This window comes from Rhipicephalus microplus, chromosome 5 (genome assembly GCF_043290135.1).
Source record: "Rhipicephalus microplus isolate Deutch F79 chromosome 5, USDA_Rmic, whole genome shotgun sequence".
In the NCBI taxonomy this organism is placed as follows: domain Eukaryota; kingdom Metazoa; phylum Arthropoda; class Arachnida; order Ixodida; family Ixodidae; genus Rhipicephalus; species Rhipicephalus microplus.
In genome coordinates, this window is record NC_134704.1 from 189,695,864 (window position 1) to 189,767,952 (window position 72,089).

Below are 72,089 nucleotides of genomic sequence, written 5' to 3' on the forward strand. Positions count from 1 at the left end.
ATAAACTCCCAAAACTTTCAAAAACGTTTGCGCTTGTCGGGTAAATCAGTGAGAGGTACGGTCTTGAATGAGTAGAAAAAAAACACGTAGAAAGATTCGCTGCAGTGAGAATTGCTAAAAAAAGTCATCCTGAGCAATAGACGCCAGAAAAAGCGCGCTGTGGCAAAATCATTATACCTTTCGTGCCGTAGATATTAACCCTACTTCACCCTTTCAGCCTGCTCGCGCAGGCAAAAAAAAGGTGCTGCTCTAAGTTGATAATGTTCCATGCTTAAATATGCATCAACACATCTACATGTGTATTTTTGCAGATATACCATGCTACACATTCGATTAGTTTATTAAAGAGAGTGCAGTATTTTACGACGCACAACATCATATACATATTTTATCTGTATTGCACAAAAGCACAATTTCACTTAGCACACATGACGGTATGTGCATTGAGAAGGTATCCAGTGCAGGTAACTTGTAAAGTTAAGCAGTGTGTAGTTGCGTGTTACATTGCGAATGATAGTAGTGTTCTTTAAAGTGGCTCTCATTGACATGATTATATAATCGAAGAAATGGCAATTGAACCATTCCGCATCAGACGTCCCAGCCATTTTGGCGACCATCTCAAATGTATTCGAAAAACATCGTGCTGATTTACTGTTATAAAAAAGTTGACTGCTAGAATAATTCAGAGACAATTTTTTTTTGTGGCTGCCTCCTGAACATCCCAAAATATTGTCTGGGCGTTAGTAAAAAAATATTTTATAAGTACGTCTTCTTCTTCTTCTGTGCCAAATTCGGTCTACAAGTTAAGTAAAGGGCTTGTGTAAAGTGTTCGAAGATCAGTAATATTATTACCAATTTTCAACCAAAGACGCCCTAAAAAAATTTAGCCAAAAAGTGGTATATCTTGATTTTTTATATCAATACTGCGCTTTGATTGAATATCTGAGGAGTGAATACTGAATACACGTAAAGTTTATTTTGAAGGAATAAACATTTTAGACCTCTGAAGCTGTGAGAATTTACGAGAAAAAATTGGGAATTTCACAAAAGAGCCGTTTTGTCTATAATGAGACGCAACTTGCGCCATGTGGTGGCTGAATTAAAAATAACCTTTATACCTAAGTCGAAAGCACATAAACAGTTATTTTAATGTGTCAAATTTTGTCATAACAGTTTATGTTTTGAGAAAAAAGATAACAGCATATTCACCGAGGTAATGAAGATGAGTGTAGCGAAGCGTTCGTCCGCCTGGATACACTAATGGACGGACAGGCAGTCGCACGGGAGTAAGAACGGACAGAAAACTGGACAGACTCACAGACGGACCGACAGACAGAAGCCTAGACGGACGGATGCAAGGACGAACGAACGAAAGCACAAGTGTACAGACGGACGATTCGCCCCACTAACCATCATTCTGTCCGTCTAAATGCTGTGAAAACCACTAACGTCATCTATTCTGCAACTCATTTAAGTAGCTACATACTACTAGTACAACTACAGAGGAGGGAACGACTCACGGCCTAAAAAGTTTTGCCCCTAAGTGATCTTTGAAGTTGCCCCTTCACAGCTACCTTACCATTTGGTCATTCGGCAGCTGACGCCTCAAAGTTTCCCATTGCCGTTGATGGGAAAATTGAACAATTATTTTATACTTTTTAGGTAACAGGTGATTTTTCATCAGACCACCTCTTGGTGCAAATTGCGTCTCAATGTGGACAAAAATGACGATACATTGAAAAGAGCGATTTTTCTCGTAGAGAATAACAGCTTGAGAAGTCTAAAAAGTAAATTTTCATCGAAATATCTTTTCTGTGAAGTAAGTAGTCACAGCTCAGATATTCATACTTAGTGCAATATAGCAAAGAGAAAATGCAAACATAACACACACATAAGCCCCCTTACTTAACATGTACATCAAACTTGGTATGGAAAGAAGGATGCATGGATGATAGATGAAAAACTTTTATTGGGGTCCTGAAGGATTCCAACCCTGTTTGAAAGGGACAAGATCGCGGGAAGCTCCCACGTAGGGACGGGGAGACCCAGCGGTACTTTTTAAATGTTTTGTTTTCACAAACAACACTCAGACAACATTCTAAGAGATTTAAAGTGCTGCTACGTGACCAAAATATGTATTTCTCTCCGAAAATTCAAGCCGTTCAAAATTTATTGCATAAAACAAGCACAATTTTTTTATTCAAACACGTTTGCCTAAGCCGCCGAATCGGTTGGGAAATTTGGAATGTGACGCTGTTACTTTCACTCAATGACCATTGCATACTGCTAAATTGGGCCGTTAGTTCCAATCATGCAGGCAGGCTGAGAAAGCATAACTCCTTCCCGATGCAGCGTAGACTGATCAGTGGCAGTGCGTGTTGCGTTCCCAGATAAATATGCTGCCCAGTCTTACATTTGGCTGCAACACATGCTTAGATACCGTGAAGTATGTGTAACACTAGAAATTTTTTGTGCGACAAAAAAAACTAATGAGATGCTTTACATAGCAAAAATACCTTAACATGTGAAGTACTTAGTGAATTTAAATGCCAAAGCGAGGCGAGGGCAATATAACTCTGAATAACAAGAATATTATCAGTGCATAGCAAGCATATTCAGTGGCATGGGGCTCCACTGCAGTGAGAAATAATAAAAACGGTATGCTGAGCAATAGACGCCATAAAAAGCGCGCTGTGGCAGAATCATTATACCTTTCGTGCCGTAGATATGAACCCTACTTTACCCTTTCAGCTTGCTCGCGCAGGCAAATAAACAGGTGCTGCACCAAGTTGATAATGTTCCATTAGCTCTATGCATCGACCAATCTAAGTGAATGTCAAGTTCCATGCTTAAGTGTGCATCAACACAGCTGCATGTGTATTTCTGCAGATCTACCATGGTACTCATTAAATTAGTTCATTAAAAGGAATGCAGTACAACGCACAACAACATGTACAATTGTTAACTGTATTGCACAAAAGCACAATACCACTGAGCATACATGACGGTATGCGCATTCAGAAGGTATTCAGTGCAGGTAACTTATAAAATTAAGTACTGTATAATTACGTAATAAAACGCCAATGATACTAGTGTTCTTGAAATGGCTCATATTGACACGATTATATAATCGAAGAATTGGATATTGGGTTATTCCACGTCAGACGTCCCAGCCATTTTGGCGACCGTCTCAAATGTATTCGAAAAAAATCGCGCTGATTTTACTGCATTAAAAATTTAACTGCTAGAATAATTCACAGATAAATAATTTTTTGGTCACGTGGCTGCCTCCTAAACTTCCCGAAATCTCGTCTGGAAGTTTGTTAAAAAGGGTATTTCATAACTACCTCTTCTTTCGTACCAAATTTAGTCTACAAGTTAAGTGGAGGGTTTGCGTGAAGTGTTTGAAGCTCAGTAATATTATTATCATTTTTCGGCCACATACGCCTCAAAAATTTCAGCCGAAATGTGTTATATCTGCATTTTTCTATATCCGCATTTCTCTATATCAATACTGCACTTTAAATGAATATCTGAGGAGTGAATACTTAATCCACATATGGTATATTTGGAGGAAAAAATATTTTAGACCTCTCAAGCTGTCAAACTTTACGAGAAAAAATCGCGAATTTCAGAATATAGTTGTTTGTTTATAATGAGACGCAACTTGCACCATGTGATGGTTGAATTAAAATAGACTTTTTACCTAACCCTAAAGCACATAAACAGTTCTTTTCATACGCCAAGTTTGTCATAGCAACTTGTGTTCTGAGAAAAAGGTCACAGCATATCGAGAAAGTGAATGATGATGGGTAGGGCGTAGCGTTTGTCCATCCGGACGCACAAACGGATGAACCGACAGTCTGACGCAAGTATGAGAAAGACAGACGGACTCATGGACAGACTGACACACGGAAGCCCGGACGGACGGATGCACAGACGAACGGACGAAAGCACAAATGTACGGACTGTAGGAAACTATGCGAATGACGACGAAGCAGCAAGAAACGGCAAGCCACAGCGTTGGTGCACACGTGTGACCCGAGCTTGCGTTTGTTTTGTATTTTCGGCCTGTTGACGTTCCTCGCTCTTCTGGCGTTCCTCGGCCTTCCAGTGGGTCTGTACGTAAATAAACTGCGTGACATCTGGTGGAGGTGTGCGGACTGCCGTACAAACCTGGAACTTCGCTCCCGTAAGCTTCCCCCTCTACGTGACACGAACATGGCCACCGAGACGCCTCTCCAGATGGGACCTTCAACCGTCCATGTAACTTGCGTGTCGTGTATCCTCAACGAGACCCTCCTATCTTCACGGGCTCCACTGAGTCGGACGTCGAAGATTGGTTGGTGAGGTACGACAAAGTCGGCGCAAGTAACAAATGGGACGACCCAAGTAAGCTGGGCTACGTCACGTTCTACCTTGCGGACACCGTGCAACTGTGGTTTAATAACCACGCAGCTGACATTACTACGTGGTCTGCATTCAAGACTGCTATTACGGATGTCTTTGGACGACCTGCGCCACGCAAGCTTCAAGCCGAGCACCGTTTACGTCACCGTTCGCAGCAACCAGGCGAGACCTACACGGGCTACATTGAAGATGTGTTGCATCTATGCAACCGCATCAACTCTACCATGCCTGAGGAAGAAAAAATCAGGCACATTTTGAAAGGCATTGACGACGGCGCCTTTCAAATGTTGCTCGCGAGAAATCCCCTCACAATTGCTCTCCTCGTTTCCCTCTGTCGAAGCTTCGATGAATTGCGTAGGCAGCGCGCAATTGCTCGTCAAGCCCTCACGATGCCAGACACGCTCGCAAGCTTGCACCTAGCTGCCCACCCTACCGATCAGCAGCCGCTGCTTTCGACAGTCAAGGACTTCGTCCGCAGAGAGGTAGCGCGCCAGCTGTCACTGCTGCCACTGACACATGAGCCCGCGCAAGCTTTGGCACCGGACCTCCAACACGTCATTCGGACACAAGTGGCTGAGGCCCTTCCGTCGATGCATCAGCAACCACCAGTCACTACGCCTCTCACGTATGCCGCCGTCGCTGCTCGCCCTACGCAACAGCGTATGCCATATGCTCAACCTGCTACGCCACCCTATGTCGTGCCTACAACCCCAATTGCTGCGCCGTATCCCTACGCGAGATCTTCAGCTCCATTTTACCGTCACTCAGACGCTTGGAGGACGCCGGATAATAGGCCCATCTGTCTCGCCTGTGTTATCGCTGGACACGTCGCCCGCCACTTTCGCCGAGATCCCCCTCCAGTCGACACTGTGGGCAGGCCAATGGCGTCGTCGTCTAGGACGCCATCAAGGTACACCACTGACGGTCCTCGACCCTACGCAAACAATCGGTCACCATCGCCCCGACGACGCTCGCTGTCACCTAAGCGTCGCCGACCTGCTACGGAAAAGGGAAACTGATCGCTGCAGCTCTGGAGGCAACAGTTGGATACAATTCGAACTGCTTAAGGCCTCCATCTTTCTCGCCGCAAAACGTTATTGACGTCAATGTTGAGAGGACCGCCGCACAAGCGCTTATCGACACAGGGGCCGCCGTTTCCATAATCTGTGAGACCTTATGCCGCAAGTTGAAAAAGGTTACGACGCCTCTTTCGGGCCTGATGATCCGCACGGCGAAGTCGCAGTGCATAGAACCTACATCTGTGTGCACTGCACGCGTCATTATCCAAGGTGAACTTTATGCCATTGAATTTTTTGTGCTGGCATCATGCTCCCACGAAGTCATTGTTGGATGGGACTTTCTTTCGCGTCATCGGGCCATCATAGATTGCTCACGTGCAGAAGTTGCCCTTACGCCGCTGCCAACCTCTTGTTTGGTGGATTCTCTTTCTGAAGCTTACAAACTTGTCGTTGTTGCAGACACGGAAATAGCAACGAGAACATCCACCCTTGTAGCCCTGACCTGTACGCCCGCTCCTGCCGGAACTGTTTTGTTCACTCCGTCTGACGCCGCCGCTGTAGCCTACACCTGTCTTTTGCCGTACTCACGATGGAATCCGGTGCTACCGCCATGCTCGTCGCGAACTCACTATCGTCGCCAGTTACCTTACTTCGCGGAGAATGTTTGGGTAACGTACGAGACGTTGACCTCTTGCGCCCTCTGGAGTTCGCCGAACGCCGACCTCACCTCCAGCTCAGTGCTATGACGCCACCTGTGGCCACACTGCCCACGCCAGACTCATTCCAGCTCTCCGTTGCCGCTGAGCTATCGCCGACACAAAGAAGGGAACTCTTGTCCCTTCTTCGAGAGTTCTGTTCTGCCTTCGATTGCGCTCAACCACCTTTGGGTCGCACAGCAAACATCACGCACCACATTGACACCGGTACTCATGCTCCCTTAAGCCAACGACCATATCGAGTTTCAGCGGAAGAGCGCCGTATTATCAACAAACAAGTTGACGATATGCTCAAGCGTGGTGTCATATAGCCATCGCAGAGCCCTTGGTCGTCCCCTGTTGTACTTGTGCGCAAAAAGAATGGGTCCATCCGATTCTGTGTCGACTACCGCCAGCTCAATAAGATAACTCGGAAGGATGTGTTCCCGTTGCCACGCATCGACGATGTTCTCGAATGCTTGAAAGGAGCAGAATATTTCTCCTCTTTAGATTTATGCTCAGGATATTGGCAAGTTCTAATGGCTGATCCTGACAGATCGAAGACTGCATTTGTAACACCTGTTGGGCTGTATGAGTTTAATGTCATGCCGTTTGGACTCTGCAATGCCCCAGCTACCCTCGAACGGATGATGGACACCATCCTTCGTGGCTACAAGTGGAACACGTGCCTCTGCTACCTAGACGACATCGTCGTTTTTTCTCGCGACTTTTCGACTGACCTTGTTCATATTCGGGCTATTCTCACGTGTCTCACCTCTGCTAGCCTTCAACTTAACATCAAAGAGTGCCATTTTGCCGCACGTCAGCTCACTATACTGGGTCACGTCGTCTGCAAGGAGGGTGTTCTCCCAGATCCGGCGAAACTCCGCGCCATGGCCAACTATCCGATGCCCAATTCCATCAAGACGCTTCGAAGTTTTATCGGCCTGTGCTCATATTTTCGTCGATTTGTGCGCAACTTCTCTTCCATCATCGCGCCTCTTACCAACCTGTTGACAACTTCCAAAGGCATTTCTGCTGGGTCAAAATAGTGAGACTAATCCTTTACCGCGCTTCGGCGGTTATTATTATCACCTCCAATACTACGTAATTTTAACCCCGATGCGGCTACGGAGGTCCACACTTACGGCAGTGGCGTCGGTCTTGCTGCTGTATTGGCTCAACGAAAACCAGGATACCAAGCATACGTGGTCGCTTACACAAGTCGAACCCTCAAGAAAGCCGGGTGTAATTATTCCGTCACGGAGAAAGAGTGCCTCGCAATTGTCTGGGCTTTGACGAAGTTCCACCCATACCTTTATGGCCGCCATTTCGAAGTCGTCACGGACCACCGCACTCTATGCTGGCTATCATGGCTCAAAGACCCGTCGGGGCGCCTTGGTCGTTGGGCGCTTGGCCTAAAGGAATACGACATTCGTGTTGTATACCGATCCGGCCACAAGCACTCCGACGCTGATGCGCTATCCCGCTCGCCGCTACCGGCTGACCCAAAGTCCTCGTCACCTTCTTCAGCTGTCATAACACCAATCGACTTCACAGACATGGCATCGGAACAACGCAAAGATGTGTGGATTTCCGAACTCCTCGCCTTTCTGAGTGATCCGTTAGCTAATTTGGTCTCATGAACTATCCGCCGTCATGCCACACATTTCGATATTCGAGACGACCTCCTCTATCGGCGGAATTACACGTCTGGATGTCGGAGGTGGCTGTTAGTGATACCCAACCACATGCGCTCGGAAATCTGTACTGCTTTCCATAACGACCCGCAAAGCGCTCACGCTGGCGCTCACACTCGCGCTCTGAAAACGTACAACCGTCTACGTCAGCGGTACTACTGGTGCGGCATGTACACATTTGTCCGCAAGTACGTACGTGCTTGTACTGCATGCCAGCGACGTAAAGTCCCACCTCAACGCCCTACCGGTACACTTCAGTCTCTGCCTTGTCCAGCGCGCCCGTTTGACCGCGTCGGTATCGACTTATACGGACCACTTCCCACGTCGTCTTCTGGAAATAGGTGGATAATTGTCGGCGTGGACCACCTCACGCGTTACGCAGAGACGGCAGCACTACCCGCAACAACCGCGAGCGAAGTTGCGTTTTTCATCTTGCGGAACTTTGTTCTTCGCCATGGGGCTCCCCGCGAACTTTTGAGCGACCGGGGGCATGTTTTTTTGTCTGACGTCATTCAAGCGTTGCTCGCTCAGCGTAATATGGTTCATCGCATGACGACAGCATATCACCCGCAGACGAATGGCCTCACAGAACAATTTAATCGCACTCTCGGCGATATGTTGACGATGTACACAGCTTCAGACCAGACCAATGGGGACACTGTCCTTCCATCCGTCACGTATGCGTATAACACCGCTACGCACGCGACAACAGGGTTCTCCCCTTTCTTTCTGTTGTACGGACGCGAACCATCGTGCATGCTGGACACTACCCTCCCATACACGCCCGACTCCTCTGAGTACACTGCAATTTCTGATGTTGCCAGGTACGCAGAAGATTGCAGACGACTGGCCCATTCACTGACAACCGAGAACCAAGGCCACCAGGAGCTACGGCTTGACACCGACCGACATCTCTCTGTTTTCACGACTGGTGCTCTCATTTGGCTCTGGATTCCACCGAGGACTCCCGGCCTTTCGTTGAAATTACAGGCACGATACCACGGGCCCTACCGCATTCTCGCCCGTACGTTACCAGTCAGTTATGAGATTGAGCCTTTGACACAGTCTCATGACTTACGCCGTCGTTGCCGAGAAATTGTGCGTGTGAGTCGCCTGAAACCGTATTACGACCCCGCTATAGTGACTACGCCTTAAGTCGCCAGGTTGGCTACGCTATTCACCGGGGGCCAATGTAGGGAACTTTGCGAACGACGACGAAGCAGCATGAAACGACAAGCCACAGCGTTGGTGCACTCGCGTGACCGGAGCTTGCGTTTGTTTTGTATTTTCGGCCTGTTGGCGTTCTTCGCTCTTCTGGCGTTCCTCGGCCTTCCAGTATGTCTGTACGTAAATAAACTGCGTGACAGGACGAACGATCGATTCGCCCCACGAATCATCATTTTGTCCGTGTATATGCTCTGAAAACCACAACCACTATCTATTGTGCAACTCATAAAGTGGCTACATAATACTAGTACGACTACAAAGGAGGGAACGACCAACGACCTCAAGAGCTTTGCTTCTAAATAAATTTTGAAGTTCGAAGATCTTCATTTGCCATTTGGTCATACGGCAGCCAACGCCTCCAAGTTGCCCATTGCCGTTAATGCGAAAATTCAAAAATTGTTTTGTTCCTTGAAATAGAAATTGTAATGATAAAATTTGTTACATACAAAGAACTGATTATTTTCTTTCACTTTAGGTAAAAGGTGATTTTTGATTGGATCACCACATGGTGCAAATTGCGTCCCAGTATGGACAAACATGACAATTCTGTGAAATGAGTGATCTTTTCTTGTGGAGTTTAACTGCTTAACTCTTTCCGGCATGGTGGTCACCCCATGTAACCACCTTTTCTTCATTTTTTTTTCTTGAAGTACGCGGGTCCCGCATATCAATGTTCAAACAGCGCGCCGGTTGAAGCTTTTGACATTACAACAGAGATGGCGCTACTTTCCTCGGCGGCGGATGTCACGTGTTATCTTTGTTTTTTTCCGGCTAGTCTCGACTCGAGCACGCAGTACGCGATGGACTCGAGAGTTTTTCATGGAAAGAAAGGTAAGTCCTCTTTGTAGTGAATTAATATCACAGGATAGAGTGTTGTAGAAATTGCCTATACTATGGAAAGTAGAATTGAAGTGCTGCGCTCATTTATTCGAGAGCGCTTTGTTGCTGAAGTTTGTGGTCCCCTAGGGTAACCACCATGCATGAAGGGTCTGGACGGCCGGCAATATATGATTTGTTCTTGGTGTTTCAGCGGAAGACTTTGTCGAAATACCATCGGATTCGGGCAGTTTCGCAGGAGGTGACGACTTCAGTGACAGTGACCCTGAGTATGAAGTAAATGATAAAGCTGTCAAAATGAGCAAATAGAGACTTGAGACAAGAAAAGCCATCTCTGCAGTGTGCGAGTCTTCCGATACAGAGAGCGAACAAGATGACGTTCCTGTCATGACTGCGAATGTACCTGTGTGGAGTCCTTCCTAAAAATGTCGCCACCGCTGGACTTTCTATTATGTAGTGGGGTGCCACTTTCTATCCAAAACGTAGAGAAAACAAGTCCTTATGACATCTTCAGCTTATTCTGGACGCCGTCCTTGATGGAGTTGCTGGTATTTCAAACAAATCTTTACGCTAAGCAGCAGGGCAAGCCATACACACCCAACACATTGGAAGAAATGCGTTCCTTCTTGGGGCTCAATCTCCTGATGGGGATCAAAAGAAGCCCAAGTTACCGGGATTACTGGTCTACTGCGCCTGACTTGCATGATCCTTTCATTTCGAAAGTTATGCCTGTCAACATATTCGACTGGCTTTTATCACACCTGCATCTGAATGATAATATCTCGCAGCCAGCGAGGAATCACCCCAACTTTGACAAGTTGTACAAAGTCCGTCCACTCCTCACTTAACTATCGAAAACATTTGCGGAAAATTACTTGCCCAACGAGCTGCTCGCCATCGATGAATCTATGATAAAGTTCAAGGGAAGGAGCTCGCTGAAGCAGTATATGCCAAAGAAGCCTGTGAAGCGTGGCTACAAGGAGTGGATGTTTTGTGCCAGCAGTGGCTATAATCTAAAATTTGATATTTACACTGGTAAATCTGAGAACGGTGTTCAGAAGGAGCTAGGTGCACAAGTTGTGAGGAAGTTATGTTATGACCTTGTGGGCCAGCAGCATCGTGTTTTTTTCGATTACTTTACGAGCTACAACCTCCTGAAAGACCTTCTGCACGATGGCATTTACGCATGTGGGACAGTGAATTCCAGTAGAAAAAACTTGCCATGCTTGCAGGCTGAAAAATCGATGAAAAGAGGCGACACAGACTGGAGTGTCAGCGACGACGGCCTCTGCTGTCTAAAATGGAAGGACAAGAGGACTGTTTATTTGCTAACAAATTTTCATGACCCTTCCAATGAAGTTGAAGTGGACAGGAAAAACAAGGATGGGACATTGAGCAAGGTGTCCTGTCGAGCGGCTTTGCAAGACTACAACCATAATATGAATTTTGTAGACAAATTTGATCAGCGCAAAGGGCAATATGAAATAGACAGAAAATCACGGAAGTGGTGACACAGAATCTTTTTCCACCTACTGGATTGCTGCGTTGTGAATGCTTTTTTGACACACTGTGAACTTGAAGGAGTGGAGCACTTTACCATGAAAGATTTCCGGAGAAGTGTGACGACATCTCTCACAGTGGAAGCCCAGGTTTGTAAGAGGGGCACATTATCAAGCGCAAACAACACAGTGCAGATTAAAAAATATAAGCCACATGTGGATACGGCCATACGTCTTACACACAGCAAGCATCAGCCAAAGAGATGCACGAAGCGCAGGTGTGGTATGTGCAGCACGAAATCGCAGCCTTCGAGAACGACATGGATGTGCGAGACGTGCAACGTCCCATTGTGCCTCAGGGGAAACAAGGACTGTTTTGCAGCGTTCCACCGAAAGTAACTGTAGACACTTGCTGCACGGTGGTCACCTCAGGTGACCACCTCATTTTTTTTAGACCAATGTGCCAATTTTTTTGCCGTGTAATAAAAGTCATTTTTGGACGAAGGCTAATCTATAGACACTGTAGACACTTGCTCCACGGTGGTCTCCTCAGGTGACCACCTCATTTCTTTTAGACCAATGTGCCAATTTTTTTGCCGTGTTATAAAAGTCATTTTTGGACGAAGCCTAATCTATATTTTCAATAAAATATTGTTTCCCTCCAATAATAAAGTTCTGTGCATGAAAGAGTTAAGATGTCTAAAATAATTTTTCATCAGAATATCTTTTATGTGAAATAAGTAGTCACAGCTCAGATATTCATGCAAAGCGCCGTATCGCAATGAAATAAAGCAAACATAACAAATTTTCGCAAAATTTTTGCAAACGTATGTGGCTGAAAGTTGTAATGTGATTACTGAATTCAAAACACCTTACATAAGCCCCTTTTCTTAACATGTACCAAACTTGGTATAAAAAAGGGAGCGGTACATTTAAAATATTTTTTTTCACAAACACTCAAACTACATTCTGGGAAATTTAAAAGGCAACCACGAGACGAAAAATTTTTTCTCTCCGAAATATTCAAGCAGTTAACTGTTTTCAGTGCATTACATCAGCACAATTTTTTCAAACACATTTGCTATATAGCCGCCAAATTGGCTGGGAAATTTAGAATAAAGTGACCCTGTTGCTTTTACTCAATGACCATTGCATATTGGTAAATTAGGGCCATTTGTTTCAATTCTGCTGGCAGGCTGAGAAAGCATAACTCCTTCCTGAACTCTGAATAACAAGAATATTTTGAACGTTACACATGATGAAAACAATCTGAATAAAATGTGTTCGAACGTTAGCAGTTATGTTCAAACAAGCGTTTGCACTGCTCAAGTAGGCAATTTGACCACACACACAGACGAAAGGTCTGCTCAAACAAAAGTCCAGCTTCAGTGCTCGATCCGCTACGCAGGCACGGCTGTCGGCAGTGTCACGCTACGTTGTGCGTGAACTAAAATATCGGTGAAGACGAATTTAACGAAATTGAATGTATTAGCAAGTAGGGAAACTTCGATAGGCGCACCTAACGCGAAGCAATATGCTGTGTTGTCACCCGGTGCATAGACCCGAGTTATCACGGTAGTGTTACCGCACAAAACGAGAAATGGCTGAAAAGAACGACATGAACACCGCGCCCATGTTTTCCGTTCTTGGTCTTTTAGTGCAATAAGAAAAAATGAGAGTAAATGAACTACCAACAAGCCCAAGCGTCTTAGATACGGTTGATGCTTAGAGCTAATAGGCGCCGTCCCCAGAAAAGTAATAATCAGTAAACTAAAATTTATGTGCATCACGAGCGGGCCCCGTTAAACACGGCTGCCAACAAAGAGCACCGCAAAAATCTGTTCAATGTCTTTGCTGAGCCTCAGCGGCACGCGCTCACTCTGCTTTGTACTCCAAACAATCTAAACAAGCAGACTAAAGAACTTGCGCACAATCACACTTCGCCATCATCCCTGTTAAACAGCTAGGACAAATATTCTCGCTAAATAAACAAATGCTGATTTCTCATCAACTAGTTGAAAACAAAATCGTTTGAAGGCGTTATTCTCGTGCTCACGCAGTTAACAAAGGGCTAAACGGAAAAGGTGAGAGCGGTACTCACTAATTCACTTTGAGTGCTCCACAATATGAATCCGCAGGTCCTGTCTTCAAAATGGTGCACCTTCGCAATTATCAGCACTGAGAGAACACACAGGTCGAGCACAGAGTGCAGGCACATTTCAAACTAAACACCGACTAATAAACTCTACCGATCGAGAACCCACGCGCACCACACGCACACACACAGCAGGGATTTTCGCCAGCATACGCATTGACATGTAAGACGATGCCAGGCCCCGGAAACTCTCAAGTTCAAGTGATCACCTGTAGGGGGTGAAAAAATCAACAGCGGCGCGTTTTTGCTTCAAACACCCAGAATGAATTCACTAACTTCTCTCATCGCTCGCGCTATTGCAGTTTCTTGTAGGCACGCCCTCGTCGGGGCCGAGTTTTAATTTTAAAATTATCAAGTACTACATTTTTGTTTGCCGCTACACATAAAAACAACTTGTTCTTCAAGCAAGTAGTTTTCCTAAATATGTTCTGCGTCATCAATTTTTTGTAATAGTTTTTGCTCAAGCTCACTCGAGGTCATCAGCAGCCTATTGACATCATTATTCTCACTTCAAAGTTTGCGGCGGCCAACGGTTGCAACGGCAGCTAACGGCTCGCGGTACGTTCAAATGTGTCTCGGACTGTTTCGCTTCGCTGTAAATATGTCGCGCCTCTGCCGACCGACACACTCTTTCTCGTTCTGTTTATTTTGACTCGTTCTAATGCTTTCGCGAAGAGAAATTAGGTGACATCCGGGGAACGAAAGGACTGTCAAAGCTTTCATCGGATGAACACCCGTTGCAAGCCCGCGCTGATGAGTAAAAACCACTTCAGTTTTTTAAGGACGGTTGTTTGCGGGTCCAGTTAGTTCATTTCAACATATGTGTTTTTTGCCAATGACTGCGTAGGCGTCACCCTGTGGCAGCGCATTGCAATATTAAATTTTAAAATTGTTCAATGTCTCAATCTGTAACCGGAAAAAGGTGCGTTACTTGCGGCGTGGCTTCACATGGGATCGAGTCGCTGACTCAATAGTTCATTCTGAAATTCTATCACCAGGTAACACCAACCAGGCCGTTGCGATGAAAGAAGGCAAATAGGTCCCTGTCGCCTGGCACGTGTCTTCATATCTAGCCCATATATTAGTGGAAAAAACCTACTGGTTAATACTTTAACGCAGTCACGTTTGAGAAACATCACATAATTGTGGGTCTGGTTTCGCTATAGTGTGACAAAGAAAGCGACACATGAATAAGAAATACTTCTTTTTCTGCCACAGCCCCCTGGCCTACCTGACATAGAAGCAGCTGTGTACAATGGGCAAGGAACCTGCTACATGAAATGCCTTGAGAAGAAGCACCCCTGAGTGATACACGTGTTATGAGGTACCGTTACATATATGTATAAAATACTGCTGTTTACTGGTTAACTGAGTTTATTTGCTTACTTTAGATATTTTCATGCATTGATTATTCATTGGATACATACATTTATCTATGGTGATGTTACCTGTTTCTCCAGGCTGCCATGCAAAGACAGAATGACTACCCCCGAATGTCGACTACAACAGGTCATCTCGAACCTCACACATGTAATGCTGTATTTGTCAATGCTTTACGCGCATATCGTGGAGGGGTGCTTTAGATTGGCCACAAGCATTGGCTATCTACCATGGCATGGAGTCTATATTTCAATAATGTAGAAACTGTAACACAATTAGTTAGATTGTGTGGCACTTCTGAGCTCAACAACACACTGTTTAATCCCAGCCACCGTGGCCATATTTTGATGGGGGTGAAACGCTAAGACGCTTGTGTGCTTAAGGAATTGTTCGATTCGCCTGCACAACACGATCCATTCTACAAAGTGCTGCCCCTCGCCATTCGTTTCAGTGGCGCAGCAATGACATCTTCTAAATCGTACTATTCATTTCAAAAAGCACAGGAGAGGTGCAGCACGAAAACTAGTTCATGACTTTTCTTTACCTTCTGCTCTGACGGTGCTGGTTTGGTGCAGCCACACGCACAGCTTAATAAACAACATAGCATTAGGCGTAGATACTGTACCCACCTCTGCAAATGCGGCGTGTTTTGCCACGATGTTTGCACCTCATTAAATTAAGCGAACAACAATAAGGTTTCCACCTTGTCGGGACCTTGTCACTCACCTGTGATGCCACACTGCGCAACTCGTGCTGCACAAGTTCTGAACTTCTCGTGCACAGCTGTGAACCAGTTTCGATTGGTGCAGGTGAAGTAAACTGACCGTTAAAAGATGGAAGCTTCAAAATATAAAAAACCTGTTTACATAAGGTGTCAGAGCAAATGTTTCGACAAGCAGTCTTGTCTCCTGTTACGCTATAGTGTCATTTTTCTGAAACCCTGGAAGCCAGAATTGATCTAAATTTGCCCACTACTGCATGACTCATGATCGCTTTATAGTTGGCATGTGAATTGTCAGAAATTATTATTTGCAAAATCAACACCCCAGCAGTGAGGGGCATTAACAGGCTTTTCGACATATAATTGTGCCTTGTGACACTTTACGAACAACACCCAGAACTGTTTAGTCTTAAATAACTCTGTTTAGCTCATACAAGTTTACAAAACGATGCGCCAAAGCTCATAAGGCTGCACTCTGTTGCTTTAGCTTTGCACATATGTTCAATGGGCTCCTAAATTAATAAATCATAAAGGTGGTGAGCACTTGCAGCACAGCTTCCTCAAAAACGTGATTGCTGTTGGGAAGAGCAAGCTTGGGTTCATTGCTTGTGGTACTGTTTTTTTTCATATAGCAGAGAAACGTCCGAGATTTCTTGGAGGGCATCTGCTTCTGTATAAATTAAGTTGTCATAACGATGGTGTCTACCACTACGAAGTGAAAGTATGTGCTCTACGATCTTAAAAAATCTAGGACTTCGCACTGGTAGTTGAAACAAACATAGTCTCGACTTTTTCAAAGCCTCACTGCAAGATAGTACGTATTTCAAGTCCTTACCTCTCAAACTAGCAGGGAGAAAACAACTTCAGGTTTAAAGCACAAGTATACTGAAAAAGAAAACAATAACAAGTGCGGCGTCACGACCTACCGCAACCATCTCGACTTCACGAGGACCTGTCGGGAGAGGAACGTGATACCACGAAGCCTTCAGCTCAAGCGCCTGGTGCACATGGCGGCGGGCAACAAGATCATCGCACAAGCTGAACGGCGGCTACTAAACGCCCGAATCCATGAGTGCCACAGCGTCATCAAGAAGAAGGAATTAGACCTGTTCTTTCTACGACGGCAACTTCAACATCGACTGCCCGACATCTTTCCGTCACTGGAGGAGTTCGCACGAAATGTGGCTGCAACAACTGCGCAGAAACAACAAGCGACCCACAATAGTAAGCTTGCGACGCTTCAAGGAGAAAAACACCACTACAGTCCTGACAACGAGAATTTCGTCGTCAATCTGTCCTCCAAACAACTCTCCCCGACAGAGCACAGCGTGCTGGCAAAGGGACACAACTTCAACACGACCACGACACGTCCGTCACTGCCGAAGATCATCGCAGCTACGGAGGAAGGCATAAGGCGACTCGACAGCGGCATTCGGGAGAACGTGCGTCTCAAGGCCATCGGCGTACTATCAAAAATAGGAAAGCGCCGTGAGCACAACCTGTCGAGAGAGGAGTGCAAGGCGATCCATGCGCTCCGAAATGATGATAAGGTTGTCATCCTCCCGGCCGACAAAGGGAACGCAATGGTCCTGCTCGACAGGGAGGCATACAACGACAAGGTGCGAGACCTGCTGGACAGTCCGGCCTACGAAAAGCTGACGAAGGACCCCACACCAAGTGTCCAAAGGGAAATGAACAAGCTCCTGGCGGATATCTTTAAAGCGCACCCGAAGGCGAGAAACACATACCTCCAGCTCATCTGCCGGAACGGCTCTGCACCAGGATTTTACGGGCTTCCCAAGACCCACAAGCCCACAGTTCCGCTCCGTCCTATCGTGGATTTTACAACATCTCCACTCCGGGCGCTGTCCAAGTATCTCCACCGGACTCTCGCGCCGCTCGTGGGGCAAACACCGACCCACATACGCGACGCCAGCCACTTCTTGGAGCGCATGAGAGATGTGACCAAGAGCAGCGATGAGTGCTTCGTCTCGTTCGACGTCGTGTCCCTGTTCACCAGTGTGCCCGTAGCACTAGCGGTATCTAGCGCACGAGCAGCGTTGAACCAAGACGAGCTCTTGGATGAAAGAACCTGCCTGGGCGTCGACGAACTGTGTCGCCTACTAGAATACTGCCTCAAGGGGACGTATTTCAGCGTCAACGGGAGCTTCTACAGACAAGCCAGCGGGACCGCGATGGGAGCGGCGATCTCCGTTACGGCTGCGAACCTCACAATGGAACACATAGAAGAGACGGCACTGAGCTCCTTTATTGACAGGCCGAAAGTATTTGTGAGGTACGTGCATGACTGTTTTTGCATAATAAAGAAGGCAGCAGTAGACAGCTTCCTCGAACATCTAAACTCCATCGACCAAGCGATACAGTTCACGGTGGAACGAGAGCGAGACGGGGCGCTTCCGTTTCTCGGTGTTTTAGTCAGACGACAGGGCGAGCGCATGCCCTTTTCGGTGTATAGAAAGCCAACTCACACCGGCAGGTATTTGCAATTTGCGTCCTGTCATCCAACTGCCCACAAAGCTTCAGTGGTTTCGGCACTCCTTTCACGTGCACGAGTAATCTGCACGTCGGAGGGTGAGAGGAAGAAAGAAGAAAAGAGGATTGTCGCCGAGCCACGAAGGAATGGCTACACAGAAGCGTTCATCGGCCGGGCGTCACGCCGTTTGTCGAGACGACAACCACCGCACCGCGGAAAGACACCTGCAAGCGACACACCGCCCGACCCCCGTTCCGCCCTGGCCACACCACCGCACACGAGAAAAACGAAGGCGCCAAACAACCGCGTCGCCATTCCATATGTGCCGGGCATAAGTGAACAGCTCTCGAGAGTCCTAGGAAAAGCCGGGGTCACGGTAATCCATAAACCTGTTTCGACGCTCGCTCGCTTGCTACCGCGGCCAAAAGACCGACCTCCGACGGAGCTACACCCGGGCGTTGTCTACAAAGTGCCGTGTTCTGGGTGTCCAGCCTGCTACATAGGCGAGAGCAAGTGTTTCCCGGAAAGAATGCGCCAACACAAGAACGACGTCAGGAAGATGGAAGTGCAACGTAGCGCTCTGGCGGAGCACTGCGAGAAGCACGACCATAAAATTGACTTAGACGGCGCTTCTGTTATTGAAACAGAACGGAATTTGGGAAAGAGGCTCTTGCTCGAGTCTTGGCACATTCAGCATACGCCTGCCAACGTGAACCGCTCGCTGGGAACAATGCCTTCGGTGTACGTTCACGGTCTCTGAAACGTGGTGGAAAGGGAAAGCCGGAGCCGTGGTGAGAGAACACGACGCGACGACACTTCCATGACCAAGACAGTCACCCCCTGAGGAAGGGACCGAGTCGGTCTCGAAACGTCGGACTCTATTTGAACTGTGGCTGGAGCAATTTCAATTTTCTAAAATAACAAGTGTGTAATAAATGTGACCTCTTCTGACCGAGTATTCGGACAGATTCACATCATGTACCACCAATTGATTTCAGGAGTGCTTGCTTGCAAGATGCAATTGCAATTGATTTCAGGAGTGCTTGCTTTCAGGAGTGCTTGCTTGCTTGCTCAAGTTCTGTCGATATGTTTATGCAAAGAAGAGATTGTGCTCAGAACTGAGCAGATAGTGTACTCTAAGAGAACCAACAAAATTGTACAATGCATGCCTAAAGCTCATTTTCTTAGAATTGGGTATTTTCGATCTGTAGGCACACACCTCATAAGTGTTTCTTTAGCATACATGTTCACTGCATACTCAGTAGTCCGGTCATTACTTGCGACTAGGAATTCTAGCTGTAACTGTGTAACTTAACTCTAACAATAAATGTAGTAAGCCTGAAATATTTTAAGCCCATCACCTAAATACATATCACCTATGATAGGGGCTCACGGCTTAGAATTAAAACTAGTGCCTACCCTGTCGACACGACATTGCACAATTGTGGAGTACTCAAAGTATCAATGCAAGGCGAAAAAAATTCAGAAGAGCATGCATCCGCCATTGCCTATTTAAAAAATTTTGCAAAACTACATTGCTCTCACTGCACGAGCTATCTATCGGCAATGTGCAAGTTTCCTCCCCGATTCGACATCATACATTCACTTCACTTCAAGATCAACCCTACAGGGCAAGCGCCGCATCTGATGGCAAAATCGGACGCTTGTCCTAAAGCCACACTATTAAATTCGAGCGCCGCAACACAATGAGAGCGACGTTCATACAGCGATCTCGATGTTCAGCTATATGCATATGCTTGTTACCTTTCAAGAGTCTTCACACATGGATTGAAAGCTATCGATATGTATGAGTGACTTGTTTTGTTTGGACCCAACAGTATACATTGATTGTACCGGCTTAGACACTCGAAATAAACGATGCAAACCTTACTTGATTGACGTTGTTATTGCCAGTCGAGGCCAGCTAGGTCACCAGGCGATAATTACAGACTCGAAACGCAATTTATCTACGAAAAAAAAGCAGAGGAAGCGAGCAGTTTGAACCAACCGCGAACCCCTTTACCTGCAGCAAAAAAAAAAAAAAACATGCGACTGTTTATTGATGATTATTGTACTACCAGCGCCATCTGGCCTGGCGGTATTGCAATTCAGCACGCCGCCGCTACGTATTTCCATGTTATTTTGATACAACAGCCCAAAGGTACAGTTTTCGTTCTCTAAACTGGTAGGTGTTCTGTCACGATGCCGGTCCATTTCCCGCGCTCTGCGCCCGTGCGCGCTAGATACCGGGCAGCCAAGGTTGTCTAGACGACGATACTTCATGGCGTCGGTGCGCTCTCAGACCGGCTAGATGCGGTTTAACGCTAGCTCCGGCCCTCTACTGATAGCGCAGGCGCTGCTTTTTTTTGGCAGTGATCTGTTGCGTTATACTCGTTCTTTAGCAGTGCATCTGAATTGCAGTGAACATTGTGACGGTGTAGTGCGGCCAGAACGAGCTACTAGTCAGAATGCGCATTTTATCAGTATTCACCTAAAGTAGTGAATACTGGTAAAAAAGCTAAGCTGAAGCTTTTTTCTCAGCTCCGTGGATCTTTAGGGACTGCACATTCAAGGTCACGCAGGCGATATTTTATCAGCACGGCCATTTCGGTAAAAACATTGTAACATTGCAACATCGGCGGAAAATATTTCATTAATGTTGTTCTCTCACTACCTACAAAGTCAAGGCTTTGACTGAAGCACGTCTGCTAGGGAAGTTACACAAATTAAAAAAAGAGGATCCACAAAAAAGAGAGAGAGAGAACTAGAGAATGCGTTTCGGCTCCCCTGAGGAGAGCTTTGTTCGCAATTGAGTCAACAAGGCTGCCGTCATTGTGAGCAAGGCTGCGTCAAGGTCACCGCAATGTCCTTATTCTGCATTTTTCTTTAAGGTCAGTGTCCACTTCCTAATTTCCATGACGCACTTTTAAGGACACGTGAAGAGAAACATTCGCTAAAGTAAATAAATAAAACGAGCCTGCTGAAAATACATGAGGTCAGTGTTCGTTTTTAAGGGACCTGATGGTCTGTTGACGTGGTGGTGGCTAAACAACTGTGCTGTTGTTGTTTTTTGCAGGTGGTGGACGTTTTATCTCCAGCTTTAAAAGCTCCGAACTTATGAGAACAGGGGAGAGAGGAGTGTTCCGTGCATGGCTACACCAATGTGCGCATATTACCTTGTTGAGGCAAATCAGTGCACTTTTTAACTGTTGACGAATCACACAAATGACACAGATAAAAGAAACAGATACAGGAGAATTGGCCCTTGCTCTCGTGGACAAGCGGCGCTCCTATTGTAACTTCCGTCTTATTGTAGGTTGCGTGCTTTATCTATGAAAACTGCGTTTCGGTCACATTACTTCCTGCTTCGATTGATTACTAGACCCGGAAGCAGCTAGTAGTAGCAGCCTTGCTTGTAAAAAAGATAGTTAGCCCCGCCGCGGTGGTCTAGTGGCTAAGGTACTCGGCTGCTGACCCGCATGGCGCGGGTTCGAATCCCGGCTGCGGCGGCTGCATTTCCGATGGAGGCGGAAATGTTGTAGGCCCGTGTGCTCAGATTTGGGTGCACGTTAAAGAACCCCAGGTGGTCAAAATTTCCGGAGCCCTCCACTACGGCGTCTCTCATAATCATGAAGTGGTTTTGGGACGTTAAACCCCACATATCAATCAATCAAATCAAAAAAATAGTTAACGTATACTAACAGTACAAGCAAAACTGCCCGAAAATGTCGTGCATTTATAGCCTTGTGAGCACGTGTGCTCAGATCTGGGTGCACGTTAAACAACCCTCAGTGGTCAAAATTTCTGGAGCCCTCTACTACGGCGTCTCTCATAATGATATGGTGGTTTTGGGACGTTAAGCCCCACGTATCCATCAATCATTTGTAGCCGTGTTCGTAACACTCCAAATATAATGGTGTAAATGGTGTATTTTGAGAGTTTTTTATTCACGAACACCTCAAACTTTAAAAAGGGGGTTTAAAAAGGATGTTAACAAGAGTGCTTTTAATTCTTACACCCGTCTTACACTTTTTAGGGTGTAATATTTTTTACAGTGTGCTCTTGTTTTTCGTACTCCGTCTTTTTGTGCAATAAAAAAAGATAGAGGGCAAATGAACTACTAACATGCCCAAGCATATGCGTCTTAATGCTTTACTCCGTATTCAGAAAAGCTACTTGACTTGAACTTGACCTAAAACCGCTTTCAATGCAGGGCGTTCACAATGCATATGTGCGTTTGTGCTGCCTTGGCACCACCTTAAGACAAAGCGGCCGAAACGCGTTTGTGCTGTATTGAAGTCGGTGGCAAGACAAGATCTCCAGCCAAGCAGCGTTTTTGAATACAGGGGTTAGAGCAAACAGGCGCCGACCCCATGCATATATTATTAGTAAACCAAAATTGATGTTCATCACGAGCGGGCCCCGTTAAGCACCGATGCCAATAAAAAACACCGTAAAAATCAGTTCAAGCTCTTCGCTAAACCACATTCGCGCATGCTCACTCTCCTTTGTACTCCAAACAATCCAAACTAACAAAAAAAGAACTTGCTCACAATCACACTTCTCCGTCATCCCGGTGAAACAGTTCGGCCAAATATTCTCGCTAAGTAAACAAATGGTGATTTGTCATCAACTAGTTCAAAACCAAAATGTTTGAAGGCATTATTCTTGTGCTCTCGCAGTTAACAAAGCACTGAACAGAACAACGCGAGAGCGGTACTCACTATTTCACTTCGAGTGTCTCACATTATGAGTCCGCAATACCAGCCTTCAGTATGATGCATTTTCGCAATAAGCAGCACTGGCAGAACACACAGGTTGAGCACAGAGCGAAGACACACTTCAAACTAAACACCCACCAATACATCTACCGATCGAGAAGCTACGCGTAGCGCACACACGCACATGAGAGGGTATTTCCCAAGCGCAGCAATGACATGTAACACGACGCCGTTCCTCGGCCCGCGCTCTCCGCCCACTGCGCGCGTGCAGTAATCTCGGGCAGCCGAGGTTGCCTAGGCGCCGAAACTTAATTTCGCCGGTGGCCTTCTCACACCGGCTAGATGTTTCAACGCTAGCTTCAGCCCTCTACTGGTTGCGCGGGCACCGTTTTTTTTTTGTGTGGCAGCGATTTGTTGCGCTATACTCGAAATTTAACAGTGCATCTGAATCGCAGTGAACATTGTGAAGGTACAGCGCGGCCAGCACGAGCTGCTAGTCAGAGCGCGCATTTGTAATAGTCAGGAGCAATATTTAGCGCACGATTACCGACCTAATGTTGTGAATACTGGTAAAAAAGCGAAGCTGGTGGCTTTTGCGTAGCTCCATTTGTCTTTACGGACTGCGCATTCATGGTCACGCAGGCTATATTTTATCAGCACTTACATTTTGGCAAAGATATTGCTCCTGGCAACATTGCATGGATCGGCCGCCGTCACACTATTCGATGAGAACATATTGCCACCTGCATGTTGCTAGGAAGATGACGACAACAGCGCATACATGCATCTGCACGCTTTTATGCAGCAAGCAATAACGAGAAAGAAAAGGAACGCCCTGGCGCGTGGTGAATAAAAAGACTGACCTTGTTTATTTCCCTGGCGCAGTGAACTGACTATTTCAAGGATGATGGAAGTTCTCATCACGAAATTTCGTTGCCGCGTTACCTCCCTCAATTTTTACTTGCATATATCAGGCATACTCACCTCCCCTATGTGCATTTACCGTAATCAAAAGGAAACGATCAGTCATTTTTTATTACATTGTCGCCGTTTCGATTTATTCAGGCAAAGCATACTAGCACCACCTGTTCAAAGACTGGGCTTGCAACTATCACAACCTGATCTTCTTTCATTTGGAGCCTCTACACTGGGTTTCAGCCACAGGGATGTTTTATTCGCCGTTCAAGAATACATCACTGCGACTAAACGATTTTCTTGCTAAATTACTGTCTCACCATTTTTCTTCTTTTTTTTTCTGCGAACTTGATATCGGTATTTCAAATCAAAATTAAATTAGAAAAGTTTTGTAGGCATGGCGCAATGCTGAAAGTTTAGGGCAAATTCAACTTATAATCGGCCAATCCCCTTCTTTGGGTACGAGCCATTTGCACAGGGAAACAACAACAACAACAACAACAACTGCGACCTGCTGCTACTTTCTCAAACCGTTAAATACTACTTCTATCTTCATGTCGCGACATTATATTTGTACTTAGCTTGCAGTCTTCGGAACAAGACCGCGGCTGAAAATATTTCATCAATGTTGATTTCCCACTACCTACAAAGTAGAAGCTTTAACTGAAACACGTCTGCTCGGGAAGTAACATAAAATAAAACAAGCCGATCCACAAAAAAGAGAGATAAAACTGGAGAATGCGTTTCAGCTCCCCTGAGGAGAGGTTTGTTCGCGATTTAGTCAACAAGGCTCCCGTCATGGTGAGAAAGGCTGGATCAAGGTCATTGAAATGTCTTTATTCTGCATTTTACTTTATCGAAGGTGTACTCTTCCTAAAATTCATGACGCTCATTTAGGACACACTAAGATGAATATTCGCTACAGTAATTAAATAAAACGTGCCTGCTAAAATACATAACGTGAATGTTCGTTTTAAGGGACCTGATGGCCTGTTTACGTGGTGGTTATGGCTAAACAATTGTGCAAATGGGTTCTTTTGCAGGGGGCGGACGTTTTACCTCCAGCTTTAAAAGCTTCGATCTTACGGGGGATAGGATGGAGGGGAGGAGAGTTCCATGAAAGGCCATGCCAATGTGCGAAACATTACTTTGTTCAGGCAAGTTAGTGCACGTTGTGTGTGTTGACTAACCACGCAAATGACACACCCATATGAAAGGAACAGATACAAGAGGATTGGCGCTTACTTTATTGGACAAGCGGGGATCCTGTTGTGTCTTCCGTCATATAGTAGTTTGCGTGCTTTATCGATGAAAACTGCGTTTTGGCCACGTTAGTTCCTGCTTCGATTCATTACTAGACTCGCAAGCAGCTTGTAGTAGAAGCCTTGCTGCTATCAAGCTGGTTATTGTACACTAACAGTATAAAGAACTGCCCAAAAATGTCGTGTATTTGTAGCCTTATCATAACACCCCATATATAAGGGTGTATGCGGGGTGTTTTGTCGGGGTTTTATTCACGAACACCTCAAATTTCAAAATGAGATTGTTTATGTGGGTGCTTATGTGGGTGCTTTTCCTGCGTACACCTGTTCCAGGAAAAGAGTGTTTATGTGGGTGCTTTTCCTGTTGTACACCATTTAGAGTGTAAAAACTTTCGCACTAGCGTCTCGCAAGCCCTTGAATAGAACACGCATTCCAGTATTTCTACAACGCTCGCTCACACTTACCCTGGGACTACGAAGGTCATTTCGCTGGCTGTTCATAGTCGCCGATGATGCTTCTGCCATTATCTGTGGTGATTTTCTCACCAACTATATCCTCATTGTTGACGTCAAGCAACAACGTATACTCGACGTTTTTGCTATTGTTTACTGTTTGTGTTGTCTACTCCACAACACAAAGGGGCGCTGACTACCACAGCCCACCATCACAATGGGTTCAACGTCTGCCACTGGTACTTCTGGATACCCGGTGCGCACTAGAATCGGGCTTCGGGTGCTCGAGTGTGGAGCTCGTCTACGGTACTCCGCTACGTCTACCCAGTGGCTTATTCTCCCCAGAACCACCGTCGGCAGATCGGTCTACTCACGACTATGTATATCCTCTTTGAGACCTCTTCCGGGATCTTTAACCTTTTGGACACGTCCTATTCTAGAATGCGCACCGTACACAACATTCAATCTCACCAATGGAACACAGGTGTTTTTGCGCTTTGCTCAACCCTGCTCCCCGTACACACTACTTCAGCCTATTGCCCGTACTAGAGAAACACGAGTAGCCATATCTCGTGGAAGTTCATGGCAATCCTTACACCATTACACTGGAACGACATAAGCCAGCCTACTGAGATACTACTCCCACAGTTGCATGGCTCCATCCTATCCCACTTGCATGCGTTCTCGTCGGTACAGGTACTACTGCAACTCGCCGAGTTTTCTGGCAGTACTAATTTTGTTTGCAGACCATGCTTTTAACTAGGGACAGGAGATATGTAGCGCCACCGACGACATCGAGACATCACCACGAAGGAAGAAGAGAATGGGCGTGATTTCGTGTGGTGTGGCAGCAAGGTTTGCTTGTGGGGCGCACAATATAAAGAAGTCTTTGTGTTTTTCGCTCTGGCCATAGAAGGACGTGTCGTGTCGTTTTATGATGTGTACTCAAGACTATTTTCTGTGTAACGATTTTGTCCGGTGCAGCGTACACACTTTTGCCTAATTACATTCGTAACGTTTTTTTTTGCAAATTGGTGCAGGGCAATCTAAAGTACAGATGCAATCATAGCTGGCTGTCTCACATATTCAATGCTAACCACACACACCAATTTATGAATATACAAGAACTACTAAAAAACGTATTTTGCCCAAAAGTGAAAACAATTGCAAAAATTTGTACTTGGAGTGTACAGAAGTTTCATACGACCTGAGGTTGTTGAGTAAATGTGGTGGGTCTTGAAAGCTTGCATTATTGCACAATGCAATAAAACAACAACAAACATGAAATAGGAAACATGCCGTGGCTGCTTATGAGAAGAACGCGACACGTTGGGCAGCGTCAATTAAGGTAAAGCTGTCGTGTCGACTCAACTGCAAATGTATTGCTGCGCTAAAAGAAACCAACAGAAACAGTATGATTGAAGAAATATTTTTTTCAGTTATGTCTTATTAACTAGCCCCTCAACGTACACTTCTCATGTGGACTCCTCGGCAGGAAACTGTCCCCAACGTACACTAGGTCTTCAAGTTCAAAACAAAAACAAGAAGGTCTTTTCTCCACCCATCTTTTCGAGTCACCGCCGCCACAGTCCCATAGATCTGTCAAAGCGAGAAAAACCCGTCGCGAGCGAGTCTCTGTTCTCGCAATTCGCAATGCCCACGGGCAATAGGTGGTGTGCTATGCAATCGAAGATGACTGCAGAAGAAAGGTCAACCTGTGAAATTGGATGGTAAAGGATAGCACGCACGGACGTACTGACGTCAGCACCTTCAACGAGAATGCTCCTACGTGTGGCCTCCGTTTGCTTGGACTGAGATCAGCGCAATGAACATAAAAAATGATATGCTTGCTACTGTTAAGTATAGATGAAAAGCGCGTCAGTTTCACTAGTAAATTTCTGTTGTCATTCTGCCTGACCAGTGGCTCGAATGCATTCACTTCCAATCCTGTTTTGCAAGGCTTCGCACGTAGCTGCATTATCGCGCGCACCCATGTTGTTCGTTGTCATATACTTATCTGGACAATGAATCATTTTGGGCGACAGCTTGCGCTACTTTCGAATTTGAATAGTCAGCTGATGCTGAATAGAAATCACACGAATAAAAAGCATTCATATGCTGTGTTTAACTTTCCAAAACCACCACATAATTATGACAGATGCCGTAGTGGAGGGCTTCAGAAATTTCGACTACCTGAGGTTCTTTAACGTGCGCCCAAATCTGAGCGCACGGGACTACAACGTTTACGCCTCCGTCAGAAATGCTGCCGTTACAGCCGGGATTCGATCCCGCGACCTGCGGGTTAGCAGCCGAGAACCTTAGCTACTAGACGACTGCGGTGGGGCACAAGTATAAAAAGTAGAGCCAACGCACGTTCATGGCTTTTTTTTAAGTTCCAGAATACGTGATTTTGGGACGTTAAACCCCACAAATCAATCAAGTTCCAGAATACATATAAAATGCAGTGGCGTTGATGTTCTGATTCAATAGTTTTCAGACAGCGTGAATTCAGATGTTCTCATAATTCAGATTGTGCCTTCTTGTTTGGTTCGCACTGCTCGATATATGTGGTATTGGTACGCAAAATTTGTTCTGGTAACAATTTCTGAGTTTAACGTCCCAGACTCTCGATTTGATTAAAAGATGAACATTTAAGCTTTTATTCAATAACAACGCATGAAAATGACTTGCATTGTATCCACGCGTCTTCCTTGCTGGAAAAACGCACAAACATTCCACTCCAAGATCACATCATGTGTGCAGCGTTAACCCAAAAAGGAAGGCACATGACACTGCGCGAACAGTTGAATTCACGCTGCCTGAGAATTATAGCATCAGAACAGATACAACGGCGCCGCATTTCAGATTTATTTTTATGGAACCTTCACAAACTCCATGAACGAGCGTTTATATGCCCAGTTTCTATACTTGTGATTTCTTTCAAGGATCAGCCGGGAATTCAAACTGGAAAGATGCGTAAGCTCTGGCACACAATTTTTCCTTCTTGAGATAAGTCCACGTCATGGGTGCGTGCGATAACGCAGCCACGAGCGAAACGTGGCGAAAACGGGTTGTGAAGTAGTGCATCCGACCCGCCTGTCGCTTCGAATGCACTAACTACACAAAAGAGAAACCGACTAGTGAAACCAACGCGTCCTCCAATTGTCATTCACTGCAGCAATAATAACATTTACAACGCTTGGCGGCGCTCCCCTCAGTCCAAGCGAGCGGAAGCCACGCGTCGAAGCGTTCGGGTATGGTGGCTAGAAAAATAGGTGTCAGCATCGTCCCAGCCGCGCCTTCAAAGGAGGCGTGCTGGTATTTATTGCGCCGTAGAGCGGCGCGCAAGTCGCCACCGCGATCGGTTGAGGGCGCTTGCCAGCACTTTTAGTCGCTTGCTCGTGTGCTAGCAAACCGCAACTGAACTTGTTCGTGATCAATACGTGCCAATGTGGCCATGCAAGTGATGAGTAAACAGCAAAGACACTGCTTTGCACCTGGATGCAATGCGGGATATGCTTCGGCCCTTCATACAAGAGAAGAAAGCATCTTTATTCTCTGCTTCCGCCGACTATGAATAGCGCAAAGCCTGGGAGCATACGATCCCTCGCGCTAACAAACCACTTGAAAAAGACTGCGTTGTGTCCGAAGCTCATTTCGACGAAAGATTCATCGTCCGTAGCTACAAGCATGTTATCAACAGGTTCTTGGCGACTTAGGAAAAGGCTGTACCTAAGGAGGGTGGGTTCCTATGTGAATCAACTGCCGAAGGACTCTGCGTCACTCTAACCAGCACCATTTCCATCCGGCACTATGTCACCAAAATCTTGGGCTATAAATACTTCACGACATCATTCCTCTGCCAAGACGCACTTAAAATCTTTTTTTGGAATTCTGAAGCTCATGTATGGCTCGAATGATCACCCTTCGTGGACACAATTTTTTATCTCTGTGAATTGCCTAAGTTTTTACAGTTTGGCACAGTCCCCCTCCAGTGGAAACATATACCTTCTGGAGTACTGAGCAGCCTTCTATGTCCTGGCATCCACACTAATTCACTAAAATGGCAGGATAAGCTGGATAAACTGCTTGATGTGGGGTGCCTCAATGAGGCTCATGAAATTATTGTTGCTTGTGAAGCCCTCCCTCACCGCACTGATCTCATTGGACGCAACAGTGACTTCTGGATCACAGTGGCTATGAGGCCTGGAAGATGGTGAAAATACGAAGTGCAACAAATGTAGCAGGTTGCTGCTTCACTAGGAATATCAGCTTGCTTCCGGCAGAATCATGCTCTGTACCCGTCCAAGTCATTAACAGACCTGGTCAAAGCTATGGAAGATGCATTCACTTATTGCTTCAGTTTCAATACGTTGAAAAGTGAACGCATAACAGACCTTATCTACTGCCTGTCTGTTAAGAGGTTAAATATGGTCGGCTGTGAACACCACAAACTGGAAGTGACAAACCGCATAATTAGATTTTTTACACTGGCCGCAATGCATTTTCTCGTTGCTGGAGAAAATGCGTCCAATAAAAAAGAGAGAAAAATAGATTTCTTGAAGTTGAGACGTATGACTTAACTGTCATAGTGTTAACTCAGAGAACTAGGTTTTAATAATGTTTTTGTGCATTACTAACACTTGGTTGTTTCTTGTGATTTTACTATTGTCTTGTTCACAATGTTATATATCTCCCGTTAACAACAGTGGTGTCACTGTCTGACTGTGTTTCAAATACGCATAAATCAATTTTTTTCTTGAACTGGTTTGTGACTATATCCTTGTTTGCAAATGAATTCTTAATGTTATGTGTGTATGTATGCACACTGTATCATCGTACAATTACTGTACTCTTTATTTGCCTTATTCACTTGCTTTAGTGAAGTCTCATATAACTTGCAGTTTTCCTCAACCTTAATGCATATCTTGTGTTTATTTTTCATGTTGTTTTTCGCTTTCTAGAAAATAAATGTCTTGCTTGTAAACTTAGACCTTGATTGCACAAGTCATGAAATTAAGAGTTGCCGATACCTTTACGTGCATTGAGACTTCACGAAGAATAGTGCGGAATCAAATTTGAAAACTGCACGGACTTTGTTTTGGTGTCAAGCACACGGCAAGTCACTTGATTCCTTATCTTCTAAGCTTCGTAGCTAATATACAACGAAGTGAATTTAAAACACGAGTTTTTAGTGCCGATACACGCTTGGTAGCGCGCCGCCAGAATTGTAACAGGTAGACTTTGCCATAATCTGCGGGGTAGCGTGAAATATTTGCAACAAAAAACGACTGATACGCGCGCGCGGGCGCGCGGAGGGGCATCTCGAAAGCGACCGCAGCGCCGCCGCATCCTGATGAATTCTCGCTCGCTCTCCGGCGCGCTTATGCTGACACCTCTCCTTCTAGCCACCATAGTTCAGGTTAAAGGTGCTGACGGCTATACGCCCCATACCGCTTTCACCGGGTGAACTTTTGACCGTAAAATGAATGTGTATTGCGCCAAAGTACTTTCCCAAACGATAGGAACTGCAAAATTTTTGTCATCTCAATTTTAAATGCGGTACAAAGGGTGCTGGTGTTTGACCACGCATCAACAAGGCCTTGCGTAATCTTGCGCGTGCTACAGAAAAGTTCACGGACTCGAATTGACGAATGAATTGAACGATACTCCGGGATAATTTGTGCTGAGCCTGCCTGGCGGATTTGCCACAGTATTGGGCCACTAGCAAGTGGCGCGTCGTCGTGGCTGCACGAGACCGAATGTCGCAAAGGTTTGCAAACATATTACACCGTAAGCATTACTTGCGCTTTCAGAAACATGGAGTTTCTTCTTCAACGTAACCCAAGAATTTATATGGCCATTAAGTAGCACTTGGGCAGTAGCCATGCTCATACTTTAACCGCGAAAAATTCACTGCACTCAGGTGATGCAGGGTCTATCAGCGCATTCTAAACAAGGATATTGAAAAGATTACACATGTATGCTTTTCGTACCGTTGTGATTGCGTAAACTCATCGAACAACAACGCAGTTCGAAATGTAGTGGTGAAGTGCAGAAGTAGTTAGCAGAGAGGCGGGGATTGTAGTCGTAAGAGCTGTCTCATCACTACAAAGATTTCGCTTCATTAGTCGAGCTCCAGCGTGTTGGCTGCATGCGGCACTCGATAATATTCACTGTGATTGGCCCTATGCAATGCAAAAAAAAATCGCCTGATTTGAATATGTTGAAGGATATTCTACCGCAAATACGCTCAAAGTGGCTTAAGAGCATGAAAAAACATTACCAAACGAGGATATGGAAAGTTCAGCTCACTCCTCATGAGTTAGCAGCTGATCATTGATCGTTGCCTTAACTCACAGTGCGTTGAAAAACCTTCCACTTACAGTAAAAAAAAAATTGGCTCCGGATCTGCAAGTTTCACTGCAAATTCCGTCGAAAGACAATATTCTTGCATGTGAAGAGTGTAAAAAACATTTATTTGATGTTCTGGGCCACAAAAACGGTTAATTGTATTCTAGAGGCGCTGCGTTACAGAGTATGGATTCGTGCAGCAATGACTCCTCTATTTAGATGTCTGCCGCGTGAGAACAAAAGCAGCTGCCACACCCTTTTCCTCCTTCATTTTCAAATACTCTCGGTCTTTAGCGTCGCCTGTGGCGCTTAACTCAGCCAACTCAACATTTTTCATAGCATCCGAAATAGTCATGTATGGTTGCAGATCTCGAATAACTCTCGAGTGACGCGCCCCTATGGGCAACAAGTAAAAAACGCCTTGAAAATAGTGTCGGTCTCGAGCGCCACTGCGCGGTGCTTGCTCAAAGCTGAAGGCAGGACGACTCCGCTGGCAACACGAGCCATTTCTCAGGCATCCTAATAAAGGGGCGTTTCGTGAAGCGAAGGCGAACGAGCACATCGAGGCACGTTAGGCACCAGCACTATCTGGCAGTTATCTTCGAAAATGAAGGAAGGCGTGCGCGCCCGTCTCGGATCGTGTTTGATAAAAACTATGGATGATCTCCTCAAAGGGAAGCCTGATGAGATGCGAAGCAGCAGCTGTGCACACGGCGTTGACCTGGTCGAAGCGGCAGTTAACGCGGGTTCTAGAAGAATGGTTTGAAGCGAAGCTCGAAGTACGATTTACTCGAGTAAACGTTTGTTTGAAACGCAAAAATATGGACGGCTGGACGCGTTCAACACGCTTGCTCTTGCCTTGCTCGACTCCTAAGAAGTTGCATTTTTTTTGTGGCCCTGCTTTTTCTTCTCTTTCTAATACGGAGACATTGCTTCTATTGACGTCGCTTCTCTTCTGTATTCAATTTTCTTCGTAACGATACACGTCATATTGCATTTAAGTAAGCATCTAGCAACACCTCCCACAAATATGTTTCGTGAAGTTGCATCTTCTTTCATTTGTTTGGTGTTTCACCGAAGGCAAAAGTGCGCAGACGCAAAAAAAAACTGTCAGAAACGTTTCATGACAACATTTTTCAAAGGCGCGGGTGTTTAAAAGTTATTTTGAAGCTTTTATGCCACCACTAGTTCGGTTTTAAATGAATCAAACAGGTGGCCTTTGAGATTAGTTCCAACCGAGCGTCTCTTAACATGTCGGCCACCGCTAAACCCGAGGCCACATATTATGATGGTCGGTCCGTACATTCTAGAGCCCTGCTCGGGGGCTGCACGCCCTCTTTGTCGTCTTTATCGTCTGCTAGTACCCGAACACGTACGACCAGCTAATAAGCCTGGGCAGTATGCATGCAAGTTAGGCCATGACATGGTATGACGAAGCTAATTACGCAAAGTCGTGGAAGAAGCAAGGTAGTGGCGCCACGTTTTAATAAGGTCATGCCAATGAAACCATCCCTATCAGAAAAACTACCAAGATGAATACTATAGAAACCACTGTGGGCGGAGTGAAAATAATAGTGGGTAAAGTGGAAATTATGGTGGATATGCTGGGACGTAGTGAAAATTAGGGTGCGTATGGTGGGACATACTCGGTGGCATGGTGTACAGAAGATGGGTAATGTGAATACAATGGGGGGAAGTAGCAGCTAGATAGTGGGCAATCATGAGAGGCTCTGCCTACCATTGCGATAATGCTGGGAAGCAGTAAGCAGATGATGGGTGGACTGATAATGGCGGGCAACATATATAGTGTACCAAGCAGGGAATTGTACACTACATGTTCTACCACCATAATTTCCACCAAAGGTTGGGCCTAGCGACCGAGCACGTACGACTGCATTATCCGCGCTTCTGGGCTTGAAATTATACGATTTTCACGAGTAAAAATAACAATACACCACAGCTGTGGCATCAATCATCATAAATGAAGGATTTTTTGATTGCTTACGGTGTCCGCGCAAGAAGCGACAAGCATGATGCAACGCAATTCCAGCCCTTCCAGTGAACGTACGTCTCCCCTCACCGGCAGCTGGCGGTCGCACTTGCCGGCACTTCTTTGGCTCTTATGCAAGAACCCAGGCTTGGCAGTTGATATGCTTGCTGAACCTACATAGTAGCATAACTTTTCTGGTGCACTGCATTCATTTTGGCCAAACCGTTATGTACTTGTTTCCAACAATAGAGCCACAGTAGTGCGCTAGCATGACGGCACTCCACATTGCGCGAAAAAACATCACAGTAGTCAATCAATAATGTGAGCGTATTTTTCCAATGAACCTAGAGGCGTCATAAATTATGAGCAGATGTCGCCCTTTGGAACGAGCGAGAAAGGAATATCACACTTGACAGTAACCACCTGTAAACGTTACATGCTTCCCAGTCCTCTTCTTTTTTTCGCAGTTGTAAATTAAAGCAAAAACATTGCTCTGGTACCATTATTGCAATGGCAATCATTACAGGCAGCAGTTGCTTGTGTTTATTAAGTGTGAAAATTTTTGTATCACGTACAGAATTTGTCTATGTCGAGTTCGCGACAAGTAAAACTGAAGTTGAACGGTCAGTTTCTATGTTTACTAACTATCTAACGAGCAACCACTTCAGCTACGAGAGGTGCGGGGTTCGATCGCCAGTGCCGGCCGGCCACACAGCGGTAGCTAAACAGGGTACATGCGGGCTTCGAGAGGCTGTGACGCATCACCCCAGTGTTGAAGCTTACTCTGCCGGGAGGACTCCCAACCCATTGTGCGAGGACCCAGTTTCTAACAAGCAACTTTCAATGTGTCGGCATGGCTCAGTGATTAGTGTCTTCGGTTGAAAATCTGCAGGTTGCACGTTCGACAGCTGGCAGTCGCATTCACAGGCACTTCTCTGGCTCTTATCTGAGAACACAGACTTGGAAATTCAGATGCTTGCTGAATGAATATGATAGCACAATGTTTCTGGTGCACTTCATTCGTTTTGGCCAAACCGTTATTTATTTATTTATTTATTTATTTAGTAGAATACCCTCAGGGCCCGTAGGGCATTACAGAGGGGGTGGGTACAACATATATAACACACAAGAAAAAAAAAACAAAATAAAGAATCAAGTGTCAGATGCGCAAATCGGGAAGGCAACATAAGTCAACTAAAAATGTATAAGAATTCAAGCACATACAAGACAAAGATAGATAATAGAAACTGCGTATAGTTACAAGCATTGCTGAGAAATTGCAGTCTTGAATAACAAAGGGTCTGTTATTGTTACAACGGAAGAGGGAAGGTGGTTCTAATCGGCGGCTGTTTTCGGTAAGAAGGCTGCTGAAAAGAATTTGGTGTGGCAAAACGGAATGGCAACCTTATGCTGATGATCAATGCGCGATGAGTGGTATGACGGTTGTGAAATGAGGTCTCGTTTCATTGATGGATTGTGAAAAAATATCTTATGAAAAAAATGCAGTCGCACCAGTTTCCTCCGGACAGTTATGTAGTTGTTGCCAACGATAGATTCACAGCAGTGCGCTAGCACGACTGTACTCCACGTTGCACGAAAAAAAAAAACATAGCAAAACTCAATCAATTATGTAGGCGTATCTATCGAATGAACTTAGAGGCGTCATAAAGCCTGGTCAGATGTCGCCTTTTGGAACGAGCGAGAAACGGATATCAAATTTTACAGTAATCACTGGTCAACTGTATCTGCTCTCCAGTCCACTTGTTTTGTTTTTTTTAGGTTGTGAAATGTAAGAAAACCATGATGCTGGTGCCATATTTGCATTGGCAATCGCTACAGACAGCAGTTTCTTGTGTTTATTAAATGTGCAAGCTTTAGTAGCAGGTACAAATCTTGTCTATGTTGAGTTCACGAGAAACAAAACTGAAGTTGAACGGTAAGTTTGTATGTTTACTAACTGTTTAACAAGTAACTTTCACTATGTCGGCATGGCATAGGCGTTAGTGTCTTCTGGTAAGAATCTCCATGTTGCACGTTTCAATCTCCATGATGGCCTGTTTTTACATCGTTTTTATACAGTTATTTTTTGTGGCAGCTCGTCCCGGTGATGCTGACGTCATTTTGTGCTCAAGCGTAGCCGGCACTGTCGCATCCACCATATTCCACCTTACACCATGTGACATGGTGGACGTTTTTTCAGCATTCACCCTCCCACTACAATAATTCACTCTAATGATGAGTGCTCGTTTATACCATGCCCATCAATCCTTTCTTTCAAAAAGAGGAGTAAGCTAGAATGGGGCACACTTAAGTATTCTAGTTGACCTTCTGACTAAGGTATGCTAATTTACTTGGTGGTAATCATGAGCACGCTAAGTAAAATCAAGATAATTTGACGTGACAAGTATGGTGCTGATTAAGACTGTCATAATCAAGATTACACAAGAGAGCTTTCTACTAATCGTCACTTTGCTACTTCAGCCTGAAATACTTATTGTTTTATATATGAAACTATTTTAGGACAAGACTACTACGTGTAATTGTCATGAGCGGTTATGGCATCTGGTTTTTCTAGGGCGTTTATCGGATCTGTCACTGAGCCTATCCTGCGAACAAAGAGGTAAAGCAAAAACAAGGACAGGATCCGAGCAACACGGACACCGAGCGTGATAAAATAGCTGTTGTTCCGCACATGCATCACTTGTTTCACAGGCTCAAAAAAGTCAGAAAACGTGTGGATGTTCGTGTGCTTTTCTCAGCGCTGTTCCAATTACCCAGTCTTAATAAATTTTCAAACACCCTGAAGAAAAGAAGCAGTCATAAACTGAATGTAAAGATATACATAGGACCAGGCGTGTGCCATGTTCCTAGCAAGTTGTGAAGAGGACCCCCTCTCCTTCCTGTGGTGCTTGTTATGTCAGAATGACCAAAAGGTGGCAACTGCAAAAGGTGCAGAACGACCAATAAGTGCCAACTTGCGCTTGAAACCTAATTGTGGAACGTAAACACGATAAAAAACAACTAAAACAAAAAAGAAACATTAGGGTTTGGACTATGTTGGTTGTTTTGTGCATGTTTGTTCGCGCAGAGCTGGTTTATGGAATGTGTCTCACTTTGAATGAAACAGTAGGAGTACTTGGCTCATTTTTGATTAGAAACTACCTTTTAGAGCTCATGTTACAATAAAAACTGCCCCATTCTGACTATAACTGTGAAGATGCATTGGCATGCTATATGTTTTACTGAAATTTATCCTAGTTTTGGGTTCTGCATTTGGGTCTTTTAGAAGAAAAGAACGCCTCATGTTTTCGTACTTTGCACTATAAACTTGCTTGCTTGACCCTTTCTTTCACCCACTAAAGAAGATTGGCCAAGAAGCCTGTAGTTAACGCAAATCAATACCTCTACGTTATCCAGGCTAGGCAAATAGGATTACTTTGTATTGACTTGGTGGGATTAGTTTGGCACAAAGGGAAAAAAAAGAAAAGAACAGAAATAAGAAAATTCGTTGAATATGTGAGGTGTAATTCTTATATGAAATTCCTCTGAAGGGTAAATCACTACAGTGCAATAGCTAAATAATAAATGTTAGATTGGCTAGTAAAATCGGTAGCTGATCATTGGCTCAGCAATGTAATCTTCCCTCTGTTACTTAGAAATTCGCAGAGAGCCCCGCAGATGTTCCTGTCACTGTGTCTCAATGAAGCAGCCCCTAAAGACAAAAAATGTTATGAGTAGTAAGTGATATTCCTAGTTTTTGATTAAAAGTATGAAACAATGTTTTTTATTTTTGAAACGGTGAGAAAAGGTATGCAATGTCATCTGCATATACATATGCTTGTACCTACTACTCAATGGTGTTGAACTTAACGAAATGTTAAATAGCACTGGCGATAGAACAAAGCCTTGAGGAACTCCTCTCGTTTGGCTATACTTTGGTGTGGAAACACCTTGTTGGTACCAATAAAATTTCTGTCTTTAAAAAATTTGTAAATAAAATTTGTTATATACTATGGGAAGGTTAGGTCTTTTGGGGCATTGATAAGAATAAAATGTTCAACGCTATCATATGCCTTGGCTAAATTAGGTTACTGGGGTTTCAAGGGTTACTAGGGCCGCAAATTTTCGTCTGTGGTGAACAAGCTTTATACGAGCCTCTAAATCAACGTGCGCCCACCTTATACAGTAACCTGGACTAAATACAATCTGGCACGTACTGAGTATTGCAAATAACTGTTATGAACTTCATATTATTATAGTAGAGTATTCTTTCTAAAAAATTACCTACATGTGATGTTAAAGCAATTGGAAGTTGGAAGTTAGCGCTTGTCTTCTTCTTGTCCAATTATCGTCATTTTAAGCTCGCGCTACTACAATCGTCGTTATGGAAGGCTCCGGAAATTTCAACCACCCTGGGTTTTTATAGCAAAAGCTATTATGAGATCACAACTCGAGTCTTACGCAGTGCCGTAGTTGTCTACCGCCGCCACCTGGGTCTATAAGCACATCAAGCAAAATAAAAAGACAACGTATTACTAATGATACAATGAGGTTTGAACCAGGGACCGCTGGGTGCTAGCCCAGTATTCCAGCACTTAGCTACGTCATTGCACCGGACTTGTTCGCAAACTTGCCTTAGCCAGGCTTGACGTCAGGAAAGCAATCGCGTTAATGCGACCTATAAAGCGTTTTAAACAGCGAAAGCACAAACAGTCGTTGCGCATTGCGAGTGGGTTGTCCAATGCTCGCACCCATCGCAAAAGCTTGCTTTGTTCAGCTATTAACTGTGGCACATAACCACTTCAGGCATAATTTCTCATTGTCGTCAGCTACTGCGTGAACAATTGCCACAAAATTCCTCGCTCTAGTGTAGCGGATATGACGCTTCTCTGAAGAATGAATAAAAATAGCATAGCGAATGCCGGTGTACTGCCCTAAAATTTCTATAAGTAATGCCATATTGGGCATCAAGCAAGTGCGCTTGCAGCAGTTGCTCAATGAGTGTTTAGACAAGGCTCTGAAAGGCTGCTCTTTTATCTTTCGCTGTGACTGTGCTGCGCCTTCCACGCAGGCCTGGCGTTTTGTTAACGTGCACTCAAATCTGACTACACGGGCCTACAGCATTTTCGCCTGCATAGAAAGTGGAGCCGGTGTTCAATCCCGCGACCTGCGGATCAGCAGTCGAGTTGGCGCAGACTATATACATTAGCACGCAGAAGTAAAAGTTATGTTATTATGCTTGTACGGTGTCTCGCATTCACTTTCACCGTGCTCACTACATATCCCATCACAGCCGCGTTGCCGACAAGACGCGAGCGCCCCTGGTGACCACCTGTCCTTATGGAATACTTGATAGAAGGGAAACGAGCAGCACGAGAGGGCTGAGCGTGCAGCTTTGCTGCCTTGATGATCGCTAATTTCCAGGCCGCACGTAGAGCGAATGAACAAGACCGAAAGGGGACACATGCCCGCGAACACGCCTGTACTTGTTGAGTTGCAAAAAATATACTGTGGCAATCACGCTGACGTCGCTGCACTGTTGTGGACTTCGTGGCAGCTCTGATCTGTTTGCAAGCAGTGTTTCTTTGACAACGACTGCGAATTTTCCACATGCATTTTCAACGTCACTCGCGTTATTGTAGTCATATTTAACAACGCTAGGATCATGCGCTCAGCACTCCCTTCAAGCCATGGTCACCGTAGAGCAAGCTCGGAGCTAACTCCTCTGCGCGAGAAGCTCAGGCCATCCTACATAAAACCCTCAGACACAGAACTCTCGTTCGTGGCAGCAGGACACGTGCCGATGATGATTTCTTGTAGACACCACGGTATTTGCTTTGGACACTGTGAAGTCAGTTTGTTATTGCGTAATCAAAAGCGTGTTAGGTACATTATAACGGCTTTATTTTTCATTTCATTTTTGCTTCCGAAGTGCCTAGTTGTGAGTTGTGTCCCGTGCTCAGGCCACAGCTCAAACTGTCCTGAATAGCTTGTAGGCTTCTTCATTGCATTTGTTATCAACATTCTTTCGGGTCAGTCAAGCAGTCGAGATTTTTTAGGAAGCCTTCAGAAACCACTCTCCGGTGGATGTTTAACGTAAGCATGACGGTACTGAAAGAATGGTGCCGGCTTCGCGACAGTAATGCAGTTTTTTTTAATTTATTATCGTTGCCTTGTAATCAAACTGTTCGATTATCAAACTCATGATCATACTCCAATAAAATTGTCTCAGCCAGCAGGATAATAATATGCACGTCATGGCTCTTTTGTATAGCGGCTGCTTCATCCTGCATACGCTACTGCGGGAAAAATCACAAACTTTTGTTATCAGGCACAAGCATTCTAGGACACGGCCCTTACTCAATGCTTCCATGATGAAGCGGGTGAAGCGACCGGCATTGGCAACGGAAAGTTTGCCCAATTCATTAGACATTGCAAAACAGTGCATTGCGACTTTTAAAGCACTTGTCCCCTTCCGTGAAGCAATTCTTCGGCTGCTTGTGGGACCCATGCTTGCAGCTAGTGAATTTTGGCAATATCAGTGTGTTTCACGCCTCTCAGAAGCACTCCAAATGACGGGATTGAGCACGCACAAATTTGAGGGCTACCGCCTGAAAAATCAATGGAGATATTTTCAATTCAAAGAATAAGCATACAAAGAAGTTCATACCTAAGAAAAAAATTCAGCTTTTTGCGTGCGTCACATATAAATATTTGCCGATGTCCAACATAATAAAAATTGGGTCTCAATGACTACAAAATTACGACAGTGCGTTCTCTTGGCGCTCTACATAGAGTAATACATTTTGTGCCGCAATTCTTTCCTTACTACATTTAAACTTCAAGTATTTTTCTCGATAAGTAATAACGAACCACGTGAGACCGAATTTTACACGACCAATAGTATGCGTATTCTTTGTTTTCAAGGAGGAAATATAGGTATGCCGGCATTGCGAAATGTTTTTTTTTTCGGTCGCTGGCCTCAGTTTATACTACTTTGTGTTCCTCAAAAAAGACCCCCTAGTGTCCTAATGATCATTACGTTGGCCACCGTGTTTTAGCCAAGTAACGTCATATATTGAAAAGCTACGAGACACGATTCACATCAGCACTTCAAGAAAGTAGTTCTGACAGTGGAACGGAAATTCTCCACCCAAACATTTGTTTTTGTCTAATGAGGACCTACCATGGTGTAAATGAATGGTACCGTACTCAACGCGGCTATACATATTTGCGTAATTAAAAATTTTCACTACAAGAGACCCTACATTTATGTTGAGTGAATAAGTTTTTGGCAAAACTTGAAATGGTGACCTTTGGTGACATTTCACTCGTAGTTAGGCAGTAGTAGTAGTAATAGACTTTTATTCAGCCAAATTTACAGGCCGAGCATTTTGACCGCCTGTGCGACCAGTCGACGCTTTTCTTCTTCCCCTTCGGCGCCGATCCAGTCGAGCCAGGAGGTGATGGAAAGGGATGGGGGAGGGTAATAGCTGGATTGCTGAGCAGTTGGGCAGTAAAAGAGGTAGTGTGACAGGTCAGCGTATGGGGAGGGACAATTAGGACAGCAGGGGTTAGACCTATATTTATAAAGGAAAAGGCGAGAGGGGGTTATCAAGCAGTTCATTTGGATGTGCCGTAGAGTTCGAGCCTCGAGCGCCGTGAGTGATGGATGAGGGGGAGGGTAAAGACGCTTGTCGAGCCGGAGCTGGAGATATACCTCCTTGATAGTGTGACGCAAGGAGATCTGCCCATCGTTATTCGCGGAGCTCTCACTGTCTTCCGAAGGTGTGGGCCAGGGAATGAATGGTGCCCGGTGCAATATATCGCGGCCAAGCTGATGAGCTAGCTCATTGCCGTTAATACCCGAATGCCCAGGAACCCAGCGGAGGAAGACAGTGGAGGGTTGAAGAGCAGAGGCCGCTCGCTCGACCTCCTGTTGAAGAGCAGGGGGCAACGTGTTGTTCTGTATGTGACGGATGGCGGCGTGAGAGTCGCAGTAAATCGTGTACTCGGGGAGAGAAGGGAGGGAGGAAAATGACTGCATGGCGTGGACCATGGAAAGGACCTCGAGCGAAAGTACATTTGGCGGGTGTAAGTATGGCCCGCTGGTGTGCGTGTCAGGTGCCGAAAGGTGTGGATGGTAGATAACGTAGCCACACGAGCCCCGAGGAGCCATGTATGAGGCATCTGTGTAGGCAACTCCCTGTGTAGAGAGAGGAGGAGAATGATGCTGTGCTGCCGCATGACGCCGGCCGGCGTGAAGAACGGGAGACATATTGGATGGGAGGGGAAGGATGCGAAGGTTAGAAGCAGCGGTGCTAGCGGCAGAAGGCAAGGAGGGAACGGAAACGGGAATGTGAGGGATACCAGCTTGGGCTAATAGCCATTGGCCTTGACGAGTGAGAGAAAGACGGGCAATCTGAGAGTCGTGGTGCAGAGAAATAAGAGAACGTAATGGATGGAAGAGGCCTGTGGCAAAGAGCTTAGTGGTAGAGGTAGTGAGAGGGAGGTTTAGAGCTGCCTTGTAGAGGCCTAATAGAGCTCTTTCGAGTGTGTTGAGTTGCGTTTCGGTGAAATGAACGTAGGGTACAAAGTACAAGAACTTGTTAAGGGCAAGCGCATGTGCAACCCGGCACGCATGAGCCTCGTGGAGCCCCGACTGCCGAGTGACAACGCGTCGCAGGAGGTGGGTCACCGAATGGCAAGTCCTCACAGCGTGATGTAGGGCCTGCGCGTTCTTTGTCGCGTGCAAAGGGAAGCCAAGAACTTTGCATTGCTGAACAGTGGGGATGAGAGAGCTAGAAAGATGTAGGGAGAAGAGGGTATTGTGGGAGCGCTGGTACGCAGACCGGTTTAGCAAAAGTAGTTCACATTTCTCCGGTGCAGGGGACAGGCCAGCAGTAGCGAGAAAGGAAGCGATAAGGTCCAGGCCACGTTGCAAAGTATCCTGCACGTGGCCGGGACATCCAGACGTACACCAGAGAGTGATGTCGTCTGCATAAAAAATATGGTGGAGGTCAGGTATTTGGGACAGTTGGGAGGCAAGGGGGGCCATAGCCATATTAAATAGAGTAGGAGATAGTACGGCACCTTGAGGAGTGCCGCGGGTGAGGGAGTGTGGGTTAGACAAATGAGTATCGACTCTGAAGCGAGCAACTCGATTGGAAAGAAATGATCGGATGTAAGAATACATGCGGGAGCCACATGACAGGGAGGAGAGCTGAGCGAGTATGTGGTCATGACTCACGCCATCGAATGCCTTCCGTACATCGACGGTTACAAGCGCATGGATCTGACTACGAGAAGGTGAAAGAAAAGTATGCTGAAGAACAAGGAACATGTCCTGCGCACAAACGTGGCGTCGGAAGCCAATAAGAGAAGGAGGGAAAAACTCTTTCGCCTCAATAAAATCAGACAGTCGAGTCAAGGCCATTCGTTCAAGAGTCTTGCCAACGCATGACGTCAAAAAGATAGGGCGAAGGTTAGAGAGAGATGGAGGTTTGCCGGGCTTCGGAATCATGCAAATTAGAGATGATGTCCAAGAGCTTGGAAGACAGCCGCTGTTCCATGCTTCGTTGAATGTGTGTAAGAGAAATTCCTTCGCTTTGTCGGGGAGATTACGTAATGTAGTATATGTTATCTCATCCTCACCGGGTGCCGAGCGGGTAGATTGAGTGGCTAAGGCAGCTTCCAGCTCCCTGAGCGTGAATGGGCGGTCCAAGTCTGGGTTAGCTTCGCCACAGTAATCTGGGTAGGAAGGTGTGAGGGGGGGTGGGAGATACAGAGATTTTAAATTTTCAAACACATCAGATGGAGTCCCTTGAGTGAGAGCTTTAGCTAGGGTGGGAGCAGCGGCAGGCTTGGTACCTAAGAGAGACCTAAACAGAGACCATGTAGAGCGCGAGTGCAGTGCGGAGTCAAGGCCGTCACACAGCGTGTTCCAACGAGAGTGCTCGAGAGAAGTGCCGTAAGCGATAATTTCAGCCCGCAGAGCATCAATTCGGAAGGAAAGTTGGAAGTTGTGTGGCTGCGAGCAGAGAGCGCGTTTCAAACGTTTATGACGTCGCCATAATCGGAGGAAGTGAGGATCAGGGTCAGGAATGGGGAGTTGAAAACGAGCGCGGCGACTACAGGATGTCATTGCTGCGGAGATCCGCGACGTCCAGTCGTCGTAAGTTTTAAATGAGTGAGACAAAAGGTTACTACGGAATGCTTCCCAGTCAGTGTGAGTGACTCGTTGTTTCCGCCTATTGTGGGAAACAGGGGTGGTGATGTGTATGAGAAAGTGATCACCGAGAAAATTTTCAGCAGAGACCTGCCAGTGAAAAGGAAGGGAACTCCGACAGAACGTGCGATCGGGTGTAGTGGAACGCTGTGAAACAGTGCCCGCTCGAGTAGGGGTGTCAGGAGTATTGAGAAGGGTGAGATGGCGTTCCTGGGCGAGGCAGTGTAGAAGGCGACCTGGTTTGAGTGTTTGGGGGTAACCCCAGAGCCTATGAGGAGCATTAATGTCACCCCCAAGGAGGATATGGGTGGTCGATGAAAGGGAGTGCAGGAATTTGCCAAGAGCACTAAACAAAGAGGACGTGACAGGGGGGTTATAAAATGACATCAGAGCGAGAGAAATACGGGTAGATGGTTGGTAATAGACCACACCAACTAAATGTTTCAGGAGGGGGGAGGGTACGTCTAGTGGTTCAACGAGAACGTCATTGCGTACATAAATGGACGCAAGTGGCTTTCCCGTCGTAGCGTGATATGCACGGTAGCCTGGGACGGCAAGGGCCGCCCGAGTCTCCTGTATAAGGAGAAAATGGGGTAATGTTTGGCGGGTGAGAAGATATTGGTGGAGAGGGGTCCTATTATGACGAAAGTTGCGGCAGTTCCACTGCAAAATATTGTTACGAGGTTGGTTGCTTCTGAGCGAGATGTATTTGCAGAGTAAAAACTACAGGCAAGAGACACAATGGCTGATTGGCCCAGTCGCGCGCCTGTCAGTCGCACCTCTTCCTTTTCTTCCTCTCCGTAGCAGGACCCCCGGGCGTTGGAGCGCCGTCTCGGCGAGAGTCCGGAGAAGTGCGACAGAAGTAGGGTTTCAAGCGCGAAACATGGACAATGTCAACTAGTGACGAACTTGGTGACGTATTGGAGTGCAATGGCGCTATCTCGTAGGTTACGTCGCTAACTTGACGTAAGACTAGGTAGGGTCCGGCGTATCGGGACAAAAGTTTTTCGGAGAGACCTACACGGCGACACGGTGACCAGAGGAGCACGTGGTCACCTGGGGCAAACGTTATATTTCGATGCCGGTGGTCGTAGCGGGCTTTTTGCATATCCTGTGACCTGGTGAGGCGAGACTTGGCAACTTGACGAGCCATGTGAGCCCGATCAATGGCTTCGCGCGCGTACTCGGAAGGAGATGGCACGAGAGGCAAGGTGGTTTCAAATGGCAATATGGGGTCGCGACCATATAAAAGATAAAAAGGCGAGAATCCCGCAGTGTCATGTCGAGAGGAGTTATATGCGAAGGTCACATAGGCCAACGTTGTATCCCAGTCTCGATGATCATCGGAGACGTACATCGAAAGCATCTCTGTGAGCGTGCGGTTGAGACGTTCAGTTAGGCCATTAGTTTGTGGGTGGTAGGCGGTAGATAGCTTATGGGCTGTAGCACACGATCGAAGGAGGTCATCGACAACTTTGGACAGGAAAGAGCGGCCGCGGTCCGTAAGCAGCTGTCGGGGTGCACCATGGTGTAAGATGACGTCATGAAGAAGAAAATCCGCGACGTCAGTGGCGCAACTGGTTGGCATGGCCTTTGTTATCGCGTAACGGGTCGCATAATCTGTGGCGACGGCAATCCATTTATTTCCTAGTGTCGTCGTCGGAAAAGGGCCAAGAAGGTCGAGTCCCACGCGATGAAATGGTTCAGAGGGGACTTCAATTGGGTGAAGATATCCAGCTGGCAGCAAAGAAGGTCTTTTCCGGCGCTGGCAGAGGTCGCAAGTGGCGACATATCGACGTACGCTGCGGTACAATCCAGGCCAGAAAAATCGACGTCGCACGCGGTCGTATGTGCGGGAAACGCCGAGGTGTCCCGCTGTTGGTGCGTCGTGAAGTTGTTGAAGTATGGCAGGCCGTAGATGACGAGGGATGACAAGCAGAAGCTCAGGGCCTTCAGTGGTGACGTTGCGGCGGTAGAGGATGCCGTCATGCAGCACGAACATACGGGATTCAGCGTCATGGCTGTCAGACTGGATGGCGTCGATGATAGTGCGCAATGACTCATCCCGTCGTTGTTCGATGCGCATATCGCTGACGTCTGTAAACGCCATTACTCTGCTCTCCAGGTCAGGCGCAACGGGATCAGGAGGATCTACCGGATATCGAGAAAGACAGTCTGCGTCCTTGTGCAAACGGCCAGACTTGTAGCTGACGCTAAACGAAAATTCCTGAAGCCTCAGAGCCCAGCGAGCCAGACGTCCAGTCGGGTCCTTCAGAGAAGTCAGCCAACAGAGGGCGTGGTGGTCCGTAACGACAGTGAAAATGCGACCATATAAATATGGCCGAAACTTGGCGACGGCCCAAACTAAAGCTAGACACTCTCTCTCGGTGATGGAATAATTCATCTCCTGGGGAGAAAGCAGGCGACTGGCGTAAGCTATCACGCACTGTCTACCGTGGTGCCGCTGAGCGAGAACTGCGCCGATACCGTGGCCACTGGCGTCGGTGCGAACCTCTGTGGCAGCAGAAGGATTAAAGTGGGCAAGTATGGGGGGCGTAGTTAGGTAGCCGATGAGAGCGGCGAACGCTTGAGCCTGCTCAGGGCCCCATGAGAATGTGGTATCCTTCTTCAGCAAATCTGTCAGTGGTCGGGCAACGTCAGCGAAGTTTTTCACAAAACGGCGAAAGTAGGAACATAAGCCGACGAAGCTACGGACGTCGGATGTAGAACGGGGCACTGGAAAGCTACGGACGACGCGGATCTTTTCGGGATCTGGTTGGACACCATCGGCGTTTACAATATGGCCCAGAATGGCAATCTGACGGTGACCAAATTGACACTTCTTGGAATTGAGTTGTAGCCCAGCTGTTCTGAAGACTGCGAGAATTGCAGCGAGACGGGTCAGGTGGCTATCGAAAGTAGATGAAAAGACTATCACATCGTCTAGGTAACAAAGACAAGTAGACCACTTGTAACCACGCAGGAGAGAGTCCATCATTCGTTCGAATGTGGCAGGGGTGTTACATAGTCCAAAAGGCATGACCTTAAACTGGTATAAACCATCTGGTGTAATGAAGGCCGTCTTCTCGCGGTCCATTTCATCGACAGAAATCTGCCAGTAGCCGGACCGGAGATCTATAGACGAGAAGTATGTAGCCCCGTGTAGGCAGTCCAACGCGTCATCGATGCGTGGTAGCGGGTACACGTCTTTTCGTGTGATCTTGTTTAGGTGGCGATAGTCAACGCAGAAGCGCCAGGTACCATCTTTTTTCTTCACAAGGACGACAGGGGAGGCCCAAGGACTACTTGATGGTTCTATGACACCTTTGTTGAGCATTTTGTCCACTTCTGCTTGGATAACTCTACGCTCAGTGGGGGAGACACGATAGGGGCGTCGGCGAATAGGACTGGCGTCACCAGTATTTATACGGTGCTGAACAGTGGATGTTTGCCCTAGAGGTCTGTCGTCGAAAGAAAAAATGTCGGTATATGACGCGAGAAGGCGATGGATGTCATTGGCTTGCGCAGGGTTGAGGTCGGGTGCAATCATCTTCGAGAAACGATCTGGCCGAGAACAGGTGCTGTTCGCTACTGGAGACTGAAGTAAATCAATCTCGGTGGTGAGCGCTGCTATTTCGAATTCGTCAGCATTAGATACGCTGGCCAAGAACATGCCACGAGGAAGCACTTGAGGGCACAAGCTGAAATTGAGAAGTGGAAGCGAGGTACAATTGTCAGTAACAGTCACAAGCGTATGGGGAATGGCAATGTTGCGGCTCAAGAGGACGTCGGCGAGAGGAAGGAGGACATATTGACCATCGGGAACTTGGGGCTGTGCGGTCAAAACGACGAAGGTGGCTGCCTGAGCTGACAGCCGCACATCCTGAAGAGAGCACAGGCGCGGCGGGGCAGTGGGGGGGTCAGCGACTATCTGAGGCAACTCTAGCTGAAGAACGCCTGTAGCACAATCGATCAGAGCAGAATGATTCGACAAGAAGTCCAGGCCTAGGATAATGTCATAAGGGCAGTGGTCAATCACGGCTAAAATGACAGAAGTAGTGTGGTCCTTTATACGTAAGCGGGCAGTGCACAGACCGAGAACCATCGGCGTGCCGCCATCGGCCACACGGAGCATTTGTGCAGCCGCTGGTGTCAGAACTTTCTTTAAACGTGTGCGTAGGCTTGAACTCATGACCGAAATGCTTGCGCCGGTGTCGACAAGTGCTTGTACAGGTTCGCCGTCTACTTTAACGTCTATTACACTTCGTCTGGTGGGAACGGAAAGAGGATTTGCTGCGGAAGTCGTCAATGCAGCACCACCTCCGGGGGCTGCATTTCTCAGTTTTCCGAGACAACGCGGCCGGAAGCCACGGGGGACGAGAAGCGCCGTGGCTGCGGCGAACGGGACGATGGGCGACGTGTTTGCGGCGATCGAGACTGGTGCCCACGTGGTGAAGGCGAGCGGCTGTACCAAGTGTTCCGAGAATGGTCAATGGCATTGGGCTCTTCGGCAGGTGGAAAGGTGCGGGCGGTATCGTCGAAACGGGTCATATTGGTCGTTGCGCGATGTGCCGAGGACCATGTGTTGCGGCAGTAACGGGCAATATGTCCAACGCGGTGGCAGTTGAAACATATAGGGCGGTCATCTGCAGTTCGCCACTCAGCCGGGTTGCGAGTACGTGGAGAAGACCGTCGGTCGGAGAAGGGCATCACGAAAGGGCGTTCGCTGACTCTAGGCGCGGTGACATGGCACACGGAATGCACTCCGATGTTTTCAAGCTCCCGGCGCACGATGGCTTGAACAAGAGGAACAGTAACAGGAGTGGCATCGGTACTGCGCGAATAGAACGCCGAGGGCGCCATAGCTTCCAGTTCACGACGAACAATGCGTGTAAGGTCTCCCGGCGGCGATGCACGTTGTGGTGTTGACTGGTCCTCGCAAGTAGATGTTGCAGCGGTGTTTGGGAGTCGAGCGAATGTTTGTAGAATGCGGCGACTTTTCACTTGCTCGAACTGACGACACTCTTTGATGATCGCGTCTACGGTGGAACAGCCCTTGCACATCAGGAGATTGAACGCGTCGTCGGCAATCCCTTTCAGAACATGTCCCACCTTGTCACCTTCTGTCATGTCGCTTTCGGCCTTTCGGCAGAGGGCCAGCACGTCTTGAATGTAAGCGAGGTATGACTCCGTAGGGGATTGGGCACGGCAGGCCAATTCCTTTTTGGCGGCGATCTTCCGACTGGCGGTTTTGCCAAACACCTCCCGCATCTTTGCTTTGCATTGGTCCCAGCTTGTGAGTTCTTCTTCATTGTTCTCATACCACACCTTGGCCGTGCCTCTCAAATAGAACAGCACATTAGCCAACTGAAGTGTGGGATCCCATCTGTTCGGCACACTCACTCGTTCAAACATGGCCAGCCAATCGTCAACGTCGACGCCATCGGTTCCGCAGAATGTACCGGGATCCTTGAGAGGCGTGAAAACGTACGGTTGCGACGCCATGTTCGTCGGAGACGCTGACGTTGACGCGGAGGGCTGAGCATTGGCCATGGCTGGAAGGGCGATGCGACGTCCGCTGCGGAGCTCCGTTGCCTGATGGTTACCCAGCACCTCTCACCAATATGTTACGAGGTTGGTTGCTTCTGAGCGAGATGTATTTGCAGAGTAAAAACTACAGGCAAGAGACACAATGGCTGATTGGCCCAGTCGCGCGCCTGTCAGTCGCACCTCTTCCTTTTCTTCCTCTCCGTAGCAATATCGAGGTCCTTTTCACGCGCCATCTAGGTCTTTGGAGTAGAGGAAGCGCCTACGCGTGCGCGTTCCTTCTTTTTTGCCGGGGGAAGTGACTCCTGCAGGGAGTTAAGCATATAGGTGAAAGATTCCAGTTGCTTAGATTGGATTTTGAGGGTCGTAAGAATCCGGACAATTGAATTTTCTAGCTGGACCAAACGAGTGTGATGTGCAGTGGTGGTGGTTTCGACCATGTCGGCCAATTTGGTTACATGGGAGCTGGAGGTCGGGGCGTTGAGTGTGGTGAGTTGCTTATTTAGCTCCGTGAGTTGAGAGGTAAGAGAGGATGTGGTAGTTGCGAGTGTCTGTGTCAGTGCAAGTATTTTCTGTTGTAGCTCATCTGAGACGCGTTGTTGCTCGCGCTGGTTGCGCTCCAACATAGCCAGTCGCAGATCGAAGGAGCGGCTCTCGTTACTTGAAGATGGTGAAGGTGTGTTTGATGAAGAAGTGCACATGGGAGGTGTTCCCTTAACCTTAGCGGCGTATGAGCCCGGGGGGATGTTGCGGGAGGTGATAGGAGCTCATGCGCTGAAGAAGAGGGCGGCGAAGGCTGAGTGGCTCGGCGCATGGCTGTGCGACGGAGAAAAGCTGCTTTGGCGCAGTCGCGTTGCTTAGCTAGAAGGTAGGGGCAGGTGGAGTCGAGAGATGAGTGGGTGTTGACTTGGCAATGAATGCACCAGGGTTGGGCGCAAACGTGAGCATCGGGATCTGCCGGTAGAGGAGACGCACAGCGGCGGCACTTGGCCGGAACGCTGTGTTGGGGGCATTGATGAGCACGGTGCCCTATAGCAAGGCATCGAGTGCAAGTAGGGGGCTTGGGTTTATGTGGACGGCATCGGAAAGAGACGCGTTTGAAGTACACAAAGCGAGGGATGATGGTTCCAGCAAATGTTATGAGGACGGATTCAGTGGAGCCCATCATACGTGCAGCGAGTATATCTGAAGTAAAGGATTCGAGGTCATGCAAGATCTGAGATGTTGTGAAGTGACCACCGACGTTGTGTATGACGCCGAGACATGATATTGGAGGACTGAGGGCATAGGGCTTAATGGTGATCGGCTTACCATTAGGTTCCAGACTTGTGAGGGAGAGTAGGAGGTGGGCAGTGAGAGGTGAGTGCGTTTTCAGAAACACAAGGCTCTGAGCAGGTTTGGCTTGAAGGGTGACCTCCGCACTGGTCTTGGGAGAGAGATTTGCGGCGGCTGTGATGGTAGAAAGCAGGTCATACAGAGGCAGTTTTGGCGTGAGTGTTCCGGGTGGAAGTTGGATTCCGACGGTGATGAGCTCGGAGCGGGGGCGGGCGGTCGAGGCAGGTTTTCGATTGGCACTAACGGTGTTCCAGCTGCCTTCAGAGGATGGCGTATTGTCTTCGTTGACTTGCGATGCCGTGAAGTTCATTTCCGTCGATAAGTCGTCAGCTGAAGTGATGGAAGGCAAGACTTTGGCGATGGAAGGAACGACGCTCGTCGAAACGCACTTGTCGACAGACTCGGAATTTCCAATGGGTAGGCCAGACGCAGATAAGGTGGGGAGAGCAGCAGGCGTGGTTGATTGCAATGCCAACGCTGCATTACGGCTCTCGGGCTCCGGCGTTTGCGTGGCTATCAAGCTGAGAGTAGCAGAGACGCCACCAGCGTTGCACGTTGCTGGACCGTGCGCGCTGTTGAGGAACGCTGCCTGTTGCTGTATTGTTGTCGGCGCGGGGCTGGTGACATTGCCAGATGGTGACAGCGGAGGCACGGCTGTATCAGGCGTACGACCGGAGGAGGCTGGGCTTACCGAAAAGGCGTAAGTTGTCGTTGGTGTCGAGTGCTGGGCGGGACTCTGCATCGTGGAGGTGCAGGTGCGGCGCGTTAGGGTTAGCGCGGCGCCGCGCCGCTTCGTACTTTTGAAGGGGCCTGGGGGGCCAGCCTGGGGTCGGACCGGGGCCCGGATGTTGTCGGCGTGTCCCGGAAGTCTTCCAGAAGGAATAGTGAGCTTGTCCAGACACGGGCGGGGCCCGGTAACGGGCCAAGAACACGTGAAAATGGAGCACTGTATGCGGCCAGCCAAACAAAACGGCGCCACCTGGCGGTCCCTAGTTAGGCAAATTCCACTAAGCGGCTACGCTGGCGCCAGCCCCAGGAAACAAAGGTGATGTTCTGGCACGTTCAAGCACTCAATATTGTCATTTATTCTACCACGCACAAGTAAACGTTAATATGGCACGGGCACATGATACCACCTATCTCACGCCGATGAATAATCGCATTATTAGCGCTGAGGAATAGTTTGCAAGCCTGATGATAGGCGAGGCAGCAGACCGTCAAATAACGCTGGTCAACCAAACAACGCAGCATGCGGACTCAGGGGCTTCAACTTGCTTTGGAACGTCATTATCACGTGACCAGGCATACGCCTGAAGAGTTATTCTCGCTCGGTGTGAGTAGGCAAGAGATCTGCCTTACGAAGGCCACGTGGGACAAATGGCAGGGCTATCGAACTCACCTTCTCGCCTCATCTTTTTTTTTGCCGCTTGAAAATACCGCTTTTCTCAGCTCGTATTGAACCGATTGAAAAAATTCTTGTGGAATAATGCTCTTCCTCGGACAAACAACAACGGCCATTGTCAACTAAAATTTCTTATGGGGCCTGGTAGAGGCCCCTTCAACGTAGGTAGACCATTCATTATGCCAGCATGGTAGCGTAACAAACAAGACATTGAAAAAAAACAAGTGCAGACTGAAAATTGGGTTTAACTGTAGCAGAAATACACAAAGAAAAAAAAACAAAGGAAAAGAGGTTACGCAGCAAAGGAACACCATCACAGGAAATAATCAGGTGTAGTCAAAAAACACGATCTCACATTCTGAAAGTGATACAGAGAACGATCTCCCATTGTGAAAGCAATACAGAGAGCTGAACTGACTCCAAAAATATCGTTGTTCTTTATAAAAATTTAGACTTCAGATCTCTCTCTCATGTCATGACGGGTTTAAAGAACAACAGGATTCGAAGCACCCCCGTTTCGTAGGCCCACCATAATGCGAGTACTAGGGAGAGAGCTAAAGCCTATAATACATAGAACACTGATATTTGTGCCAGTTCACTTTCATTATTTTTTTATAGTCCAGCTTGCTTCTTGACTACACGTTGTTGCTACACGTGATGTTGTTCCAAGCCCCCTGTGAGCTCGTTTCCCTCCTTTTTTCAACACGAAAGTGTTTGATTCGAACGAGGAGGCGCATTCGGCTGCACGAGGTTTCACTGACCGTGTTCCTGGTAACGCGTTATCTCCTGGGCAATCCGAGCCTCTGCACGTACAGCGAGATATGCAAGCGTCATTATCTCGAAATAAGATTGCTCCCCTGGTGCACTCCTCGCTGCGCAGAACCCAAGGTGTTACTCTCAGGGTGCTCCAAATAAGAACCTACCCGAGCCCTGCGGCACTGCATGCAACATACCGCGAACAGTTCACAAGCGCAGATTGTCCCTTGTGTGGAGGTTATACGGATTTTGAGTATGTCCTGTAGGGCTGTGCCTTTGCCAGTCCCCCTTTCCAACAAGAGGAAGTAAACAAGCTGATCAATGCCCAGGACTTCTCCGCTGAAATCCTAACCGTCCAGAGGGTCGGCGCGAGAGTCGTCAGGTTTACCATGACCATCTCTGATTAGATCTAGCCAGGTGACGCTCATTTGCCGCGCGTCTACTAAGATCAAATAAAGTTATTTTACTAACTTATTGTGGGTCCAGGCAACACCACCTAGACTTTTTTTCAGGCCTCCGAAAGCCTACGTGACGTCATCAGTATGACATCTGCCTGGAACTTGGCTTCACTCAAATGACCGGCACACGTTCGCGTTTTGTCGTTCCGCGGCCTAGTTGCACTCGTAGCATTTTTTTCTGGGATTTACACCTAGAAGCAGGCCCGTGGCCAGGGGGGAGGGGTTAGCAGGCCCCCTTCCCTCCACGAAATCCGGATGGAGGGGGCTGTTTTACTGAGAATAAATAGTGAAAATAGGGCCTTGTCAAGGACTTCAACAGGTGCCCCAGCACCCGAAAATTAATTTTTTGGCTACGGGCCTGCCTAGAAAGAATTTTTGTTAGCAACAGGTCTAAATGTTATTGACCCCCGAAAAGTTTTTGATATTTACACCTATATTTACAATTGTAGCAGAACCTTGTGATGAGCTCATCGTGCAATGGAGCAGCAGAGCAGTGGTAACGGGAAATGAAAATAAGTCTATTGGCTATAATACCACACGTGAGAAAGTGTGCCTCAGTGAGTTATGATTATACTGAAGTAAGGCGCGTTATTGGACTCGTTGGTTTATGTAAAGTTTTTGAAGGCATTGGAGGGTCTATTTTGCATTTCAGTAAATGGACCAGAAGATTTGTGTCAAAACAAGACTGCATGTTTTATTATATAAAATGCTTTTAAAAACAAACCAACAATGAAATAAAACCATTGAATGAGGATTCATGCGAAGTTTTTCACATACAATATTTTCTTAAAAAGTAAAATAAAGGAAACATGACATTACCTGTAAAATCTTTTCGACACTTAGTTGACTTATTTTCAGTAGATGTAATTGAACACACACGAAATGGGTTAGATATGAACTATTTAAGTCTTCAAATGATTCTTCCACATAACAGCTCAAGTGCCACAAGAAAGGCAATGTTCACAGCAAAAGGAAAAATGTGACAATACTTTAAAAATTGTGGAGATAAAGCTTTTAACATTTTTAAAATGATCTAGTAGAAGGTGTTGAAGCTGGGAGCTCAAACAATTTGGCTTTATAAACACAAACGACACATCATCAGTCATGTGCGAGAGATTACGCCTGGAGTGTCTTCAGTTTCCGTTTAGCTGCTTTGGCTTCAGACAGCTTGTTGTTTTCTCGTTTGCAAAGGTTGTTTAACAAAGTGTTGGCTGCTGCACTAAGTATTTACCCCATCACTACATGTGGCATATGGCCATTGTCACAAACATCAAAGTCTTCATTCCACTCAAGGAAGAGTGTTGTCATTGAAACAAGCAGTTCTTTCTGCTTTTCACAGGCATGAAATTTGGCTGCGTGTTTTTCACTTGTCAGTTTCTCGAGAACAATATTCATCATCAGTACTGCGTTCACAACGACGGCTTGGGGAAACTTAAGTCCACCTCTTGTGATACTCGTTATGAGCTCGTCTGCCTCAATTGTAAGAGTCCTACTCTCAACAACTAAATACTCTTTACAGAATGCACATTTAAGCTTTTTGAGTCCAGCATGTGCGCAATAACCAGCGACATAAGTTGTAGCTGCAAGTGTGTGCTGCTTTGCAGCAATTTCCTCTTCTCCAACTACAATCTGGAATTGATTTAAAGCATCACGAAATTTATCAGTGGAGGCACGTAGAGGAATCTTGTCACACCTCTGGCAGCTCCAGGACCTTCTGCAGCCTCAATTTGTGCTCCGCTTCATACATCTCCCGTGTGGAGCTATGGTACTGTGCGCCTCTTAACTGTCGGTACCTGCCAAACCTGTCTTCAAGGCAGTCCGACTGGAATTTCCCCAGTAAGACGTACCTGAATCCAAGCTTTTCAAGGCAGTAGCTCGTCACCTGAACAAGAGCAAGAGACGTGTGACGCAATGCATTGTGCGTCTCATGACTGAAATGACCAGTGTCATGCTTGAGGCTTTTCCAGTAGTCGAGCCAACTGACTATTTTGTTCAAAAACTCGACTTGGGGGCAACAAACTGCCTTTATGGGCTCTTGTAAGTCATCTCGAAGGTGCCTCCCTTTATCCGGCGTCTTAACATTCACTATGCGCCACCACAATACGACAGTGCTGATAGAATCGGCTGTGCTTTTGGCATGCTGCAGTTCTGCTGCTTGTACACTGTTGAGAGCTGCGATTGTGAAACTGTTCAACACCTTGAGAACAAGTTTCAGGTTTTGTCGCTCTAAGTTCGAAGATTTCAGTGCCTTCAAAGACAATGTTGGAGCAAGTCGTACCAGCTCAATTCTTTCTCTCTAATGGAGCTCTAGCAGCGTATTGAATGAAGCTGTTAGCACGCACGGCTTGTCAGGTAGTCCATTGTTGTCTGGAAAAAACAAACATTCACCACTGTTACGCTGGTTAAGCCAATTGTTTCGTATGCATTTTAAAACATGAACAGAATCTAAAATAAAGAACAGTGGTCTTGATTGGTCTGATGGATGCTTGTAGACCGCATCAACCTTCCGTGGCTCTGAAAAAAATGACATTGCCTTCCCATTGATGAAGTTGTTGTCTGAAACAACCGCGATTACTCGAAAGCCTGTTGCCTCCAGCGCTTTAATGAGCTCACGAAGAAACTGATGCAGCTGTATTGCATCTGTTTTCGCCATTGGAAGGATGTGCACTACGTCTTTGCTTGACGACAGGAGGCTTTGAATCATAAACACATATGCAGTTCTTGCTGCGTTTTGACTGTTTGTAGCCATTCCTACTAGACCACCACCTTTGTAGTCAATGTAGGGCTGCAGATGAATTTCGTCTATGACAAGCGTCACAGTTTTTTTGTGGTCAACCATTCCTACGGCCAGCCTCTTTGCATACGACAGAAATAAAGAATCTTGTTGCTCAGAGCATGGGTTCACACGGTATGACCCACAAACACGTGTAATTGTGTCGGGGTGTGGAAGTTTCAACTTTGATGTGGACCTAATAAATCTGTACACATGTGGAGATATTGTGAACACAAGGCTAGTAAATACCAGCAAGTCCACAGGGTATCTCGATGTTCTGCTAAGTAAAATGCCGACTTGCTGTTTTACGAACTTGACAACTTCCACTTGCCACTCATGTGGGAAACTTTGTGACGGTAGTTCATCCAGTGTTTCCACTGTCTTCTTCATGACAATCTGCAAGCCTTCTTCGCTGTCGGAGAAGCTTCCTGCCAAACTTTGCACAGTAATAAGGACCTTGGCGATTTCCCGCAGATCACACAAATAAACAGGAAGCATGAGGGTCCCAAGCTTGTTAAGCTGCACGTCACCAACGAACACTTTCACAATCAAATCAGCTGACACTGTCACAGAAAAACGCACAGTTGGAGCTTCTTGAGAATCGAAGTTTAGGAAGAGGACTTTGTTGTAACAAGTTTTGTCCAGAAGGTGTTTGTCTGAAAACTTGTCAGAGCGGTGAGCAAGTCTTCAAAAGTACTGATGTTATTCTTTTTCTTCTCTTCTGGTGAGCTTCAGCGGACTGCCTTATTGCCTTCTGTAGCGATTCTCCCTCTGGACAAAGTCGCTTCTCTTCAGGGCCTTCCCGAACAACAGTAGTGGGACGAGAAAGATACGAAGGGCAGTTTGAAAATAGGCTCGGGATAGCACCAGACTTGAGTCGTCTCAGCTGGAGAGGAACTTCAAGTACTCGTCCGGTTTTCTCATCTTGATAGGTCGGCGTGGTCACAAAATCACTTGCATGAAAGTGCTTCTCACACACCTGAAAAAAAAGAAAAATGAAACAGAGCTTATAGCACGAAAATCAAGCAAGAAAAATTTAGCGGACATTCGTCAACTACATATCAGAAAATGTGGCTGCGTTATTAGGCATTATCATAGTAGCAATGCCTTGTTAGGTGGCCCAACAGGCGAGCGCTGTTTAATAAATCTAACTCTCATAGGATTTGATCAGGCGCTGCAGTCCGTTTAGAGCGACTCGGGCCATCGGCTAGGCTTGAGATTGCGAGGAAAGTACCTGTTTGTCAAGACTGGTCGCGCGAAAACAAAAATTAGGCAAACAGCACGATTACTAATACTGCGTGTCTCATGTCCTTCGTGAAATATGCTGCAAGTGTCCCTAAGGCATAGCTCACAAATAATGAAAATTGAAAGGTTTTTAGTTGCATATCTGAGTGAGTTATCACATGCGTAGGCACCTGCGACAAGTGAAAGAACGCACTTACCACATTGTACTTTGTGGGCGCAAAATCCTTGCGAGGGGTCGCTCTCGTCCATGCGGTTCTTTGGTCGGCGTCCATCGGAAACCAATAGACGCGCGCTTTAGGTCCATGAGCATGGTTAGAGTTGCACCCCGGTGCACAGCAGCATCCAGGCATATTGCATAGTTACCCAACCATGCTCACACAGCACAAGATAAAGAAATAACAGCGTGAGCGGTTACAAAATGCAACTAGCCTACAACCACAACAGCCAGCAGAGCGAGTGAGCACGTAAGATCAATGTGGCCAGACGCACTGTCATGCGCTGCCAACTTTGCTCGGTTGTGCACAAAAATGTTTAAAGCTTGAATAAATCAAGTAAATAAGTACATCATTTGAAAGATAAAATATTGCTAATCTTTTTTTGTTAGATAGTAGGTAATAATTTCCTACAGTTTGCCTACTGAAAACTTGTTTCGAAGCAAAAAAGATTGTCTGTCTATTTGGCGAACAGAAGCCGCAAGCCATTCCGACCTCAGCCAGTCGAGGGTTGCTTTCTCACAGATCTCACAGCAGTGACGTCACGCTGACGAGACAGAGGCTTGCCGAGGCCTTGAAAAAAAATCTAGGTGGTGTTGGTCCAGGACGGCTCCGCTGACGCATTTCTATCACTAATATGACGTTGACGTGGTAAAGTAAATCCTAATAGATCACAAATAAACACAAGTAAAATTTGAGGTACGCAGTAAACACTCAACTCTATTTTGAAGAAACGTTTCACTTGGGTGTTATATTGATTTCTATAAAGAGGGATCTGATAAACAAAATAAAAAAACTTGAGGTGCGCAGTAAACGCTCAATTACATTGGGAAGTCATGTTTCACTTTTCTGTTATAATGATTTTTATATTGAGGGATCAGCCGCGTTTTAGGGGCGAAGCTTCTTTAGAGTGGGTCTTGTGTCTCCTGTGTGTACTACGCACTTCTCGTTTAATTCTTCGGAACGTCCACACGGTTGTGGTACTTGTATAGGATGTATATACGATGAAAAATTGCGAGATGGGGGTACTTGCAGTGTTCACTAGATAGACGGATGGACGGATGAACGGACGGGCAGACATAGAGGCAGAAGAACTTGCGGACACATGGACTGACAGGCAGACAAACGAACAATTGCACGGACGTATGGACATACATACATACATACATACATACATACATACATACATACATACATACATACATACATACATACATACATACAGATGCGAAGACAGACAGACAAACAGGCGGATAGACGAATGGACATGCATACAGACAGACAGACAGACAGACAGACAGACAGAGGACTGCATGGACGGACGCGGCCAGTGGATGATTTACGGTTTGCCGACAAAACCCTTCGAAGTTTCGCCCCACTCACCATCATTCACTCCGTGCATATGCTGTGATTATTTCTGTAAATAATTGTGATACGGATAAACCAAAGTTTCCGTATACACTTGCGTGTGTCCTTTTAGTTTATGATATTAAATTGTCATAATGAATCTATACCAACCAGCCCACCCATCACATCTTCTGCATAGACTGGTTCACGCCTACGCCTGAGTCACTACCGCTCACCAGCATCATTACAGAGCCTGTCACTCACAGACTCGCCACGTCGTGGATAAGGCACTACGAAGTTCTGAAGACAATCACATTGGATCGAGGTTGTCAGTGTGACTCTGCGCTTTTCCGCACGTTGCCATAAATACTTGGTTTAAACCACATCAAGACGACGGTCTACCCAGCGATGTCGAATGGCACGGTTGATTGCTTTCATCGATAACTCAAGGCCTCGCTCATGACCTTACAATTAATAATAACCTTCATGGAGCGATTACAATTCACCCTTCACTGCCCGATACGAACAGGCACGTCCTGTTCCTCAGCTGAACTTGTTGTTGGCACAACCCGAAGGCCTACGCCAACACTCCCGCCCAAATTCGTCAGTCGTTGTGTTTGTGATTGCGCCCACGTCTTCGTGTGGTGTGACGCGATCAGACTACCACTGCAAGCCCTTACGAAAATGCATAAGAAGGCTTCAAACGGTGCCTCCTGCGGGCAGCATCCATGACGGCCATGTCAAGAGCCCTTTGGACGGCCCGAAGTTGGTTATCCTCGTGCAGACTTCTGAGGAGAACGTCTCAGTTGTTTTCTGTGATTGGAGGTCCGCAGGCAACTCGGGTCATTGGCACAGGATTTGTTGTTAGTTGTATCGCAAGTTGCCCCATCAGTGTTTACGAGTCTTAGTTCACTTATGAATCTCGCATAAACTCCCGGTGAGGGACATGGTCCTGTTTGTAGGAGGAAGAATGATAGTGCTTGCAGTCGTTTCAGTCGAGGATGCCGTAACGGAAACTTTCACCGTTCGAGTCGAAAGTGCTGACAGATTTTATTATAGGCCTGCAGCTGGTGTTGGAGTCATTTCTCGCCCTTAGGCTGTGGGTCACCCTCTCTCCTTGCGCAGTGAGAAAGGTCTCGAGTGTTGGAGTGGGCGAGTTTGTTGGCGTTTGCGACGAGGGGGTGGGAAAGCGCGCTAATTTTCAGCGCTGCCAGCGCTGCCAAGCAGCCGCCTCCTACGATCTTGCCCCATGTGATCACGTGAACACGCGAAATTGCGGGGCGATGTTCAGTTAACATTTAGTCCACTCAGCGCGAACGTGAATAGAGCATGTCTTTGCCACCCGGTTGTGGTCACCGTAGTCATCGGTGTCCACAAGCTGCGATGAAAACACTGACGAGTGTGGAGTCGTAGTGAGTCGTCGCGTGACAAATCATTTTTGGTTCAATGTTCTTCTGAGTATATAATGATTATGGAATTGTCCCCGGACTGAGCAAAGACAAGCCAGCTGGAGACGTACGCTTGGGTAACGCTTGCTGATAAGACATGCGAACGCTGTGTGCGTATTACTTGTTTGCGATGACCGCATTAGCGCTACCGACTCCATGACAAAGCAAGAAAAACAGCTGAACGGCAATGCTGGATTAACACATACGCGTTACACGAAGCAAGCGAAAAAAGCAAGTCGTTGACAGGCGGCCAGGCGTTACCTACCGGATGGCACCACATGTAGCATTGGTGCACCGACGGGTGTGGGGGGGGAGAGGTTAGGGGGTTGTAGCTCTCCCAGAAGCCGACCTAACCGCCCCATTCTTTGCCCCAATGTCCTTCGTCCTTGTCCCCGAGTCACCTTCGGCAGTGGTGCACCGAAGGTGGCGAGAATCTGGGGGTTTCAATTCCCCCACCAGAAATACCCTCCCCCCTCGTAAGTGCAGTCTTGTTTTCAAATTCTTGTCCTCTAAACCCAAGAGGTGGTTTGAGGGCAAAATCCTGATTTATTCCAATTATTATGTCGTATTCGCACATCTACTCCTAGTCCCGCTGTGGAGGTCTAGTGGCTAAGCTACTAGGCTGGTCGCGGGATCGAATCCTGGCGGCAGCGGCTGCATTTCCGGTGGAGTCGAAAATGCTGTAGGCCCTTGTGCTAAGCTTTGGGTGCACGTTAAAAACCCAAAGTGGTCGAAATTTTCGGAGCCCTCTACTACGGCGTCTTTCATCTTCATATAGTGGTTTTGGGAAGTTCAACCCCAATTATCAACATATGTACATATTCTACTGAAAGACCAGAAACCGCATGCTCTGTGGCTAAATCTGCGTTGACTTCCAGTGAAGCAGCTTAAAAAAAGTGCTGTCATGAGTAGTCATTATGACTGTTTTTAATTTAGTATTGATGGAACTCTACCAGGCGCTGTGTACAATGACAATGCCCTGCATGACTTGGCCGTAGGCTTGGGTGCACAGTGCATGTCCCTTGAAAATGTATTACATCTTCAAGGACAACCAGCAGTGTGTGATTGATTGATTGATTTGTGGGGTTTAACGTCCCAAAACCACTATTCGATTATGAGAGATGCCGCAGTGGAGCGCTCCGAAAATTTGACCACCTGGGGTTCTTTAACGTGCACCCAAATCTGAGTACACGGGCGTACAACATTTCCGCCTCCATCGGAAATGCAGCCGCCACAGCCGGGATTTGATCCCTCGACCTGTGGGTCAGCAGCCGAGTACCTCAGCCACTAGACCACCGTGGCGGGGCAACCAGCAGTGTATAAAATGCCATGTATGTTGCAAATTAGCAACATTTGCAACATACATTTGTAGTGCTTGTGTCCATGTGCTTGGAGTTGTCGATGAATACACCTTAGTGCTGTCAAATGCTAGCTTCCTGGTTAACTAAATTGGCAGAATGACCGCCCCAGATTGTGTTGGTTTTTGGTTTGAACCACGTACCAGGATGAATTCATCGGACACCTAGAGGCTTTCTTTCTGAGAAATCCGTATGAGTTTTCTTTCTTTGTGCTACGAACGGGTGGTTGTCTTCTTTACCTTTCATACATGTATTTTCAGAACAAGAGTTCGCAGTGTTGTTTACTGTTCACCGTTCACAACACTATCCGCTTCACACGGGCAAATCTAGTGCACTGTCATGCATACATGCAAATACCTGAATCACGTAGGTGCTCCTGATGCAATTAGAGGTTGGGATCTCAAGTGCCTAGATACCACTAAAATAGCGGCCTCATAAGACTTGATATTTTGGCCCTAAGGGTGTGATGTGACGAAGCTTCAGAGTAATACATTACGCTCACGTTACTTTAAATGTGCCACGTTCTTCAAATAAATAGTTATGAAGACAATGTTATAGAAATAAAAGGCAAGTTGATTCAATGGCCTTACTCGCTATAGAAGCGAAACACGTGGTGTCCATTACCAGTTTCGATGCCAGTGGCAGTTTCGTTACTTTTTCCTAAATTCTTTACATTATAGTGAACATGAATTGTGTACGTCTTGTAGGTTGTTTTCCTTTAAATAGTCAACAATATTCACACTACTTCATGAAAAACATTAACCGCAAACGCGTGTCGACGCTACAATGCTCTTAAGATTTAAAGTCTTTCCGAATAGCGTCACTGTTGACGTGGAAACGGTGCGTTATTCAAATTGGCAAAGTGAAATTAGGTTACCTATTGATCCTCTGAAACAAAAAAGAAAAAAAAGCATTTCAGGCACCTTTACCTTTCCATGTACAATGTGTGACTCTTGTTTTTCTTTCCTCACCGCATAAAATTATGGTCGTTAAATATACAAACTTGCTCATTATTATTTCACTATTTGGAATTCTGAGCCCGTGTCTGCATGTCGCTGCGAAAAATATAACAATTAAACACATCAAGGAACATCCTTTCGATCTATTCCAACCATAGCTGTATCTTCTGATGAACCAGATTTATCTTAAGGACTGTTGTTTCTTGAGATCTTAAAGAGCCACTCACAAGGTATGACAATTTTCAGCTGACAAGCGCAATGCATAGAGGAGGCGTTCACGATCACGTCTGCCTAAATTTGCAATGCGACGCTCCGCGGAAATTGGTCAAATTTCAAGACGAACGCTGCTCCCCCTCTCTTCTGCCGGCACGCGCCCAGAGAATGAGGGCTTGACATGCGCGTATTATTGACCCTACGTACACTGCAATGCAGTGACGTTGGTCCCGTACATAGACAACTCTGCTCTGAACTTGCAAACAGTGGCACGTTATCTGGCAAAAGTTATTTACCACGGCATGCGTAGTTTATGTAATTTATGGCTTGAAGAGGTCAATCAAACTCTACACAAATATTGAGATGCAATAAGGGAATGCGGGTGTCTTTTTTCCTTTTTCTCCCGCGAATTGCAACGAGATGTGGGGCTAATGTGTTGGCCTTTCGCGCACGTTTTTGTCCCCGCAAGCCACCGTATAGGGCAGACGACCACCGTGGAACACGCCTATGCGTTCGCGCACCTAATTTGCTCATCTATTCTACCGTGTCTAAGTTAACGTTTTCAAACCACGCGGTAAAAACAGGCAGAATACCACAATATAACGCTGGTCAACAAAACAACGCCACTCGCGTGCTCGGGGGTTGGACTTGTTTGGGCGCGTCAACCGCACTTGACCTCTTGGTCAGGTGCTGGAGAGGGTAGGGAAAAGATTTGGCTTGCGAAGTTACGCGGAGGAGTGGCATAGGTTTCGAGCTCACCTCCTCTCATCCTTGTTTTGCGCCTTTGCAAAAAACTCTCTTTTGTCCACTCGTGATGAAAAGATTCAAAAAAATTTTAGGGCAAAATGTTCCCCATTGGACACCAAACAACTTCAACTCTCTAACTAAAATTTGGCATGGGGCCTGGTGAGTGGCCCTTTGTGTCGCATTTATTCTCTAATCTAAATTTATTGAACAAGTATTCATTTTCCCCTTGAAACAGACGCTCATTGCCGCTTTTGGAAGTTCTCGCAACCGGGAAATAAAACTGTAAACACACCTACCCTAACTGATATCCTCACTTCACTTCAGACCACCCGAAAACCCACGATACATCAGAAGTAGAGGCAGCAATGCCTTAGCATTGCTGCCTCTACTTCTGATGTATCGAGCCACAATTCAGGGTAGCACAAAACTAAAAAAAAGAGGAAAAAAAAACACGATATTGTGACAAAGCAGAAACAGCAGCAATTCAATACAGGACAACTCACTTTAATTATATCAGAACACAGGCAAACTGATCGGATAAGAACCTTGTCTTTCTCTCTCACTGCACGTGCTCTTCGTTATTCTCTTGATGCAGCATATTCGATGCGGCATTTGCCCGCCTCCAGAGAGCAGCGTCCCGGTGCTTTTCTACAAAGGTCGGGGCAGCAAATGTATCGTTCAAATCAGTCCAAAGAATAGGACTTCATTCGCACAACGTACACAATTTCTGGTTTTTTATGCGAAGACTTTCTTAGTGAACTTCTGTGACATTTGATCGTATCTATCTATCTATCTATCTATCTATCTATCTATCTATCTATCTATCTAGCCGCTTACGACTTTTAGCTCTCCTGGTGGTTGTGATATTTATTAACGATACAAAACTTGGTATGCCATATTATGAATGCACGACGAACGTGAATGACTGGCCATAACATGAAAATCATGACATGTATGTCATCAACGTCATGATTTACGTTTCATGGCCTTGCTGCTCTCGCAGTTTTTTTTGTTCACATGAAAAGTTGCGAATCTGGTCTTGTATGACATGACTGCATGGCGAACACAAACGACAGACCCTAAAATAAAAATCAATACATGCGTGTTATGTAGCATCTTGATATGACAACGTGACAACATGACAACATGCCGTGCTCGTGGCTGTTTCGCTAGCTTCACATATCCAACATTTGGAATTACGGGACATGAATGGATGATGAAGGTATGTGACTGGTGCAAACATGATAATCATGAGCTGCGTGTCATGTAACAACATGACTACAAGCCACGATTATGATGCGCTCGCGGCCGTTTCGCTAGCTTCACGTATACCAAGTTTGGTTTTACGGGACGTGAATGTATGACGATTGTATGTGATTGGTGGAAACATGATAATCGTGACATGCGTGTAGTGTAAAAACGTTACTACATGCTACGCTCAAGATGCGCTCGCAGCCATCTCGCTAGCTTCACATATACCCAACTTAGTATTATGTGACGCCAACGAATGACGAAGGTATATGGCTGGTGCAAACATAATAATGATCAGGTCCATGTCATGTAACAAAGTGACTACATGCTGTGCTCATGATCCGCTCACAGCCATTTCGCTATCTTTATATGTACGAAATTTGGTATTACGTGACGTGAACGGATGACTTGGTAAATGACCCACGTGCAAACATGATAGTCAAGACATGCATGTCATGTAACATTGCTACATGCTAACTTATGATGCGCTCGTGGCCGTTTCGCTAGCTTCGCATATATTCAACTTGATATATTCAACTTGGGGGGCACGACACCGCAAGCCACACCATGCTCAACCCGCTTCTGACTTTGCAGATGCTGGTGTGCTTCATCGCCACCGGTGTGTGCCCATCCCATCAAGACAAGCTCGGATCAACCTACCCCCTGCGCCCAGGAACTTAGCCTGGGAAACTGGCCCGCCCCTTGACGCTCCGGATCCTGCTGCTCCGCCAAAACCAGCCCAGTGGCCCCCCTACAGCTGGCAACCAAGCCCATCGATGACATCACCGGTCACATGGCCGGTGTCACCGCTACAAAACCACACTGCCGATGCCGTCAGTTTGGGGCACGACACCGCAAGCCACACCATGCTCAACCCGCTTCTGACTTTGCAGATGCTGGTGTGCTTCATCGCCACCAGTGTGTGCCCATCCCTTCAAGACAAGCTCGGATCAACCTACCCCCCTGCGCCCAGGAACTTAGCCTGGGAAACTGGCCCGCCCCTTGACACTCCGGATCCTGCTGCTCCGCCAAAACCAGCCCAGTGGCCCCCCTACAGCTGGCAACCAAGCCCATCGGTGACATCACCGGTCACATGACCGGTGTCACCGCTACAAAACCACACTGCCGATGCTGTCAGTTTGGGGCACGACACCGCAAGCCACACCATGCTCAACCCGCTTCTGGCTTTGCAGGTTAGTTATCTAAACAATTGTAAATCGTGTAGAAGCAGTAGTCGCTTCCTAATTGCTGTGTCGTGCCCCAACGACTTTAAATTGCGCAGTATATTGGACTTGTGCGTTGACGCGATTAATCTTGGTTTATGTTGTCAATTAATACTGCTGCTTTCTGGCGACGTGGAACTGAATCCCGGCCCAACAAAAAGCAGTGATATAGCTGCAATCTTGGATTCTATCAAACGCGTCGAGGACAATCTAGAAACGATTCGATTAGAGAAAGACGGCCTTAAAACTGCCCAAGCAACCCAGGAAAAACAAATTTCCTCAATTAGCAACCGACTCGAAATCCTAGAAAAACTAAAGCCCCAAACCAGCAACCCTAGCGATAACAACGATTCATCCCAGATAAGCCATGAAATTTCTGTGCTTAAAGCCGCAACTATTGACGCCAGCAACCGCCTACGACGGAACAACCTTCTCTTTCTTGGCATAAAAGACAACATAAAGGAAACATGGGAAGAGTCGGAGCAAAAGATATCCACGTTTTGTGCCGACAAGCTTAAAGTTACTCTGGAACCGGGTGCGATGGAACGCGCACACCGAATCGGGACCTTTTCAGAAAACAAAACTCGACCCATCATTGTAAATCTAGCCCACTACAAAACGAAGGAGCGCATTCTGAACTGCGGTCGCATGCCTAAAGACAACGACTTCGCCATTAGGGAGGACTTCGCAGCTGCCACCCGCATTGCGCGGTCAAAGCTGTTGCAGTTCATCCGCCCCCAAAAATGTGCATTTAAACTGAGTCTCGGCAGACTTCACGTGGACAAAATGTGCTTCATGTATGACCAGACTTTCGACAAAACTGTAGAAATCGGCAAAAAACAGACTGTGCGTGCCATAGCTGGTGAGTCATTAGGTATGAGCAGCAAAGCCACCGAATGACGCCCCTCTGTCTACTGTACCTCTAACCCTCGACCAAGCCGATCATCAACGCTAAATCTAAATGTTGCCTTCACTAATATACGAAGCATACTGCCTAAACTAGACAGACTACACAGTTTTATCCAAGATGTAGAAGCCGACATTGTCATGCTAGCAGAAACATGGTTACACGAAGGCGTACTCGACAACGAAATCTTCCCGTCTAACATGGACTACACTTTATATCGCCATGATCGCACTAATCGCCGGGGTGGAGGCGTGCTCATAGCTATTAAAAACAATCTAACATCTTCTCTTATCACTCATGACGACACATTAGAACTAACCTGGGTGCGAGTGTCAAACGTTGCCCAAAAGGCGATTTTTGGCATCTGTTACCGGCCGCCTGATTCTGAACCTGGCTTTTCCATCCTCCTATCAAACTCACTCACCCGGATTAAAGACAAGTTCTCGGACGCCCCTATTTTTCTTTTCGGTGATTTTAATTTCCCTCAAATAAACTGGCCTTTACTCTCAGCCCCTAGTGCATCCCCGTCCAACGAATCAAAGCAATTCCTTGATCTGACGCTAGATTTTAACCTACACCAAGCTATAACATGCCCCACAAGAGGTGATAATACTTTAGATCTTCTTCTAACATCAAGCCCGGATGACATAAAGCGCACAATAGTACTTCCCGGGTTTAGCGACCATAACCTTATCCACAACTGCACATCTCTACCTCTGATCAGAAGGTCGCCGATTGAAAAATTTATAACTGATTACAAACGAGGAAATTATGATGCTATCAACGAAAAACTTGGTTCTTTTCTTGACAGTTTTCGCGGATCATATCAAACCCGCTCAGTAAACGCCAACTGGAAGATATTCAAAAACACTATACTTAACTTAGAAAAACAGTATATTCCAACCATTCGCGTAAAATCAGATTCCACAAACCATTGGTTCAACAAACAACTGAAAAGTCTTTTGAATAAAAAGAAACGTCTTTATAGGACCGCCAGTCAATGCGATTCCCCTTTAACATGGGAAAAATATCACCTGTGCGCCAAAAAGTATCTTACGGAACTACAAAAAGCCAAAGATAAATATTTTTCATGTGACCTACTATCTATCCTCCGCTCAAATCCCACTAAATTCTGGCGCATGCTCTCTCACAAAAATCAAAGTACCAACATAGATCTTCTAGACCCAGACGGGGAACCAATAGACGCAAAACACGTTGCCTCCGCTTTAAATGATTACTTTTCATCAGTATTTTCTACCCCTAACATTACACAGTCAACACGAATACCTACCCGTTCTCCCGGCGCTGTATCCCCCGAAATAGCATTTAACCCCGAAGGAATCGTTAAACTAATCACCGGTCTTAAGATATCTTCAGCGCCAGGTTCTGACCAAATAACCCCCAAACTTTTAGTTAACACCGTCACAGTGGTTAGTCAGATTCTTTGCCTCATCTTCATGCAGTCCCTTGAAACAAGCGAAATTCCAGTCGATTGGAAGATAGGCCGAATAGTAGCCGTCTTCAAAACAGGAGAGCGAACGAATCTAGCAAACTACCGCCCTATTTCCCTGACAAGCATTCCCTCTAAACTACTAGAACACATTATATCTTCTCACATCGCGACTCACCTTGAATCAATAAATTTCTTCTATAATCACCAGCACGGTTTCCGAAAGCACTTCTCATGCGAAACCCAATTAGCCGAGTATACCCACGACCTACTAAAAAGCATGGATGATAACCTGCAGATCGATGCCATATTCCTAGACTTTTCCAAAGCTTTTGATCGCGTACCACACAACTTATTACTTAGCAAAATAATTCCCTTGGCATTGCACAGAATATTGTTTCCTGGGTTAAACACTTCCTCTCCAACCGTAAACAATTCACCTCTCCTAATAATCATAACTCCTCTAAAACTCGCGTATCATCAGGCGTCCCTCAGGGTGCGGGCTTATCACCTCTTCTATTTTTAATATTCATAAACGACCTGCCAACAAACAATCAAACAAAACTTCGACTATTTGCGGATGACTGTGTCATATACTCCCCCATTCACAACTTTGAAAACAGTATTAAACTACAGCAAGACCTCGACACAGTTGCGCTATGGTGCCAAGACTCATCAATGCCGTTAAATCTAACCAAATGCAAATCGATGTCATTTTCCTGTAAACGCACCACTGTTCATCGTACATATTTTATCAATTCGCTTCCTCTCGATTCGGCTTCGTCATACAAGTATCTCGGAGTGCACATGTACCCATCTCTTTCATTTGCACCGCACGTACAGTCCATTTGCTCAGACGCTCTGTGTACGCTTGGTTTTCTGCGCCGTAACCTCAAATCAGCATCTCTTGACGTTAAAAAACTAGCATACTTAACATACGTACGGCCAAAGCTCGAATACGCATCGTCCATTTGGAATCCATCCCAGGCATACCTTGTTAGCGAACTAGAAGCAGTTCAAAACCACGCTGCCCGCTTTATAACCTCACAGTACTCCAGAGAAATCAGCGTCACCACCATAAAACAATCAATTGAACTGCCATCACTCGCGTCGCGCCGCCTCATCTCGCGCCTATGCCTCCTCCACAGTTTCTTTTTCCGACCCCAATCAAGACACGAACTTTTACAGCCCCCAAACAGAACTTCTTCCCGCATTAACCATTCAAACCCCATTGCACGAATCAACGGCCGTACATCCGCAATGAACGACTCCTTTTTCCCCCAAGCAATAACGCTTTGGAATCACCTTCCCGACACCATTGTTGCCACACCTGACCACACATCATTCCGCGCAAAATTGGAATCCCACTTTGATTCCACCCATTAACCCGTGGCAGTAAATATATTCTACCAACGTACTGTATGTATAATTTGCTTGTGCCTAGTTGTTTGTACTCTAATTCCCAGCCAAAGCGTTTCTTTTGTGTGTTATTTGATTCATTTTTGTTGTCATTTTTGACCAAACTACCATATTAGAACTGTACTGTTTACAATAATTTGTTCAACTTGAATTATACACACTCACAGCGTATTTTTGCCCCCTGTTATGTAATGCCCTCGGGCCTTTAGGGATGCAATAAATGAAATGAAATGATATTATGGGACGCCAACGAATGACGAAGGTATGTGGCTGGTGCAAACATGATAATCGTAAGGTGCATGTCATGTAAGAACGTGACTACATGCTGCGCTCATGATCCACTTACAGCCGTTTCGCTATCTTTATATGTACGAAATTAGGTATTACGTGACGCAAATGGATGAGATAGGTAAATGGCACGCGGGCGAACATGATAATCATGACATGCGTGTCATGTAACGACATTGCTTCGTGCTAACTCAAGATGCGCTTGCGGCTGTTTCGCTAGCTTCACATATGCAAATTTGGGTATTACGTCGCGTGGATTACTGACGAAGGTATGTGACTGGTGCAGACATGATAATCATGAGATGCGTGTCATCTAACAATTTTGCTACATGCTACACTCATGATGTGCTCGCGGCCGTTTCGCTAGTTTCACATATGCCCAATTTCGTATTAAGTCACGTGGACAGATGGTGAAGGTATGTGACCCGTGCAGACATGATAATCATGAGTTGCGTGTCACGTAAGAACGTGACTATAGGCCACACTCAAGCCGCCCATACACTTTGACGTAACCCGGTGCGCGTGTGCGCGGACATTCGTTTTGTCGCGTCAAGCCACTATGCCACGCATGGCGCCAATCTGCCAGTCATATACTCGAAGGCGCGCACCGCGCTGTGTTGGTTCGGCGCATGCGCGTTTGAGTGTGCCCGGCGTCCCTTCATTACAAAGACAGGCAGACGCAGTGCAGTCGGGGTAGAGCTGCACAGCGTAATCGGCGCAATATTCAGCATTTTGCATTTCGCGCCGGTTGCCGCTGGGCTGCACCGACGGACGCTGGTCGCGCCGGTCATGCATGGCTTCAGACTATATAGTGTATTCGAGTTTTGCTAGCGTAGCATCACTACGGCAAGCCTGAGCGCTCGTCAAACTTATGTAGAAGTATACTGGGCCCTTCATGATGCGCTCGTGGCAGTTTCGCTAGCTCCACATATTCCAAATTTGGTGTTACGCGGAGTCAATGAATCACAAAAGTTTATAACTGGTGCAAGCATGATAATCATGACATGCGTGTCATGTAAGAAAATTACAAAATACCATGCTCATTATGCGCTCGCAGCCCTTTCGCTATCTCCACATATACCAAAGTTGGTATCTAATGACGTGAATAGACGACGAAGGTAAATGACAGATCCGAACATAATACTCATGATACCCATGTCATGTAAAACACGACCCCATGCTACGCTAATCGTCTGTTCGCGACCCTTTCGCAATAGCTCCACATATAAAAAATTTATTACGAGGTGACGTGAGTAGACGACGAAGGTAAATGACACGTCAAAATATGATAATCATAACATATAAGTCATGTACGATGCAATTGATCTCCACCTCGTACGTAGTGCTGATTTTAAAGTTACGTATCTACCTTCCTGATTCGTGTTCCACATTTCATCATTCCCACTGTTCGTGGGATCTGCCAACTTTTTTCTGGAGAGTTCTCAAAGGGCTGTCAAGAACGACCACAAAATTAACGTCACTCAGGCGTTGTACAACTGTTCCGGGGCCAGCATAACTTTTCAGCAATTTTTGTGACAATCGCTGGCGGCAGATAGGACTCTATACTCACAATTTCTCGCCGGACTGATAGACGACATGTCTGTGTCGCAGATTATAACGTTGGGCGTTGTAATTTTGCTGCTGGGCGATTCGGACGTGCGCAAGCTGCCTCGCTTCTTCTGCTCATTGGG

The 72,089-nt window shown here is 46.4% G+C and overlaps 1 protein-coding gene and 1 pseudogene across 1 annotated transcript; one reads left to right on the forward strand and one right to left on the reverse strand.

Moving 5' to 3' along the window:
* The first annotated feature begins 16,650 nt into the window (after positions 1–16,650).
* LOC142817615 (uncharacterized) lies at positions 16,651–53,507 on the forward strand. Its single transcript, XM_075894670.1, has 2 exons — positions 16,651–17,544; positions 53,367–53,507. Exons 1-2 carry the CDS (start codon positions 16,651–16,653, stop codon positions 53,505–53,507), a joined length of 1,035 nt encoding a protein of 344 aa, XP_075750785.1.
* A 557-nt stretch (positions 53,508–54,064) lies between these two features.
* On the reverse strand, positions 54,065–57,926 carry LOC142817451 (uncharacterized; annotated as a pseudogene).
* Positions 57,927–72,089: the final 14,163 nt, after the last annotated feature.

Bases quoted from the DNA above. Each gene is read 5' to 3' on its own strand.
- LOC142817615 (XM_075894670.1), top strand. From the start codon at position 16,651: ATGGCGGCGGGCAACAAGATCATCGCACAAGCTGAACGGCGGCTACTA. The intron at 17,545-53,366 runs GTGGGGCAAACA...TATGTCCTGTAG, and splicing joins ACCGGACTCTCGCGCCGCTC to GGCTGTGCCTTTGCCAGTCC.